General features: G+C 37.0%; 2 protein-coding genes, 1 non-coding gene and 2 pseudogenes across 3 annotated transcripts; 4 read left to right on the forward strand and 1 right to left on the reverse strand.

Moving 5' to 3' along the window:
• Positions 1-13,430: 13,430 nt before the first annotated feature.
• LOC121255277 (myrcene synthase, chloroplastic-like) lies at positions 13,431-22,382 on the forward strand (the record flags this gene model as incomplete). Its single annotated transcript, XM_041155550.1, has 5 exons — positions 13,431-13,677; positions 13,889-14,224; positions 21,718-21,751; positions 21,897-22,118; positions 22,226-22,382. Coding segments are annotated over 5 exons (996 nt in total), but the record flags the coding sequence as incomplete, so codon positions are not given.
• Positions 22,383-22,965: 583 nt separating this feature from the next.
• LOC121256800 lies at positions 22,966-23,072 on the forward strand. The gene has a single exon (XR_005939090.1). It is a non-coding gene; the product is annotated as a small nucleolar RNA R71 (small nucleolar RNA).
• A 12,111-nt stretch (positions 23,073-35,183) lies between these two features.
• On the forward strand, positions 35,184-42,090 carry LOC121255278 (annotated as a pseudogene).
• On the forward strand, positions 36,638-46,828 carry LOC121254094 (myrcene synthase, chloroplastic-like). Its single transcript, XM_041154058.1, has 6 exons — positions 36,638-36,664; positions 45,029-45,404; positions 45,577-45,792; positions 45,885-46,026; positions 46,126-46,374; positions 46,478-46,828. The coding sequence occupies exons 2-6, from the start codon at positions 45,097-45,099 to the stop codon at positions 46,778-46,780; spliced, it is 1,218 nt and encodes a 405-aa protein (XP_041009992.1). The 5' UTR covers positions 36,638-36,664; positions 45,029-45,096; the 3' UTR covers positions 46,781-46,828.
• Positions 46,829-68,934: 22,106 nt separating this feature from the next.
• LOC121255279 overlaps positions 68,935-72,089 on the reverse strand; it is a 7,051-nt pseudogene continuing 3,896 nt past the window's right edge.

Here is a 72,089-nt window from a genome sequence, read left to right on the forward strand (position 1 = left end):
CCAACCACCAGCAAAGATGTAATATAGACAGTTAAGTTTCATCATAGCAAAATATGTGAAGTAACAATACGTCTAAACCTAAACACATATATCAGTTTAATGTAGTACGCAAAATAAAACACACAAATCATTGTTTAATGTACAAACCAAATTGAAATAAATTTAAATAAAAACTTTTTTCAAAAAAAAAAAAATTAAAAGGATGGTGGTGGTGGTGGTTGCATTTTGTCAGCATTGCCCAGCTCCCTCTGCCTGCTCTTCATCCTTTCTCCCCCTATGTTTGCCAGCATCAGTCAGAGTCAGATATGTCTTCATCCTTAGGTGGAGTGACTGTTTTTAGAATTTGATCCACATCCAATACAATTTTCTACAGCCTGTCATTCATCTTTTTTTATTCATCCTGCTGGTCTGCGAGCATTTGGTCAATCTTCCCCATCTTTTCTTCCCATTTGTCCACAAATAAGTCAAATTTTGATTGCAAAATTTGAAGCTGTTCAACTACTTCAATGGATTGTCTAAGGGGAGGATGAGAGGATGTTGATGCCCCAGCATGGCTCATTTTCTTTCCAACAACTACTTCTTCTGACTTGGTGACAGTTTTAAAAGAGATGTTCCTATACATTTTGACAGTGGCCTCGGTGCTTCTTAAAAGGACTTTAGCTATTTTGGCCAACTTTGTGATAAGGCCTCCAAATGCCAGACTTTCCTTGTCTGTCTTGTCAGTCCTAGTCTTTGAAAGCACATCAACAATATGGGAGGAGAGATCTATAGGTATACCTTTCACTAGAGCATACATAAATTGGGCTTTCTCAACTGTCAGCTCAGTATGCCTAGAGATGAGCCAAAGATTTGTCAAAACCATTTCGGCAAGGAATCTAGATTCGAGGAGCATTGATTTCATAGAGAGCCTATGAATCTTTGGGGCCCAAGCTGGTGCACTGGGCCCAGCAAACAGATCTTTCATTTGGGCTTTCGATGGGGTCCCTATGCCCTTGTATGGAAAACTTAGGTTTTCGACACTTGGGAGTTCATAGAACTCTCTGATGATCTTGGGAGTGATAATCATGTCACTCCCCTAACGACAGATGTAATGAAATTCTTATCAACACTTAGCAAGGCATTGGCATAAAACTCCCTAACAATTTCAATATAGGGAGTAGGAGCTCCCTCAGTGATCTTCTCCCATCTTTTGTCAGCAAAAATATGGGCAATGAATTCAAACTCAGGGTCATTTAGGTCATTTAAAGTTACCTCTCCTTCTCCAAGTACATTCCTCTTGGAGAACACAATTTTGTATGCAATCTTAACTTCCCCATTAATGAACTTGGGTGGTTTGAGCCTTTGGAGGAAGGCTTTGAAGTACTCTCTACTCTCTTATTAGGAGTTGATCCTTTGTCTGTCACCTTAGACTTCTTTGGTGTTTTCTCAAGTGACTCACATTCCTCCTTACTGGAAGAATTTTCCGGAGGTACCTTGCGGTCAAATTTGGCTTTCTTTGCAATTGTTTTGAATTTCATCTACAAAAAAAAAAAAATATATAATAATAATCCTTTCAGAGTATGATAAATACACAGTGTACTAAGGTACCCGGATTCACTTTTCTCCACAAATATTGACGTAACTAGAGCCCAAGATGAAATAATACCTCCTCAAAAATTAATCCAATCATACACATATTTCTAGTAAATTTTCAGAAATTACATATATGTTCAGCAGTTTTTATCAGATGGGAAGAATATCTAGCCCTAATCACAGAGTCATTGTAGTACAAAGTGGAGGATAACGACATTGATACTAACCAAACAGACTCACATGCAAATTTTAATCATCATCTTTCTAAACAAAAACCACCATGCATGTTTTTCAAAGCAGGATCTAACCCCTTCCAACAGATTTTCAAGTCCTAAGCCAACTAGATTTTTGAAAACTTCAAACATTTCAGAGAACTCTCGAGGATTCAAGGACAACAAAACCCTAAGCAGAGTTTTCAAGTAACGTAAAACAACCTTTAGAGAGTGTATTTGGAAGAGAAAACTTACCTTGAGGTTGTGTAAAAAGATCAACACAACTTTCTTTGAGATGCAAGGAATGATTTTGGGGTTTTTCTCTCTCAAAGAGTAGTGGAGAAGGCAACAAAGTGATTAGGAATGAAAAACGGGGCTTAATGATGGATTAGAGGTGATGACATGCTGTTAATGCTTCAGAGCAGCTTTATTTCTGATTTCCTGCCCAAGACCTACAACGTGCCATGCATGCGGGCCCCCTTTTCTCTCAGCACGTAGAGTATGCCTTAGAGGCAACTCTCCACATTAATTATAGTTATTCATGCTCCATTTTTTTTTACTCTTTTTTTTTTTTTTATAAATTTTGAATAAGAAAAACATTTTTAAAGAACCCAGAAAAACATATGTATATTTCATCCACAAGGTTTGAGCATTTTTGAGTAATTTCTTTGTCCCAACCTTTGTTCCATTCAACACTTTTTCATTTATTTAAGAGAACTATTTCTAACTGGTCAGTCTTCACCATTGAGCATTTATTCTTAATAGATGACTTCCCAAGAATTTGTGTGTGTGAGTGAGGCAAAGAAATATTTCCACTGTTATTATTTCCATCCCCTTTTTATTTTTCTTACTCTCCCTTTCTTTAAAATGTTCCAATAAGGGAGGGCTTTTATTGACAGTCAAACTTTATGCTAGGGCCTATATACCCGAAAAAGCATTTCCCTCTAAGCACAAAGTCATAGGGCCTATATGTCCATTTTGTATTGCTCATCTTTTTCCATAATGAATAAGGCAATGATTTTTTCTTACAAGGATAGTTAGAACTTAGATCCATGCATGAGTGTTCATTTCTTTCCATAATGACTTTTGAACACCCAACTTTTCCTATAAGGATCGACCTGTGTGCATGGCAAGAGGAGACCTTTTTTTGTTTGGGCAATAGGTTCAACTAGTTTTAGTCAATTCAAAGGCATAGACTCCCCCTTTCTTGGTGCATTATATGAGTATATGCATGTTGTCACCAACTTGTTAAGAGGTCAGATTTAACTCCTCATAGTGCAAAGAATCGAATTCTTGAGTGATCTTTCTTAAGAGTTGTGCATCAAAAGTAAGAATACATACAAGAGAAAATCTATCTCGATCCCAACAAAATGAATTGGTGAAGTCACAAAGCTCACAGACTCGGTATACTCAGAAAACATGTACCTTACACATAATAGCAACATAAAGATTTTGAAAAAAAAAAAATCCATTTTTTATTATTATTATAATGAAAATAAAGCGAAAATCAGGGCATGTCAAACACACCAATGGCCTTCCTTAGAAATTTAAACCTTAGACCATCTAAAGGTTTAGTAAACAAATCTGCCAGTTGGTGTTCGGTATCAACATGTTCTAGTGACACTACCTTTGTTTCAACCAAGTCTCATATGAAATGATGCCTTATATCTATGTGCTTGGTTCGTGAGTGTTGCACAGGGTTCTTCGAGATACTAATGGCATTTGTATTGTCGCAATAGATAGTCATAGTATCTTGAGAGAACCCATAGTCCTTAAGCATCTTTTTCATCCAAAGAAGCTGGGTGCAACAACTGCCAGCCGCAATATACTCGGCTTCAGCCGTGTGTAGGGAGATGAAATTTTGCTTCTTGCTCATCCATGCTACCAGATTGCTACCGACAAAAAAAAACCACCGGTGGTGCTTTTTCTATTGTCAACATTAGTAGCCCAGTCAGCATCAGAATAGCCAACCAAATTTAGATTTGAATCTCTGGAATACCAGATGCCATAGTCAACCATAGCACTCAAGTATTTCAGGATTCTTTTTACTGTTGTGAGGTGTAATTCTTTAGGATTTGCCTGAAATCGTGCACAGAAACCTACACTAAAAGCAATCAGATCTGCTAGCAGTAATATAAAGAAGACTTCCTATCATACTTTTATATAGAGTAGGATCAATGCTCTTACCTATAGAATCTGAGCATATTTTAACTGAGGTGCTCATCGGAGTGCGAGCATGTGTCTTCCCTTCCATGCCAGATTTCTTAACAAGATCTTTAGCATATTTAGATTGTGAAATAAAAATTTATTCTTCAGTTTGTTTAATTTAAATCCCAAGAAAGAAATTTAATTCCCCAATAATACTCATTTTAAACTCATTTTTCATTTCTTTGGAAGACTCATGTGAAAGTTTATCAAGAGTGGATCCGAACACAATATCATCTACATAGATCTAAGCTATAACTAGATGCTTACCAGATTTTCTTAAAAATAATGTTCGGCTTGACCTCTTACAAAGTCATTTCCAAGCAAGTATTTCATGTGTCTTTAATACCATGCTCGAGGTGCTTACTTCAATCCATAAAGTGCTTTCTTCAACTTGAAAACATGGTCAGGAAACAAGTGATTAGAGAATCCTTTTGGTTGTTCTACATATACTTCTTCATTGAGTATGCCATTTAAAAAAGCACATTTAACATCCATTTGATAAAACTTAAAATTTAAATGGCTTGCAATTGCTAGCAGTATGCGAACAGATTCCAAACGAGTTACTGGTGCAAATGTCTCATCAAAATCAATTCCTTCAACTTGGGTGTATCCTTGTGCTACAAGTTTGGCCTTGTTTCGAATAATGGTTCCATGTTCGTCTGACTTATTCTTGAATATCCACTTTGTGCCAATTATGTTGTGATCTTTAGGTCTTGGAACTAGCTCATATACTTGATTTCGGGTGAACTGGTGCAACTCCTCATGCATGGCTTTGACCTATTTTCATCTTGTAAGGTTTCTTCCACCTTTTTAGGTTCAACCTGAGATAAATAGCAAACATATGAGATTTGATTTAAAACACGTTTTCTTAATCTCATACCTTCATCCAATTCTCCAAGGATGTTCTCTTTTGGATGATTGTGGCTGATCCTTTTAGAAGACTCTTTTTCACTGAGTGAAGTTGAGTTTGGCGTCGTGGGCTTTGCTGGATCCGAGTCTTCTTGATCGATCGATTCTTCTTCTGCTTTCCCGATAAGGTTGCCAAGTTCTTTCTTGGTTGTCTCCTTTGTGACGCCCCGACTCCCACATACAAAAACACGGGAATCGTGACGTCAGGATGATGATAACATGGGTCACGCATCCCAATGAAATGTGCTCAAGTGTGTGCAACATGCAAAAGTGTACAATAAAAATCGCAGCAGATAATATAAATAAGTCATCTAAGTACCAGAAGTTTAAATACAAATATTCAAAATAAATTACCTTTAAAAGTTATATAGTCATCCCAAAATATATTACAAAGGCATATACATAAACAATTGATTAAACGAGTCTCGACACACGAGAGCAATCCCAGATCACTCCTCCAACGAAGCCAAGCTTAAGGCTCGTCATCCACATCTGCATCAAAATCTGCGATACCATAAAATGGTACCACAAGTAAGTAATAATCCAAATAACTCTCAGGATAGAAACGCATTAATGCAACTAACAAACAGATCCCAAAACCTCATTTTTCCCGAAAATGATTATTTTCCAACACACGCCAAAATCCCAATTTGGCCCAAAAATAATAATCCGTCATTTTCCCAGAAAATGATTCACACAAAAACCAACCATTTATCGGACATTGTAGGCGGGAATCGCAGGTGGGACTATACCACCATCCCTGCTTACCACCATCCCTACCGCATGCACCGTAGGCGGGAATAACAGGCAGGACACAACCACCATCCCTACCGCGTGCACCGTAGGCGAGAATCACAGGCGGGACTCTACCACCATCCCTACAGTTCCTTTCCACACAATGAATATTTATCAGAGCACTGTAGGTGGGAATCACAGGCGGGAATATACCACCATCCCTACCGCGTGCACCGTAGGCGGGAATCACAGGCGGGACACAACCACCATCCCTACCGCGTGCACCGTAGGCGGGAATCGCAGGTGGGACTCTACCACCATCCCTGCTTACCACCATCCCTACAGTCTCTTTTCCTTTTTCTCAAACCAGTCGATCCAGTCGTTTCAAACACACTCAAAATCATTTCACATGAAAATTCAATTTTCAAATAAATACATGAACATGTATGCAATCATGCGAAAACCCAGTTTTCAGTTACAAACATGAACATGCGTGCAAATATGCCATATGCATGAAACAACACCACAACAACAACCAACAATGCAAACCAAACTAACAACAACTCCGTCCACAATCCATTCGACCCCCGAACTCCTCAGACTCAGTCCGGCATAACCAACCAGTTCACAGATAAAATGAGTTAGTGCAAAAATACATTTAATCACGAAAGTTCTTTGGCAAAATAGTTATAGCGCTTTAATATATTTTTCGAAGGATCACGGAGCTGCAAGAAGTGATGGCTCAGCAACGTAACAGTGTAAAATACACTGTGGCCGTGGGTCTCAAAAACCCACTTTTGAACGGGGACAAACCAAGACCCGAAATTGATAAGGTAGGACTTAGAGATGTCGGTGAAGCTAGTGGTGGTGGTGGTTTGCCGTGGGTGGTAGCATAGGAGGCGGTTTTAGGCAAAAAATGCCCAAAACATAAATATTGATGGATATGCTTCACCGGTGGTAGATCGGGGCTAAGGATGGGTGCATTGGGTTGCTATGAGGTCGAGGATGAAGTGGTGAAGAAATGGTGGCCGGAGGTGGCGCGACGGCAGCTTGCGAGCTCAAGAGGTGCCGCGGCTTTGAGGGGGGTGGTCACCGGAGGGAGGGGGAGCTAAAGGGCTGGGCGGTGCCTGCCACGGCGGCGCGGTGGCAGTGGGTTAGGAGAAGACGACGCGGACGCGGGGAGAGAGAGGGGAGAAGCCGCGCGGGATAGAAGCAGAAAGAAGAAAAAGAAATGAGAAGAAAAGAAAAAGAAAAGTGGAGGGAAAGAAATGAGGTCCAATCCTCACATCTTGGGTCACAAAAATGATCCAACGGAAAAGATTTCAAAATAGCATCTCAATTAAAATAATTTAAATGTAATGATAAAATGAAAATAAAATAATTAAATTCAACAATCAATTAATTTAAAATGAAGAACAATTTGAATGCATAACAACAATATTAAGGAAACATATCAAATTTAATTTTCACAATTAAAGATCATAAAATAAACCATTTAAAAATCCGACAATTTTAAAATAAGAGAATAAATTTTTGAATTAATAAAAATAATCCTTCAATAAAAATACACTAAAATACGGGGTGTTACATCCTTAGAGTTGTCATCCACAACTACGTTGATCGACTCCATGATTGTTTTAGTTCATAGATTGTATACTCTGTACGCTTAGCTATTTGATGAATACCCAAGAAATATTCCTTTATCACTCTTGCTATCAAATTTGTGGACATTTTCTCTGTCTCTTAGAATGTAGCAAGTACTCCCAAACACTTTAAAGTATTTTACCGTGTGTTTCTTTCCATTACATAACTCATATAGAGTGAGTTTGGTGCCTGGACGAAAAACTACACGGTTCAAGATATGTCTAGCGGTGTTGATAGCTTCTCTTGGGAGGTACAATGCTATCTTTTTGTTATTTAGCACGGTGTAAGCCATCTCTTGTATTGCCTTATTTTTCCTTTTGACAATTCCATTCTGTTGTGGAGTGATTGGGGTTGAGAATTCTTGATATATTCCCTGTTCATCACAAAAAGAAGAGAAATTAATATTTTCAAATTCTTTCCTATGATCACTACAAATACAAGAGATAGAGGAATTCTTCTCTGTTTGTAGTCGTTTGAACAGTTTCTTCGCAAGATCGAAAGTTTCTGTTTTGTCTCTCAATAGAATGATCCATGTATATCTAGAGTAGTCATCCACGATGACCATTATATACTTCTTTCCGCCTAGACTCAGTCTAAGTAGGACCCATCAAATCCATGTGCAACAGCTCAAGTGGTCTTGAAGTCAGAATATCAACTATCTTCTTGTGTTGTGCCTTGGTCTGCTTCCCTTCCTAACAGGCTCCGCACACAATCTTCTTGTTTTTCAAAATTTTGGGTAGTCCATGTACATCTTCTTTCTTGGATATTTTTTGCATGTCCCTATAGTTGATATGACCTAGACGATAGTGCCACAACTCAGTTTCATCTAGCTCTACATTGTGACATTACATCATGTTCATTAGAGAAACTCCATAGCAGTTGTCAGCTGTCCTGGTACCCTTCAAGATCCATTTTCCATCATCATTGTAGACTTTGCATTAATCTTTCGAGAACTGCATAAAAAGCTAGTTATCACAAAATTGACTAATACTTAACAGATTAGCCTTGAGACCATTAACAAAAAGTACATTATGAAGAGTAGGTAAACCAGAGATATCTACACTTCCCTTTCCTTGCACTATTGCTGAACTTCCATCTCTGGAAGTTATGGATCCTCCACTGATTGTCTCAATTTTTTAAACAACCATTTATCTCCTGTCATATGTCTAGAACAAGTACTGTCAAGATACCACATGCTAATGTCCATGGCTCTAACTGCTGTGTATACTACTATACATACGGCCTTTTCTTTCACTATCCACTTGGTTTTGATATTCATTTTATTCAAGTTTTTAGGAAAACACAATTTAGAAAGTTCACCAAGTTTCTTTCCTAGGGTGTTTATTTGATTACTCAGTTTGTCCACTTTAATTTCTAGGTTTGTATCTTTGTTTGACAACATATTTATGCTTCCTTTTTCTTTCTCTTTTTTAAATTTAAAGCAATTTGTTCTATTATGTCCAATTATTCCATAATAATGACAGGTAGGAACAAACATACCTTTAGACTTACCTGAAGAAGTTATTATTGCCTTGTCTTATTCAAAGGTTTCCTTGGGATATTTTCTACATTACTTCCTTTTACAAAGGTGATACCTTTGGATGTAAAGGCAGCGAATGCTTTATGAGGTGAATCTCTGGAAGTATTGTATCTCAGTCATGTGCGATCGGAACTACCTCTTTGAACTTTCAGTAGTTCATTGAGTTTTTGAGTGGGAGTCTTTTCTTTGACTTCCTGACAAGCTGCTAACTTTTTTTCAAGCATCTCTTTCTGTGCGTGTAGCCTTGTCACTTCTAGTTCCGTTACTTTCAGTGCTTCCACCAAATTGTTTTTCTCACTCTCTATGGTGGTTAGGTTTTTGTACAGCTTCTTATTTACCTTTTAGATTTTCATAAATTCTTCACATAAATCCTCATATGCCTCATGCACACTTAGATCATGATCAGCAATTTCTGTGGCAACATCAGAGTCAGTATCACAAACAAACACATTGTCTTCAGTATATAGTTTGCTCATTTCATCATAATCAGTAACAGAAGCAGAAAAAGCAATAAAGGCAGTTTCATTGTCAGAGGATGTATTTGAACTTTCAGAGTCAGAATCATTACTTAGAGTAGTATTCAAAGCTTTTACTTTCCTTTCAAAATTTGGACACTCAATTTTTATATGACCAAAACCAGAGCATTCATGACATTGGACTTTTATCTTTAAACTCGATTTTATCTTTATTCCATTTTTCAGATTCATTCTTTTTAGTGACAGTCTTACCCTTTTTCCATTTACCAGAATTTTTTTTATTAAACATACTGTTTTTTAATTTTCTGGCCACAAGCACTAGGTCATCATTACACAAGTCTTCATTATCAGACTAATTTTCTCCTTTAGTAGTTTTAAGTACAATGGACTTACCTTTTTCTGTTGTGGAAGAGTAGATTCATAAGTTTACAAAGAACCTACTAGTTCTTCTACCCGAATTGTGTCTAAATCCTTGCTTTCTTCTATGGCTGTCACCTTTGGTTGAAACTTTTCAGGTAGAGATCTCAGAATTTTCCTCACAACTTATGCCTCCTCTACCTTCTTTCAGAGATTGTACCTGGAATTAACAATGTCATTTAGTTTAGCATAAAATTCATTGAAAGTTTCATCTTCCAGCATCTTTATTTCCTCAAACTTTGAGGTCAATATTCGTAATTTGGAATTTTTCACCGTTTTGATCCCTTCATGTGTGGTTTCCAAAATATCCCAAACATCCTTAGATGTTTCACGCATGAAAATTCTCTTAAATTCATCAGGAGATACTGCCATGAAAATGGCATTCAGACCTTTAGTGTTCCAATTGCAGCTGCTTGATTGTTCTTTGGTCCATTCTTCTGTAGGTATTGTGGGTCTTGTCCATCCTGACTCCACGGTTAGCCAGACTTTCTCATTAAGCGATTTTAGAAACGTTCTCATTCTTATCTTCCAGTAGACATAGTTATCACTATCGAAATTTGGTGGTGATGATAGTGACGCCATGATCTTCTTAGGGGAACAGATCTCACTTAGATTGAGTGAACCATGCTCTGATGCCAATTAAAATTACTTGAGTACCCCTAATTATACACGTTAATGCTAAACAAAACTGTTAACACAAATTAGTAACCAATATAAAATATTAAGAGCATTAACACAATAATTTGGTTACGAAGGGAAACCTTTTGAAGAATTCGTCAAAGGTAAAACCCTACGAGACAACCAAACCCAGGAAAGTCAATTTTATCGATTGAGAGTATTATAAGTAAAACATTTACAAAACCTTTGTAACTAGATACGTTTACCCAAGACATGCGACCCACTTGTCTTCTACCGCAATAGGTAGTCAGAACCTCTGACACTCTCCAATCTTTGTCTTTCCTAATGGAACCTCCAGTGGTTGAACTTTGAACATGTCAACTCCCCCTTGGAGTATGCTCTCACTCAATCTCACGGATTGAGTCTTTTCGGAAAATCCTTCTCTCAAGAATTTTCTCTTGCACAATCTCTTGAAGTTCTACTCAAATCTTCAAGTTCTAAAATACTTGTCAATATGTGTAGTTCAAGTGTTATTTAAAACCCTCAGCTGACTCCTCTATAAATAGGCAATGATGTGATTGATTTGGAGAAAAACTCTGCTAACAGGTTTATCCAGAATCTCAGTCAGATACATTGCTAACTATTTACAAACATCTCGGACTGGGTCACTTATTTTGGATTGCATCGAGTTCAAATCAACTTCAGTTTCTTCAATAAAGCTTGCATCTTTATCTCTTCAACTGACTCTTAGACTCGAAACACACATAGGACTCCTGTCGACTCTTATCTTATAATACAAACAAGATTTGATAAGAGCTACAATTCAAATACTTATCCGTATCGGATCACAGCAGTCCTAGAGTCCAATTAAGATTACATTTATTTCTAATAGCATACGCATCTAATCCTAGCCAAGTATAAATTACATTTACAAATATTTAAGTTTATCGATAATTTCTTTTTGAGATTGAATTAATTTTTTATTTTGAGCTTTTTTTATTAAGATTAAGTACCAATTAAGATCCTTTACAACTAATATTAGGATTTTGATATTTCCAATGTCAATTATATCAATCCCCAGTTAATATTGGTTAATTAGTGGGTAGCTGGGTTTGTTTAATGAGTAATGCTACTCCTTATCTTCTTTCTCATTATCTCATGATGTGGTACTAGTATCCAATTATTTAATGCCACATCATGGGATGATGAGAGGACGATGAGAAAAATTATGATGAATAGATTTGTTGATGTTTGATGTATAGATATGGGTAGTGCGGACATTTTCTCTCTCGTTTCTCTTGAACCCGTCTCTCTCTAAACTCTTGTTACAGATCTGACTCGAGGGGGTGGGAGCTTCGGCTCCTTTCCCCCTCCCTCCCTCTCTCCCCACCCCCGTCCCCTCTATGTAGTGCTTTGTTTTTGTGTTTGTTGTGTTTTTGCAGGCTAAATAAGGGAAAATCGTAGTCTGGAACTTTTGGTAACCATAGACCAGCACGTGCCCCTCCATGGCATTGCCCAGCCGCCGATCTTCAAGACCACCGAAGGCGGCACCAAACGGAGCGACGAGTTACTCGCATGCGCGGCCTAAAGTTATCGGAGACGTTCGGCGAGGCTATCTCGCACCACAGGGAGGCCTTCTGCGGTCGCCATGCGCGGCGCCACTGGGGTCTATGAGTTCGGAACTTCCATGATCGGTCGACGGTTTTCCTCCCAGAGTGGCGCGTGTACTGCACGCACCACTGCAGCCTCTTGGAGCATTGTCCTTTTTGGTTTTCACAGTGATTTTTCCATTGTATTTTATTTCGTGTCATGTCTTTCCTTTTTAAAAAAATAAAAATCCAAAAATTTTTTCCCTTCGGACTTTGGTCCGAACGGTGTGATCCCCCCTCTCCTCTTAGGCGATGTATTGGGTTAGTGCACTCTACTCCGCGTAGTCAGGGTATATGTTTTGTCACCTGGTTACTGTTACTCTGTCGGGGATAGAGATGTGCACGACGGATCTCTTAGACTTAGGTCTTTAAAAATTTGTCGTCTGGACTAGACCATGTCAGCCACGGAAGTGTGTTGGAAATCTATTAATGTTTGTAACTGACTTGTTTTAAATCAAATTTATATGTCTTCTATTATGAATGAATTGTGATACCTTATTATAAAAAAAAAAAAAAAAAAAACAGATATGGGTAGCGCGACGTGGAAGAACGTGCACCTAGCAATAATTAGTTGGTGGCCGCTTTTAATGAGTCGGGAGTACTCCATGTTGATAAAATGCACAAGGGCCGGCCACCTACGAGCCTCTTCATGATTGTGTTAGGTTTTGCACGAAGGAGATTTGGAATTCAAGGCGATGCCTACTTCCAAGTAGCAGTGGTGCAATTAAAATAGCCTCTTTGAATATATGTATACAGGCTAGGGGAGTTAACGAAAAGAGTGAAGGAATTCATGTGAGTTTATTAATTTTAGTAGCTCGATCTCCCAGCTTATAAAGAAATAATTAATTTTCTAATTTAGATATATACAATGAAGTGCTAGAAAGTCCACGATATATATTATAGCAGAAATCATGTAACTACGCTTTATGAAAGAAAAGAAAAGGAAACAGAAATATTAATTGGCGGCACCAAAATCAAAGCCAGAAACAAAAAGGCTAATTGCACGTATACATGCATGTTTTGCGTTGGAGTTGTTTATTGGCATTAAACAACCACTTTTGAGCACCTGATGATCACATACACACAGATATATATATATATATATATATATATATAAATATATATAGACTTATAGTTGTTCCAAAGCAACTCATTCGATATTCGAAAAGAAAAACAGCTACAGTAAAGGGAATTCGAAGCTGCATGGCCTGATCTAGAGATCAAAATTCAAGTGACTCTAGTACTATTGTTCGTAGATCCGCAAATTACAAACCTACCATTTGGCACTATGATTATATACAATCATTGAAAACTGAATATGTGGTACATTTTTCTGTTTATATTGTTTATCACTGGTCTTAGAATTTATTGAATATATATTTTTGGATTATCGGTAATGAGCAGGTATGAAAATTGGATTCTCAGGGAGTTTCATACACCAGAAAATTAACTTGCTGAACTGAAGGGAGAAGTGACGATGATGTTTAATAAAGTGTTGGAGCCTCCAAAGCAACTTGATCTTGTTGATATCTTGCAAAGACTGGGAGTGTCTTACCACTTTCAGGACATAAGGAGGATATTGAAGAAAATAGGCAATACTAGTACTCACGATGGTGATGTGTGTAAGAAGGAGAGTTTATATACCACATCTCTTGAATTTAGACTGCTAAGGCAAAACGGATATAATGTTCCTCAAGGTAAAGTGGTAAACAGCATACGATCGAGTTGATTTTTCAATATATATATATAACAAAGAGATCTTACACGTCACTGTCCTTGAACCATGATGATAATATTGCTTTTAATTTTCAATATTTTTTTAATATATTTATATATATATACACACATAAATATGGAACCGTCACCCATCATTTAAAGTTAACAACGTGTGAGATTTGTTGATTGCAGAGATTTTTAGTAATTTAAAGAATGGAAAGGGAAATTTCAAGGTATGTCTTTGTGATGATATTGAGGGAATATTGGCTTTGTATGAAGCCTCATTGCTTTTGATAGAAGGTGAAAGCATCATGGAGGAAGCAAGAAATTTTGCAACCAAACATCTCAAAGAATACGTGAACCAAAGCAATGATCAAAATCTTTGTGCAAGGGTGAACCATGCCTTGGAGCTTCCATTGCATTGGAGGATGCCAAGGTTAGAAGCAAGGTGGTTCATTGATGTATATAGGAGCGGGAAGATGAACTCTATCTTGCTTGAGCTTGCAGAATTGGATTCCAACATGGTACATGTAACACCCTGTATTTTAGTGTATTTTTACTGAGGGAATTATTTTCATGTAATCAAAATTTATTCTCTTATTTTAAAATTGGTTGGATTTTTAATGAGTTTATTTCTATGATTTTAATTTGGTGAAAATTATTTTTATGTGCTTTCTTAATATTTATTTATTGTTATGCATTTAAATTGCTTTTAATATTTATTTAATTACTGTGGGATTTAATTATTTCAATTTGACTTTACCATTACGTTTAAATTATTTTATTTAACTTAAGGTTTTGAAATCGTTTCCGTTGGATCATTTTTGTAACTCAAGTTATGAGAATTGGACCTCATTTCTTTTTCCTCTATTTTTCTTTCCTCTTCTTTTCTTTTCTTTCTTTTCTTTTTTTCTTTTCTTTCCTCCTTATTTCTCCTCCCCGCGCCAACTCCCTCTCCCTCCCTCTCTCTCCGTCCGTTCTTCCTCTCCCCCAGCCCGCCGCCGTGCGCCGGCGGTGGTCGACACCGCCCGGCTCCCCAGCTCCCCCAGCCACCGGCGACGCCACACCTCCGTTTCCAGCTCCATTCGCGCCGCCGTTAGCCACCACGAGCCCATTGAAGCCGCGGCACTCTTTCCGCCGCTGCGCCGCCGTCGCACCACCATTGGCCACCATCTTCCTACCACTTCATCCTCGACCTCTTGGCAACCCATGGGACCCAACCCCAGCTCCGATCCGTCACCGGTGAAGCCCCACCAAGTCCATCTCCGATTTGCACATTTTTTGGCCTAAAACCACCCCTTGCGCCGCCACCCACGGCAAACCACCACCACCACTAGCTTCACCGACCTCCCTAGGCCTTACCCTATCAATCTTGGGTCTTCGTTTGCCTCCGTTGAAAAGTTGGTATTTGTGACCCACGGCCACAGTGTATTTTACACTGTGGTGTTGCTCAAACGTCGCCTTTTTCAACTTCGTGATCCTCGGAAAATTATTATATTGCACTGTAAGTATTTCTCCAAAGAACTTTCGTAATTTAAATGTATTTTTGCACTAACCCATTTCACTATGTTTTTGGCATGCCGGACTGAGTCCGAGGAGTTCGGGGGTCGGATGGATTTGTGATTGGAGTTGTTTGGTTGATTTGGTTGAATTGGATATTGGCTGTTGATGGGTTGGTTGGATTTGTTGGTATTGTTCATTGATGGATGTTAGATATTGTGTTGGTACATGTGCATTTCATTATTTCATGCATGATCATGTTTGTAAAGAAAACTGGGTTTTCGTGTATTGCATTCATGTTCATGTGATTTGAAAAGCTATGATTTTATGTGATAATATTTTTCGTGCGTGTGTATCACGACCCCAAGCCGAGATGGGGCATTAACTCGGTGGAGCTCCTCTGGTTACTCGGGAGCGGAATATACTGAGTAACGTCCCCTGGATTGTCGCCGGGCGACAATGGGATCGGACGAGATGGTCTCGTGCCGACTCCGTGGTCCTTCTGCTGGCGGGGACTAGAGGATGTCTGGCCACGTACGCGCTGGGAGCGGAACTGGGCATCGCTCGTTGCGTAGTGTGAGTGCTTGGCCATGTACGCGCTGGGCGCGGAACTGAGCACCGCTGCGAAGCCAGGACGTGCGGATGGTCCATAGGGGAGACCATGGTGCATATGGAAATAATGCATGGTGCATTTGAGAGTAATGCACTATTTTCTGGGAAAATAGTGCGAGTTGGTTTTTGGGTAAATCATTTTCTGGGAAAATGTTTTACGGATAATTTGGACCAAAATGAGATTTTGGTGTGTGTTGGAAATTTATCATTTTCGGGGAAAATGATGTTTTGTGAAAAAATGCATGTTTTCATGTGCATGCATGTTAGTTGCATTTAATGCATTTTATATTACGTTGTTGTTTGGGTTATACTTACCTGCGAGACCATTTTGTGGTATCACAGATTTTGATGCTGATGAGGAGGAGGAGGGCGAGCCTGAGGAGACGGCTCCGCCTGAGGAGTGATCTGGGATCACTCGTTTGTATATCTAAAACTATTGTAAATTATTTTATGGATGACTGTATAACTGCTATTTAAATCTTTACTGATGTTTGATTGTAATTAAATTCTGGTACTTAGTTGACTATCCGCTACGTTATTTTATTGAACACTGTTGCATGTACACACACTGGCACTTCGTTGGGATGTGTGACCGTGTTGTCACCATCCTGGCGTCTCGATCCCTGTGTATTTATATAAGGGGGATTGGGGGCGCCATAGGTGGTATCAGAGTAGTTCGACTCTGGGTAAAACCACATGTCCCTTAGGATAGTACCAGAAAATTATTTTTATTATTTTAAAATAATAAAATTTTTGTTTAAGTGGTGTAAGTTAAGTTATTTATTTTATATTACGAGTTTATTGCTATTTTATTTTATGTTAATTGATGTTATTTGATTTATTTGATTTTATTGCTTTAATTAGTGTTTACCTTTAGTTGAGTATGGTTTTATTGGCTTTATTTATTTTATTGTATAATAATTCTGTTGTTTATTTATTTTATTGTATAATAATTTTGTTGTTTATTTATTTTAATGTATAATAATTTTGGTGTTTATTTATTTTAATGTATAATAATTTTGGTGTTTATTTATTTATTTGTATGTCATTTTAATTTAATTGTTTTATTTTATGGCGGATTATTTTATTGTTTTATTTATTTTATGGTGAACTACTTCATTGGTTTTATGCATTTTGTCGTATGTTATTTTATTTATGGAATTTTATTTTATTTTGTTTTGTTCGAAATTGAAAGGCGGGTTAAGGGTTATGTTATGACAGGAAGATGGTACGACTGAGAAGGCCATTGTTAGGCTTAAACATTGGTATAGTAGGCCTGTACTCTTGGTGATTGGTTGTTTTAATATCAAGGCTTGAACATCAGGGTCTGGGTGAACTCTTTGGATTAGGTACTCAAGTTGCTGCTAAGGAGGGGAATAATTTTTAATTGCTTAGGATAATTGAGGATTTAGGTTCCGTAGAATTTAGGTAATGAGTCTTTGGGGTAGGAGGTTGTAAGTTCAACGAATGTCAATGTTAGATTTATGAGAAGTTCATCTAAGGTTTGTGGCCCCATAGTTTTTTAGAAAATAAGTTAATGGGATTTAAGCTGGTAGGTTCAACAAGCAATTAAGAGATTACTTAGACTATAAGTTTTTGATCTTGCCGACCTCGATAAGCAATTTGATAACATTTGGGGTTTTAGAATTTACAAGTTTTATAAGGCGAATGTTTTAGATTTGAGTTCATCGATCTTGAGGATTTCAGGAAATGATTTATATCTGGGTTAAGGTTTTAGAATTGCAGAGTTGAATGGCTGAATTAAAATAGGATTGATCTGAGTTGAGTTATTGATATGAGAATTTTTTTAGGGGAGAATTTCTTTGGAGATGGAGGATGTTGATCTAGTTCGGTTAATAATTGTTTTTAGCTTGAGGTTACAGTCACAGGTTAATGATTTAATCCATATCAATTTTAAGGATAATAGATGGTGACGATTAAAGAAATGATTCTTATTGATTTCGAGGATATAGGTTTAGTGATGGAAATGGTAATGATGACCACCTGCACGTTTGGAGGATTATTGGTTTTGGCTAAGGGTGCGTAAGATTGATGTATAGAAGTGGTGAGTGGTTATGGATTTCGGAGAGTATAGGTCCTAGTCTCATTTGGTTTGGAAGAAGTGGTTTTGGTTGGTGTGGAAGAGGAGTCAACACAATAGTAGTAATTCAAGAGACCTTGGCTTGGAGTTTTTGGTGAGTCGATCGAAGTGTGCAATTGAAGTGGGTTACTTAATGAATCATGGTTGTGAATAGTTATTGTGATTATCTTCAGGAATTAATTGTGACTTGAGGTTACCTAGGAATTTAAATTTTTGAGGCTATACTTTCTTTTGGAGTTTGAGCATCTAGTTGGTTGAATGAAGGACATTGTTATTTAACTTGAAGAGAGATTGATGGGATGTCATGTATGGTGTATGAAAAGATCTTTGAAGTTGAAGCTTAGGCATCAACAGCGGATAATATGATCAAGTATGTGGGTTAATAAAGCATTAGGATCCTTGGGTGTTGTGCAATGGCTTTTGGTAGATTGAAGATTTGATCAGTATGGTTTGCCCTGAGGTTTAATAGTGATGTGCTATTGAAGGAACTAGTTGTGTTAATACTAGCTCATTGGAGTAGAAATAGGTGGTCAAGTTACCAAGGAAGTTTTGTTAATGTTTTGGTGTAGTCGATGGTGGTTTGTAATGGGTTTAGTCACCTCTAGATTAGATGTTGTTCAGAATGTAGATGATGAGCTTTCGGGTTTAGGTTGTTAGGTAGAAGTCTCTAGGCACTCTTTTTGTTTCGCTAGGTTGGAATTGAGTCTTTTAAAGTATGCTTCTTATTGTAGATGAGATCAATGTATTTTGGGTTGAGGTTGCTTATTTTCAATTTGAGATGTTGAGGTTGTTTGATATTGATTTTCTGTCAATGATCATGGATGTATTTTATGGAATTGATTTTGATCAAGGCAGCAGAAGTTAATTGAGGAATTTGAGTTAGAACTCGTGGTTTTGGGAGAGAGTATTTTTTTTCTACCAAATTGTGATAAGAGTTTTGGTTAGTAGGAATGGAGCCACCTTGTACTCGATGGTGTTAGTTTCATGAGAACGTAAGTTTTATGCATGAGGCGAATATCGGAGTGCGCAGCAGAAGCGTGGTATTTTTGTTGTAGTCAGGAGTTCAAATTGTGCTGATTTGAAGAATTAGTGGTGACTTGAATTTTGAGAAGATACTTGTAATTAGAGATTAATCATTTGGTTGTGCAATTTGTTATTGATGGTTAACTTTGAAAGTGGCTATTAGGTTTCCAATAGTAGAATTCAATGAAGGATCAAGTTCAGTTAGCAGGAAGAAGAAGGCTGAAGCGCAAAGTCGCCAGAAAAGTTACGCAGATAGAAGAAGAAGAGACTTATCTATTGAAGTAGGTGATTGGGTTTATCTTAAAGTCTCTCCTATGAAAGACGTTAAGCGCTTTGGTAAGAAAGGAAAGCTTAGTCCGAGTTATGTTGGCCATTTTCAGATCGTAGAGAAGGTTGGGTTTGTTGCTTATAGAGTGGCCTTGCCGGACTATTTTGGCGGTATGTTCTTAAGTCTGCTCTTAGTTGAATTTTATTCCTGTCTTAGTCTTAATGTTGACCTTGCCAATTTCGAGGACGAAATTTTATTTAAGGGGGGAGGATGTAACACCCCGTATTTTAGTGTATTTTTACTGAGGGAATTATTTTCATGTAATCAAAATTTATTCTCTTATTTTAAAATTGGTTGGATTTTTAATGAGTTTATTTCTATGATTTTAATTTGGTGAAAATTATTTTTATGTGCTTTCCTAATATTTATTTATTGTTATGCATTTAAATTGCTTTTAATATTTATTTAATTACTGTGGGATTTAATTATTTCAATTTGACTTTACCATTACGTTTAAATTATTTTATTTAACTTGAGGTTTTGAAATCGTTTCCGTTGGATCATTTTTGTGACCCAAGTTATGAGAATTGGACCTCATTTCTTTTTCCTCTATTTTTCTTTCCTCTTCTTTTCTTTTCTTTCTTTTCTTTTTTTCTTTTCTTTCCTCCTTATTTCTCCTCCCCGCGCGCAACTCCCTCTCCCTCCCTTTCTCTCCGTCCGTTCTTCCTCTCCCCCAGCCCGCCGCCGTGCGCCAGCGGTGGTCGACACCGCCCGGCTCCCCAGCTCCCCCAGCCACCGGCGACGCCACACCTCCGTTTCCAGCTCCATTCGCGCCGCCGTTAGCCACCACGAGCCCATTGAAGCCGCGGCACTCTTTCCGCCGTTGCGCCACCGTCGCACCACCATTGGCCACCATCTTCCTACCACTTCATCCTCGACCTCTTGGCAACCCATTGGACCCAACCCCAGCTCCGATCCGTCACCGGTGAAGCCCCACCAAGTCCATCTCCGATTTGCACATTTTTGGCCTAAAACCACCCCTTGCGCCGCCACCCACGGCAAACCACCACCACCACTAGCTTCACCGACCTCCCTAGGCCCTACCCTATCAATCTTGGGTCTTCGTTTGCCTCCGTTGAAAAGTTGGTATTTGTGACCCACGGCCACAGTGTATTTTACACTGTGGTGTTGCTCAAACGTCGCCTTTTTCAACTTCGTGATCCTCGGAAAATTATTATATTGCACTGTAAGTATTTCTCCAAAGAACTTTCGTAATTTAAATGTATTTTTGCACTAACCCATTTCACTGTGTTTTTGGCATGCCGGACTGAGTCCGAGGAGTTCGGGGGTCGGATGGATTTGTGATTGGAGTTGTTTGGTTGATTTGGTTGAATTGGATATTGGTTGTTGATGGGTTGGTTGGATTTGTTGGTATTGTTCATTGATGGATGTTAGATATTGTGTTGGTACATGTGCATTTCATTATTTCATGCATGATCATGTTTGTAAAGAAAACTGGGTTTTCGTGTATTGCATTCATGTTCATGTGATTTGAAAAGCTATGATTTTATGTGATAATATTTTTGGTGCGTGTGTATCACGACCCCAAGCCGAGATGGGGCATTAACTCGGTGGAGTTCCTCTGGTTACTCGGGAGCGGAATATACTGAGTAACGTCCCCTGGATTGTCGCCGGGCGACAATGGGATCGGACGAGATGGTCTCGTGCCGACTCCGTGGTCCTTCTGCTGGCGGGGACTAGAGGATGTCTGGCCACGTACGCGCTGGGCGCGGAACTGGGCATCGCTCGTTGCGTAGTGTGAGTGCTTGGCCATGTACGCGCTGGGCGCGGAACTGAGCACCGCTGCGAAGCCAGGACGTGCGGATGGTCCATAGGGGAGACCATGGTGCATATGGAAATAATGCATGGTGCATTTGAGAGTAATGCACTATTTTCTGGGAAAATAGTGCGAGTTGGTTTTTGGGTAAATCATTTTCTGGGAAAATGTTTTACGGATAATTTGGACCAAAATGAGATTTTGGTGTGTGTTGGAAATTTATCATTTTTGGAGAAAATGATGTTTTGTGGAAAAATGCATGTTTTCATGTGCATGCATGTTAGTTGCATTTAATGCATTTTATATTACGTTGTTGTTTGGGTTATACTTACCTGCGAGACCATTTTGTGGTATCGCAGATTTTGATGCTGATGAGGAGGAGGAGGGCGAGCATGAGGAGACGGCTCCGCCTGAGGAGTGATCTGGGATCACTCCTTTGTATATCTAAAACTATTGTAAATTATTTTATGGATGACTGTATAACTGCTATTTAAATCTTTACTGATGTTTGATTGTAATTAAATTCTGGTACTTAGTTGACTATCCGCTGCGTTATTTTATTGAACACTGTTGCATGTACACACACTGGCACTTCGTTGGGATGTGTGACCGTGTTGTCACCATCCTGGCGTCTCGATCCCTGTGTATTTATATAAGGGGGATTGGAGGCGCCACAGTACAAACAGTCCATCAAGATATCCTAAAAGAAGGGTCGTAATAATCATTATTATCCTCATATTTTTTTATTTGCATCTCAACAAGATTAACTATAAAGATCTTTACTTGATATACAATTCAAAAGATAGTAAAATGCATTGCTTGAGTTCTAAAATTGATATGGTTTTCTTTGGTTCATATAAAGGTGGTGGAGACACACTGGTCTTGGAGACTTGAGCTTTGCAAGGGATAGATTGATGGAGAATTTCCTATGGACAGTGGGAGTATCATTTCAACCTGGGCTTGGATATAATAGGAGAGTGTTAACAAAAGTCAATGCACTAATAACAACAATAGATGATCATGTGTATGATGTATATGGCACGTTGGATGAACTTGAGATTTTCACTGATGCTGTTGAGAGGTTTGTATTAACCATTAATGGTATTGCAAATCTAATGCTTCATATATATATATATACATATATATATATATATATGTATATATATGATTTACCTTTAGTGGTTCCAGATGGGATGTCAATGCAACGGAAAAACTTCCTTATTATATGCAAACATGTTTCCTTTCTCTTCATAATACCATTAATGAAATGGCTTTTGAAACTCTCAAGGAGAAATTAAAGGATTCAACAACATTCGATACCTTAAAAAAAGCGCTAAGACCTTGATTTCTAAATTCATAATCATTTCTTCACTAACATTGTTTTCTTGTATGTATTATATATACTTCCTCTAGCTCCTTGCTCTACTATGAATATTTCAGTGGGTAGATTTATGTAAAGCTTATCTGTTGGAGGCAAAGTGGTATTACAATGGTTATACACCAAGCTTTCAAGAATACATTTAAAATGCATGGGTTTCAATATCGGCACCATGCAGTTATACTGGTGCATGCTTATTTTGCTGTCACAAATCGAATAATAACAAAGGAATCATGTGGTTTCTTGGATCCAGAGTATCTGAATATAATTCGTTGCTGATCAATGATTCTACGACTTATGGATGATCTTGGAACATCTACGGTAAGCAAACCATATATACTATCTTAACAATTTCATCAAGAATTGTTTTACCACGTGACATGAACATATATAGATCAACATCAATCCATAAATATCATGTGCGCATATATATATGTATATGTGAGTGTACATGTTTGACATCAAAGTTCCACCAGAAGCGGCATCAACTATGGTTCGAGTTTGCTCATTTAACCCATAATAGAACATCTGAACTTGCAACCAATCCGGTAATCAATGTTGAGGGCAACGTCGAATCAAATCTTTATATCTTTCCCATGCTTCATAGAGTGACTCGAAATTATTTTGCTTGAATTGACCAATCTCATTCCTGAGTTTGGCTGTTTTTGCAAGTGGAAAGAATTTAGCAAGAAACTTTTCAGCCATGTCCTGCCAACTAGTGATGCTTCCCGGTTGTAGAGATTGTAGCCAATCTCTTGCCCTGTTCCTCAAAGAGAAAGGAAATAATCTCAGTCTAATGGTGTCTTCAGAACACCATTAATCTTTACTGTGTCACAAATCTCCAAGAACATCACCAAATGAATATTGGGATCATCAAGTGGTGATCCACTAAATTGGGCTTGTTGCACCATGCTGATCAAGGCTAGTTTGAGCTCAAAATTATTGGCATTAATGGTCTGGCGTCTTATACCCGAGTAGTTGTTATTCACAACTGGCCGTACATAATCATTCAAGGTGCATGGCTGTGCATCATGTTGTCCGTCAGCCATGGCTAGTACTTTCTTCTTTCTTTATTATCTAAGAGTTCTTTCAAGCTCTGGATCAAAAGGAGTAATGTCACGAGTTCTAGCACGGCGCATCCAACGTCAAAAAAACACTTGGAGAAAAAAAAAATTCTAAATTAAAATCAAGATTACTTTGTATCAATATTGGCAAAAATAAGAAGAAATCAATCCCCGAAAACGGCGCCAAAAACATGATCGGTGCAAAACTGCAAGTGCACAGTATTGTAGTTTTATAGTAAAGTGATGAGAAGAGTATCGTCCTCAGGGATTGGTAACTTCCTTTTGACAAATACTAAAATTGTACTAATCTTGACTTTATTTAGAAAAGTCACTAAGATTTTTGTAATTGTAAATTAAAATAAAATTAATTCAAAGAAAATATTCAAAGGAAAAGAAAACTGTTTTTCGAAGATCAACTCAATGGGAAATAAAACTTCTAGGAAATCGATTTCACCTAATCCCTCACAATGTTTTACTCATCTAACTAATTTAATTTAATTCTCTCTGTTTGTTAGCAAATCTCCACAAACATCCAAAAGCCTCTTTCGACAGTCAATTGAAAATTATTCTTGTTCATCATTTTACACAAGAGTATGCAAATTAATAAAGCGAGAAAGCAATAATATCAATGATTTTAATACTACATAGGTTCATATAAGTCTTTCGATCTCTATATTTACCTATGCTGAAATATCCAAGATCTATCCTATAATTCCCTCTTTCGATAGCAAATCACAAGATTAAAATCATCTAATTAATGGCCAGTTAATTAGAAGCAATAAGTTCAGAATAAATCAGACAAATATAGAAGATAATTACTTCAAATTAACATAGAAAAGTAAGCATAGTTCAGAACTAGATTACATCGTTTTCCTATAATAAAGAAAATTTAGTTTATGCTAAAAATCAAATTCAACATAAACGAATTCACCATAATTTTTTTGAGAGAAGAATAGAAGAAAATGAACACTGAAAATGTTCCTCGCAATCCAAAGTGTCGTCCCTTGCAAGCCGCAGTGTCTGAAACGAAAAACTTCAGAGAAATGACCCTCTGAAAAACTCTCCAATTTGATGCTAATGATATGCTTAAATATGGTAAGAAAGAAACCCTAATGTCTTCATATTCCCGCACTCAAAATCGCCTGAAGTTTAAGACTCTACTTGGCAGCCACGTATGTGCTTCAGGAGTTCAAATTTGGAAAACTTTATTACATTGTAGCCCTTTAAGATAGATTTTCAACGCATCAAGAATCGCATCAATTCGATATTAGAGCGGAAAGTTATGATTAAAATAGTAAAGTGTGTCCATGCTGTCTACTAGCGTGTTTTGAACTCTGATCCGAATTACTCTCAAACCCCATCATTATCCTTATTTGAAGAGTCCTACACTCATTGAAATTTCTTAGATTGTTCCAATGTCTTGCCCACTTGAAAGTCCTTTGAATTCGAATGAGTTTGGACTTACTCTTTTATAAAGTCTTAAATTAAACATAAAAATATGCTCAGGAGTATCCCAAAGTAAATAGAAACTCAATTTAAGAGTGCACATTAATTCTAATGATTTCTATTAATAGTTTAGCATTTTAGTCCAATAATAGGGTATTTAGACTAAGGTTTAAAGTTAAGAAGTGATAAAATATAAGAAATTATGCAAGGCATCACCTCACATTGAGAAATCGTGCAGAATTATGTTGCTGGTGATTTTGGAAAGATGTATACGGCTGATGGAGAGGTACTGGATGTAGTGGGAGTGGGTGATGTGCGCGTCACACCTCCAAATAGGAGCTTGTGGACTTTACAGCAAGTCAGACATGTTCCAAATCTGAGGAAAAACCTTATCTCTGTGGGGCAGCTTAATGACAGCAGTTTTGCAGTAGCGTTCTTTGGAAAAGCTTGGAAGATCACTAAGGGTGCGCTGGTCCTAGCGCATAGTAAGAGATCTTACTCTTTATATTTAACATCAGGGTCCAGTGATGTGCAGGGAAATACAAGAGTACAAAATTGCAAGCTTGATCACGCGAAACATGTGAGGAAGCCATAGGGAGTTAGCTTTGCCCTTTTCCATGAAAGCCTGGGAAAGTTGGCTAAGGTTTCTAAGATCGGTTCGAGACTGGAAACTCCTGGTGCAGTGGGAGTTGTTAGTTGCCCTGTGAATATGCTTACTAAGGGTGATGTATGTGGAAGACTGAAGTCAGGATTGACTTTAATGCGTCTTCTAGCTTGAAGACGGGAGCTGTGAGCTGTAGAAATGATAGGGCTTGACTGGAAATAGTGGCTGGTGTGGTGCCCACGACCCCCATGTAAGGAGACATGGGAATCGAGACGCCAGGATGATGACAACAGGGTCACACATCCCAACGTTAGTGCCAAGTGTGTGTACATGCAACAGTGTACAAAAACAACGCAGCTAATTAATACAACTAAGTACCAGAATTGTTAATACATTTTAAACAATCAGTAAAAAAGTTTAAATATTATACAGTCATCCGAAATAAATATTTTAAAAGTCCCAAACCAAAATGCGAGTGATCCAATCACTCCTCGGGCGGAGCCGACTCCTCAGGCTCACCCTCATCCTCCTCTGCATCAAAATCTGCGTTACCATAGAACGGTACCACAAGTAAGTATAACCCAAATAACTACGAGATAAAAATACATTAATGCTACCAACATGCATGCATATGATGAGATATGCATTAAATCCAAAAATACTATTTTTCCCGAAAATAGATATTTTCCAACACACGCCAAAATTCCATTTTGCCCAAAAAGAATACTCCGTCATTTTCCCAGAAAATGACCCAAATCAATAAAATCTCATTTTCCCAGAAAATGAATCACATAAAAATATTTTAATCAACACACGCTATTTTCCCAGAAAGCAGCTCATTATTCCATTAACCAATGCACCATGATCTCCCCTAGGGATCATCCGCACGTCCTGGCTTCGTAGCGATGCTCAGTTCCGCGCCCAGCGCGTTCGTGGCCAAGCACCCACTACGCAACGAGCGATGCCCAGTTCCGCGCCCAGCGCGTTCGTGGCCAAGCATCTTTTAGCCCCACCAGCAGAGGGGCCACGGAGTCGGCACGAGACCATCTCATCCGATCCCGTTGTCGCCCAGCGACAACCCAGGGGACGTCACTCAGTATATTCCGCTCCCGAGTGACCAGAGGAGCTCCACCGAGATAATGCCCCATCTCGGCTTAGGGTCGTGATACACACGCACCCAAAATATTTTAACACATGAAAACCCAGTTTTCATGAAACACATGAACATGAATGCATGTACACGAAAACCCAGTTTCCTTTACAAACATGATCATGTGTGCAATATGCCATGTACATGAACAACACCATACCAACAACCAACATTTCACAATACCAACCAAACACACAACTCCATCCACAATCCATCCAACCCCCGAACTCTTCAGACTCAGTCCAGCATGTCCAACCAGTTCACAATAATATGGGTTAGTGCAAAAATATATTTAAATCACGATAGTTCTTTGGAAAAAATACTTACAGTGCTATATAATAATTTCCGAAGGATCATGGAGCTGCAAAAGGTGGCGACACAGCAACGTAACAGTGTAAAATACACTGTGGCCGTGGGTCTCAAATACCCACTTTTGAATGGGGACAAACTAAGACCCGAAATTGATAGGATAGGGCCTAGAGAGGTCGGTGAGGCCAATGGTGGTGGTGGTTTGCCGTGGGTGGTGGCGTAAATGGTGGTTTTAGGCCAAAAATACCCAAATCGGAAATGGGGTTGGATGTGCTTCACCGGTGACGGATCGGAGCTGGGGTTAGGTCCACTGGGTTGCTAGAAGGTCAAGGATGAAGTGGTGAAGAAATGGTGGCCGGTGGTGGCGCGACGGCGGCGAGCGGATGAAGTGAAGGCCGCGGCTTTAGGTGGTTCGTGGAGGCTACTGGCGGCGCGAGGGAGGCTGAAGTTGGAAGGGTGTGATCTCCGGCCGGAAGGGAAGAGGTTAGGCTGGGCGGTGAGGGCCACGGCGGCACGACGGCGGCGCAACGGCGCAAGGAATGCCGCGGCTTGCGTCGTGCGTGGAGGAGAACGATGGAATGAGGGGGGCTGGAATTTAGGAGGTGGGGTCGCCGGCCGATGGGGAAGTGAATGGTAGGGGCGGTGACCGACATGAGCGGCTCACGGTGGCGCTATGGGTGGAGGAGAAAACGGACGGGGAGGGAGCGCAGGGGCGTCGCGCGCAGGGAGAGAAAAGGAAGAGGAAGAAATGGGGAAAAAGAAAAGAAAAAGAAAAAGAAAAAGGAGAAAAAGAAAAGTGGGGAAAAGAAATGAGGTTCAATCCTCACATCTTGGGTCACAGAAAATGATCCAACGAAAATGATTTTAAAACAGCAAATCCATTAAAATAAATTAAACGTAATGATACAATGAAAATAAAATAATTAAATCTCACAATCAATTAATTAAAAAAGAAGAACAATTTAAATGTACAACAATAACTAAATATTAAGAAAACATAGCAATTTAATTTTCACAATTTAAAGATCATGAAATAACCCATTTAAAATATCTGATAATTATAAAATAAGAGAATAAATTTTTAAATTATTAAAAATAATCCTTCAGTGAAAATACACTAAAATACGGGGTGTTACATCCTCCCCCCTTAAAAAAATTTCGTCCTCGAAATTAGTAAGGTCAAACATTAATGCTAAAACAGGAATAAGATTCAACCAAGAGGAGACTTAAGAAACATACCGCCAGTCAATCAAATAAATACGGATACTGCTCTCTAATGACAGCTTCTCTCTCCCAAGAGAAATCCTGAGCCAACGGATCGCCCCATGACACCTTCACCAAAGGTATTGTCTTAGACCTTAACCTTTACTCTTTCCCATCCACAATCTGAGTCGGGGCAACTTCATAAGAAAGATTAGGCCGAAGTTCATTGCGTTCAGAGTCGACAAAATGAGGCTCTAGCTGTCCAAAACTCTTCTTCAAAGACGACACAAGGAACACATCATGGACATCCCCAAAATAATCTGGCAGGGCAACTCTATAAGCAACTAGCCCAACTTTCTCTATAATCTGGAAAGGACCAACATACATCGGACTAAGCTTTCCCTTCTTGCCAAAGCGCTTAACCCACTTCATCGGAGAGACTTTAAGGTAAACCCAATCACCTATCTCAAATGATAAGTCTCTTCTCCTTGTATCTGCATAACTATTTTGGCGACTTTGGGCTTCCGCCATTTTAGTCCTTATAAATTGAACTTGATGCTTCATTTCTTGAATTATCTCAGGTCCAATCAATTTACTTTCGCCAACTTCGTCCTAACACAACGGTGATCTACACTTCCACCCATACAAAGCTTCATACGGGACCATTTGAATAGAGGACTGAAAACTGTTATTATAAGCAAACTCAATTAGTGGCAGATGTTTCTCCCAACTCCCTTGAAATTTCATGACACAAGACCGCAACATATCCTCAAGAGTCTGAATAGTACGCTCTGATTGACCGTCTGTCTGTGGGTGATATGCAGTACTAAACTTCAACTTAGTGCCTAAAGCTGCCTGCAAACTCTTCCAAAAAATGGGACGTGAACCGCGGGTCCCGATCTGACACGATACTCTTGGGCACTCCGTGCAAACGCACTATCTCCTTAACATACAACCGAGTCAACTTACCCAAAGAGTCAGTGTTATTAATAGGCAGGAAATGGGCACTTTTGGTCAACCGATCAACTATCACCCAAACTAAGTTCTTTCCGCTAGGGTCCTCGGCAAACCCACAACAAAATCCATAAAATATCATCCCACTTCCACTCAGGAATAGGGAGAGGTTGAAGTTTACCAACAGGTCTTTGATGCTCAGCCTTAACTTGACAGCACGTGGCACATTTCTCAAAAAAAAAATGGCGATATCCAACACACTCGTATTAGTCCTCCAGTGGCACATCACGACCAGTATTCCTAGATGACTATACTAACCAAAATCTTATTTTCCACAAGAACCTTAATACAATATCCAGAAAATTCCAATGATCAATAGCTCCATACAATAATCCATGCTAACCTCAATCAGCTCCTATGCTTCAACTTCTAAACCTCCATTGAATTCTACATTTGGTAACCTAATGGCCACTTCCAAGGTTAACCATCAATAACAAATTGCACAACCAAAAGATTAATCTTCAACTACAAGCATCATCTAAAAATTCAAGTCACCACTAATTCCTCAAGATCAGCACAAAATCCGAACTCCTAACTACAACCACAAATATCACGCTTCGGCTGCACACTCTAGTAATTCGCCACATGCATAAAATTTATGTCCTCATAAAAACTAGTACCATCGAGTACAAGGTGACTTCATACCTACTAACCAGCAAACTCTTACCACGTTTTGGTAGAAAATACTCTTGTCCCCAAAACCAGGAGTTATCACTCATATTCCTCAATTAACTCGTTATCACTCATATTCCTCAATTAACTCCTGCTGCCTTGATCAAAATCAATATTCCGCAAAATACATCCATGATCATAGACAGAAAACTAACCTCAGCATCCCAAATTGAAAATAAGCAACCTCAACCCAAAATACATCCATCTCATCTACAATAAGGAGCATACTTTAAAAGATTCGATTCAATCCGACCAACCAAAAAGAGCACGTATAAACTTCAACCCAAAAATCTAAACCCAAAAGCTCATCACCGACATTCAGAATAACATCTAATCTAGCGGTGACTAAACTCATTACGAACCATCAATGACTTCACCAAAACATTAACAAAACCTCCTTGGTAACTCGCCCAGCTACTTCTACTCCTATAAGCTAGTATTAGCACGACTAGCTCATTCAATAACACATCACTATTAAACCTCAAGGCAAGCCATATTGCTCAAATCATCAATCCACTAAAAGCCAATGCAAATCGCCCAAGGATCCTAATGCTTGATTAACTCACATACTTGATCATATTATTCATCGCTAATGCCTAAACATCAACTTCCAAGATCTTATCATACACCAAACATGACGACCCATCAATCTCTCTTCAAGTTAAATAATAATGTCCTTAATTCAACCAACTGGATTCTCAATCTCCAAAGAAAGTACAACCTCAAAATTTAATTTCCTAGGTAACCTCAAGTCACAATTAATTCCTATAGATAATCACAATAATTATTGTCAACCGTCATTCCATTGAGTAATCCGTTTCGACTACACACTCCGATTGACTCACCAAAAATTCCAAACCAAAATCTCTTGAATTTAATACTATTGTATTTATTCATCTTCAACACCTACCCAAGACACTTCTTCCAAGCCAAAAATGAGACAAGGACCCTTGTACTCTCCGAAATGCATACCCACTCACCACTACTACACATCGATCTCATACACACTTAGCTAGAACCAATAATCCTCCAAACGTGCAAGTGATCTGTCACTACCATTTCCACCATCCAGGCCTATATCCTCGAAATCAACAAGAATCATCTCCTACGTCCGCACCATCTATTATTCCTTAAAATTGATATGGATTAAATCATCAACCTGTCACTAACCTCGAGCTAAAAACAATCATTATCTGAATGAGATCAACATCTTTAATCCTCGGAAAATACACAAAGTAGATTATTACCTTCCATCTCTAAAGAAGTTCTCTCCTAAAAATTCTCATATCAGTAACTCAACTCAGATCAATCCTAATTTAATGGTTACCAACTAATCCATTGATAGAATAGACCAAGCTAGTGTACCAAGTATACAAAACTAAGAACTCAAATCCTATTATAATTCAACCCTTCAACTCTGCAATTCTAAACCTTAAACCAGATAAAAATCATTTCCCAAAATCTTAAAGATCCATGACCTTAAATCTAAAACATTCACCTTATAAAACTTGTAAATTCTAAAACCTCAAATGTTATCAAACTGCTTATCAAAGTCGGCAAAATCGAAAACTTCTAATCTAACTAATCCTTCGAATGCTTGTTGAACCTATCACCTTAAATCTAACAAACTTATTTCCTAAAAACTATGAGGCCTCAAACCTTAGGTGACCTTCTCAAAAATCTAACATTGGAATTCGTTGAACTTACAACCTCCTATGCTATAGCCTCATGACATATCTCCACGAAATATAAAACCTCAATTATCCTAAGCAATTTAAAACTATTCCCCTCCTTAGCAGCAACTTGAGTTCCTACTCCAAAGAGTTCACCCAGATCATGCCGTTCCCTTCAAGCCTCGATATTAAAGCAATCCAGTTGCCAAGAGTTCAAGCCTACTACACTAAGTGTTCAAGTCTAACAATGACATTCACAATCGTACCATCTTCCTGCCATAACACAACTCTTAACCCGATTTTCAACTCCGAACAAAACAAAATAAAATAAAATTCCATAAATAAATAATATACAACAAAATGAATAAAACTAACAATAAAATATCATAAGATAAAATGAATAAAACAAATGAAGTAGTGCACAATAAAATAATAAAATAAATAAATAAATAAAATAAAATAACTTGCCATAAAATAAAACAAATAATATAAAATAAACAAACAAATAGTATACAATAAAATAAATAAAACCAACAAAATATAAAAACATATTTTGTAATCATATATATATATATATAAAAATATATATATATATATATCTTAATATTGTACGATGATTCTCCATTATAAATATTAAACTTAAGTATGTTAACACATGGGGAATGAATCATGCCGCGAGCTACCGACCTAGCCTATTGATCATGCGTATCTTGTAAACTTTTCCCAGTCGGTGAATAATGCTGATTGCTGAACACAGATATACACAGATCGAATCAGTAGCTTGGAAACGATATTCACGTGTATTCTTTTAATTTGTTGCATAGAGACAAACCCACTGTATTAGCTGCACATGTTAAGACAAACCCACAGCATTATACTAATAGATATCTATCTTTTTAACTTGAAAATATATTGATCTTTCTCCACCATGCATACTTTATTCAGACAAAGAGGCGGAAAAGTTCATCTGCCCCAATGCCGGAGTCGAAGTCAGTCAGAAAACCGATCCAGCTCTGACAAAAACTGCACAACTACCTCTGACTCCGGCTCCATTTTTTCGAAGCACCGACTCAAATGGTTGCAGAGTCAGTATAACCGGAGTCAAATAGTCGGATTTTTGCAAAGTCCTACCTTTTGGACGTGACTATTACAACATCATATTCTCATTGGAATCCTCTTATAATAGGAGAGGCTAGATGGTAGTCACTGCCAGATATTCTCTCAAGGTAAACATGAGTCTGATCATATCGATCCCAACCACACACAATGGTACTACTAAAGTGGTACTAAACTGGTGGGTATAAGGGATAATGGATATGAGTATGATTTTCTTTGCATCTTACTCATAGCTAGAGCTGACTTAAATCCATGACGTCCCATCCACCATACCAAGTGATCAGAGTAAACGAGCTTTTTCACTAAGGTTCTTTGTTTTTAACGAAGAGGGACGGCTCTAATTTTATTAATAGTCCTCATTCTCAACGCAGGAATACCGAGCGCAAAAAAGAAAAAAGCCTGAGGTTACAAAACTCTAAAACCAAGGCTTTAAAAGAAGTTATCAAAATCTGCAATATTACATCTCAAAGTAATACTAACAACTCTTTGCTAGAAATCCTTTTACAAAGTATACAGAATGAAAGAGAGACTATCTAGATCTAAATGAAGGTAGAACAGATTTTCAAGTGTACAAAATGTAATGCCCCGATCCCGAAGGTCTGGAGAGTTAGCTCTTAATACTTAATATCAACTTCAATAACACAACTATAAAGTCCAAAAAACTTCATAAAATGTTAATCCATTTAATCAATCCAAATATCTAAGTTCCTTCATGGAGACAACAAAGAAATTCTCTATAACATAAATTATAAATTCCCCAAAAACTCGAAAATATCTTTAACTCATCAAATCAAAATACCCAAAAAATAAATCAGTTTCCTAACTATGACTCTCAAATAAGCACTTATACCCTCAGGCACTTATTCCACAACGATCATCACACCTTGCTAAAACTTCCTACTTTTGTTCTTCAGCTGAAGCATCAAAATTATCTGAAAAATATATGGAGATAAGGGGTGAGTTATCAACAACTCAGTCAGTAGAGAACATATGTTAGTGTGTAAACACGAGCATTTACAGAGTTCAAAATGCATAAACTGAAACATCACGTCTTATCTTATAATATCAGAACAAATACCATGTTTAACCCCTGTGGTAGGGTTGTGCAAACTCCAGTAGCTAACCGAGCAGAAACAGAATGTGAATATTTCCCTTATTCATTCTCGGAGCCCCGAGTGTGCGCATAGGAAAGACCACGTAGAGAACCATTTTGTTTCCAAAGTGGGTGGACCAGAAACAGAAAAGTTGGTACCAACCCGAACAGAGGTATTCATAAATCACATCATATCATATCAGAGTACAAAACATCTTCAGAACAGAGCATAATCATATCTCAAAAACATAATTTATGCACAAAATTACGTATTTGCTCTCTTTTGCACAGTTCAGAAACAGAATGTAAAAAATAAACTCATGTCTACACCAGATATGCCAGAAAATACTTTATTCTTAAACAGAATCTCATGAGTAATGCAGAACAAATAACTGAGCTAGTTCAAATTTCTTTTCATAACCAAATATGTATATTTTTCAAAAATCAACCTCAGCTCATTTTATTTGAATGCAAAGTCTAGTATAGGAACCCTGCTTACCTGGACTTCTTAGCTTTTACAGAATTTTCCTAAAAAATGTCGAATAATAATTAAGCGTTACCTATAAAATAATCACGTAATTCTCGTAAATTTTCAATTAATCACGTATTTCGATATTTAATCCTAAGCTTCTAAAATAACCTATTTAATTCCTCAAAACCTAAAATTTCTTAACTTCAAATTATAAATCATCACTTTCTAAAATCATTAATATTGATTTAATAAGTTTGACTAAAACATTTAAAAATCTTACCTATTTATTATTGAAAATAAACTATAAAGTTTAATACTAGATAATATAATTATCTCAAAATATTTTAAAATAAACCATAACTATAATCATATCCAAAGTGTAAAAATAACATTACAACAATATTGTTTACTCTTAAAATAAATCTTTACTTAATAACATGTTAAACTACTTAAGATATTTCTGTAAACATAAATATATTAGAGATTACTAACTCATATTAAAAGTTTAAAACACCTTAACGCAACTTGTAGCTCAAAGGGTAATAATGTAATTTTATTTAATTAAACAATACATTACCCAAGTTACGTAAACTCATGTTAACAAAAACTACCTTGACAAAAACTCATGTTACTTAAAAGCAAAACAGCAGTTTGTGAGGCAGAGGCTCACCGAAAGATTGAGAGCTCGAAGGGCGGTGAGTTGGGTGGTGGTTACGACAGAAAAAAGGGCGGTTGAGCTCGTGGGGCAGAAAGAGAGATGAGCGGGAGAGAGAGAGAGAGAGAGAGAGAGAGAGAGAGAGAGAGAGAGAGAGCGGAAAGAACGGCGAGGAGGCCGTGGCACTTTGTGAGCTTACCAGAAGGTGGTCTCGGCAAACCTAAGTGCACGACCGACGTCCGCTAGTGGTTCTTGCTTGAGGCTGAGCAGTTGGCGGTGGGGCGCTGTGGTTTACTAATGGTGGCTGTTGAATGTGTTTTCCGATGGTCGCTCTGGGCGTCGGTTTTACGTGGAGATGGAGGTTGGGGTGGAGGAACTGGGCAGCAGTGGTGGCGCAAACGTTTGGGCTTCCGTGAGGGTGTTGGACGGTAACAGGGATGGCTGAAAGGTGCAGAGATGACTATGGGAAACCGAGAGGAGAGGGAGAAAAAGAAGAAGTGGCTATTCTAGGTTTTCATCATGCACACTGGTGGCTGGCTATGGGTGCAACGTTGACGAGTGCTGAGCCTAGTGGCTACGGGTTGTGTGAGTGAGGCGTTAGGCTTGTTGGGATGAAGACTATCATGGGAGGTTTGTGGCTACTTCTTCTTTTTTCAGGAGAGGAGTACATGTATATAAAGAGTTGATTGGAAAAACCCTAGAGAAAGACAGGAAGGAGACGTGCAAGATCATGCATGTCGTGGACGTGAGGAAAACTCTAGGGGTGAAAATAGACCGAAAAGAAAACGTGCAGGGAAGTTAACATGTGAAAAAAATTAGGTGATTGAAACAAAACAAAAACAAAAACCCTAAAGCTGAGGAGAATAGAGGCGTACGTGCATCGGAGTGCAATCGTGTGTGGCGGCGAAAAAAAAAAAACATTGAGCTTGACTAGGTCTGGGTGTTACACAAAATGTCTACCAGCTGCTTTACAGAAGAGGAAAATTGAAAGTTGAATAAAATATTGTTAGAATATTATTTTTTAATATTATTATTATTTTAAGATTTGAAAATTTTGAATTATTTATTATATTTTATATGAAAATTTGTTAAAATTGTAATGATGAGATGAAATGAGATGAGATAAAATGAATTGAGAGGATTTCTCAAGCCTAATTCTTGTACTCCAGATATCTATGCCGTAGCAATAAATATTTTTAGTAACTGCCACAACATTTTTATATTGTCGATTGTAATATTTAAGCCATTGTCTTATAGGTGCACTAGATATATAGTTCTAGTGACTCCTCGTCCATTCCAAAGCATGGCTCTCGAAGAAAAGTCAAGTGACTCCACTATTGTTCGACGATCAGGAAATTTCCATCCTAGCATTTGGCATGATGATTACATCCAATCACTAAAAAGTGAATATGTGGTAAATCTTGCTATCTCTATTATTTTTTAGTTTTGATCTCGATAGTTCTTGCATTATCAGTGCCTCATGACTAATCAGTGAAATTTAGATTGGCAGGGGGAGTCATACACTAGAAAAATTGATAACTTGAAGGAAGAAGTGACAAAGATGTTACACAAAATGGTGGATCCTCTAAAGCTGGTCAAGATGATTGATATCTTGCAAAGACTTGGAGTATCTTACCACCTTGAAGATGAAATAACGAGGATATTGGACAAAATACAGAATACTCATTATGTAGGTGGTGATTGCGAGGAGAAGAGTTTATATGCCACAACTCTCGAATTTAGATTGCTAAGACAAAAGAGATATAATGTACCTCAAGGTAAACAACATGCATGCTAGTAATTAATGCTTAACAAAAATAAACAGACACATCATTTACCAACTAGTGAGCTTTGTTGATTACAGAGGTTTTCAAGAGTTTTACCAATGAAAAGGGAAATTTCTATGAATGTATTTGTGATGATCTGAAGGGAACAATGGTTGGCATCTGGAGACCTAGTCTCCAAGTGGGAGATTGTTTGGGTGTATGTTGAGACTAGTTTTGGAGTTGAAAATCGAGAAACAAAATGTTTGCTTGATGTGCTCTCGAGCGAAGTTCGCTCGACGTGCACTCCATAGTGGGCTCGAGCGGAGCTCAACCTTTGAGTTCGCTCGAGTCCCGCGTGACGGTGAGCTCGAGCGAGACATAAACCCTAATGTTCGCTCGACCTCTGCTCGACAGCCCGCTCGAGCCAATGTTGATTTGGCAGTTCACTCGAGGCGCTCTAGACACGCCACAGGAGCGAAGACCGTAGATTTTGCCAGATTAGGATTTTCAGAGCCGTTTGCTATATATTTGTCATATTTGACTTGTTTTGTATGACTTTCAGCATATTTTGAGAGAGAACAATTGTCAAATAAGTGCATATTGTGTGAGATAGCAAAAAGCCCTAGAGAGTGTGAGTTAAGATTGAGTGATTGTAATCTCTTCTGGTTAATAAGATTTCTGCAGCTCTGTGGACGTAGGCAATTTGCCGAACCACGTATATTGTGTGTTGTGTGCTTAATTGTGATTGCGTTTATTTTATTTTCCATCGTTGGTGTGTGTATTTTGCATAACAAATAGTATCAAGAGCCAAGGTCTGATCTGAAGAAGAATGATGGTTGGAGATAAAGTGATCACACCCGAGATCGAGAAGTTCAATGACACTGATTTTGGGTATTGGAAAATGCAGATGGAGGACTATTTTTATGGGAAGATGTTCCACCTTCCACTGTTGGAAAAGAAACCGAAGAGCATGGATGATGCTGAGTGGACCCTGTTAGATTGACAGATTCTAGGGCTTGTTCGACTGACCTTGTCCAGAATAGTGGCGCACAATGTCAGTAAAGAGAGAACCACGATGGATCTCATGGTGACTTTGTCAGGTATGTATGAAAAACCGTCGGCAAATAATAAAGTGCACTTGATGAAAAAATTGTTCAATCTGAAGATGTCAGAAGGTATGTCTGCAACCCAACAATTGAATGAATTCAATACGATCACAAATCAACTGTCTTCTGTAGAGATTGAGTTTGATGATGAGATCAGAGCGTTGATTATGTTGGCATCATTGCCAAATAGTTCGGAGGCCCTGAGGAAGGTTGTGAGTAGTTTAGCCGGCAAGACAAAACTAAACAATGATGACATACGTGACATGTTACTTACTGAAGAGGTACGTAGGAGAGACTCGGGTGAGTTCTCAAGTTCAGGATTTGCCTTGAATGTTGAGAATAGGGGCAGAGGACATGACAAGTCAAACTGCAAGAGCAGATAGAAGAGCAAGACAAGATCTGGACAACAGATCATGTGCTGGAGTTGTGTCAAGCCGGGCCACATTAAGAAAAACTGCAAGAATCAAGGAAGTGCTGAGGATGACGTGATGAATATAGTGGCAGATGAAATTCATGATGCCTTACTTCTTGCAGTGCCCAATCTAATTGATGATTGGGTATTGGATTCAGGGTCTTCGTTCCATAACACCTCACATCGTAAAATCATGTAGAATTATGTTGCTAGTGATTTTGGGAAGATGTATGCTGCTGATGGAGATGCACTGGATGCAGTAGGAGTGGGTGATGTGCACATCAGACTTCCAAACAGGGGTGTGTGGACTTTACAACAAGTCAGACAAGTTCCAGATCTGAATAAAGACTTGATCCTTGTGGGACAGCTTGATGACAGCGGTTTTGTAGTAGCATTCTCTATAGGAGCTTGGAAGATCACTAAGGGTGCGCTGGTCTTAGCACATAGTAGCAGATTTAATTATTTGTATTCAACATCAGGATCCAGTGATGTGCAGGAAAATACAATAGTGTAAAAATGCAGATTTGATCAAGCGAAACATGTGAAGAAGCCAAAGAGAGTCAACTTTGTCGTTCCTCATGAAAGCCTGGAAAAGTTGGTTGAGGTTGCCAAGATCGGTTCGAGACCGGATACTTCTAGTGCAATGGGAGTTATGAGTCAGCTTGTGGATGTGCTGACTAAGGACAATGTACGTGGAAGACTGAAGTCGGGGCTTGGCTTTAGTGCGTCTTTTAGCTTGAAGACGGGAGCTATGAGCTGCAGAGATGATAGAGCTTGGCGGAAATAGTGGTTGGCATGTGGAGACCCAGTCTCGAAGTGGGAGATTGTTGGGGTGTATGTGGAGACTGGTTTTAGAGCTGAAAATCGAGAAACAGAATGTTTGCTTGATGTGCGCTTGATAGTACGCTTAAGTGAAGTTCGCTCAAAGTGCACTCGACAGTGGGCTCGAGCGAAGCTCAAACCGTGACTTCGCTCAAGTCCTGCACGACAATAAGCTCGAGCGAGACACAAATCCTAGTGTTTGCTCAACGTCCGCTCGAGTCAATGTTGATTTGGTCGTTCGCTCAAGGCGCACTGGACACGCTGTTCGAGTGAAGAACGCAGATTTCACCAAATTAGGATTTCTAGTGTTGTTTGCTATATATTTATCATATTTGACTTGTTTTGTATGACTCTCAGCATATTTTGAGAGAGAAAAATTGTCAAGTGAGTACATATTGTGTGAGAGAGCAAAAAGTTCTAGAGAATATGAATTGAGATTGAGTGATTGTAATCTCCTCTGGTTAATAAAATTTCTGCAGCTCTATGGACGTAGTTAATTTGCCTAACTACATTTATTGTGCGTAGTGTGCTTGATTGTAATTGATTTTACTTGATTTGTTATCATTGGTGTGTGTGTTTTGCATAACATTTCACAACACCTCCCATTCGATGCAAGGGCATGGCCACTGGCAAGATCTCAAGCCATTTCAATATTGTTGTTCGTCGATCAGCAAATTACCAACTTTCCATTTGGTACTATGATTACACCCAATCGTAGAGAAGTGAATATCCGGTATGTGCATTCATGTCATACGTTTTTATAGTTAGTTCTTGTATTGTTGATTGCGAATTATTTGGCTAATTAGTTTAACTAATGAAAAAATTGAATTGCCAGGGCCAATCATGGATCAAACGAGTTGATAAGTTGAAGGGAGAAGCAAGGATGATGTTTCACAAAATTGTAGATCCTTTACAACAACGTGAGCTGATTGATATTTCACAAAGGCTTGGATTACCTTATCATTTTGAGAATGATATTAGGATGATTCTAGAAAGTCTATACAATATTAATAATCATGGTGCTTATATGCACAAGAGAATTTATATGCCATTGTACTTGAATTTAGACTGCTAAGACAACATGGATATAGTTTGCTACAAGGTAAGTTTCTTAAAGCTAATAAATGGTTTGACTAAAATAACTAAAACATGGGAGCTTACCATTTACAAATGATGACTCCTTAGATCCCATCACATGATTGCAGAGATCTTCAACGGTTTCAAGAATAGGTTAGGAAGCTTCAAGCCATGTTTTTGTGAGGATGTCAGAGGAATGCTATTCTTGTACGAAGCATCATTTCTTTTGATGGAAGGTGAAACTATATTGGAGGAAGCAAGAGATTTCACAACCAAACAACTCAAAGAGTTTGTCGAACTAAGCAAAGATCAAAATGATCTCTCTGCTTTGGTGAGCCATGCCTTGGACCTTCCACTGCATTGGAGGATGCTTAGGTTGGAAGCAAGGTGGTTCATTGATGTATATAGGAATAGAGGAGATATGAACCCTATTTTGCTTAAGCTTGCATAATTGGATTTCAATGTGGTACAAGAAATCTACCAAGAAGATATAAAAGAAATGACAAGGTAAAAATTAACCGTGATTATCCTCATTTTATAATTTGGATCTCAACCTATCTTGAGCTTTACTTGACATATATGATTCGAAAGGCAAAGAAATGCATAGCTATTATTCCGAAACCGATATGGTTTTCTTTGGTTCATACAAAGGAATTGTTGGGCTTTTTTATGTGAAGCCTTCTTTAGCTTGTGGCGGCCCAGTTGATGATCTGATCTGACAAGAATCCATTTGGGGTCTAAGCCTCCAAGAAATTTTTTTTACCCGTTTTAGCTTTTAATCCTGCCCGACTTGCTGATTAGGGTTTGCTTATATATTGTACTATACTCTTGTACAAATATCACTATATTGTATTTTGGTTATCATCTGAACTAAATTCATCTGCAACTTCGTGGATGATGGCACATTATTGAACCACGTAAATTTTGTATCATGTGTGATTGATTCCACTTTTTGTTTTCTTTTTCCTCTTATCGTTCGGAACAAGGTGGTGGAGTAGCACTGGTCTTGGAGAAAATTTGAGCTTTGCAGGGGATAGGTTGATGGATAATTTCCTATGGACAGTGGGATATCATTTCAACCTGAGTTTAGATATAATAGGAAAATTTCAACAAAGGTCAATTCATTGATAACGACAATAGATGATGTGTATTATATATACGGAACTTTGGATGAGCTTGAGCTTTTTACATATGCTGTTGAGAGGTTTGTATTAGACTATTAAAAGCATAACACCTCTATGTTTCATCATCCATGGCTTACCCTTAACGTAAAAACTCAACTGTAATCTTTGTGATTCCAGAAGGGATGCCGATGCAATGGAACAACTTCCTTACTACATGCAATTATGCTTTGTTTCTATCCGCAATTCTATTCGTGAAATGGCTTTTGAAGTTCTCAAGGAAAAAGGGTTCGATGTTGTTTGATACCTAAAAAAAAGTGGTAAGAACTTTACCTCTAAATTCATCATTATTCTTCCTCCAACAATTTTTTAAAAGTATAATGTTATGCAGTATACAATACCCTCTAGTAATTTGCTCCAACATAAAAGTTTCAGTGGGCAGATTTTTGTAGATCTTATTTGTTGAGGGCAAAGTGGTACTACAACAGATATATTCCAAGCCTTCAAGAATACATTGAAAATGCATAGATTTCAATATCAGTGCCAGTTGCACTGATGCATGCTTATTTTTGTATCACGAATCTAGTGATAAGGGATGCCTTGGATTGCTTGGAAGCGTATCCAGATATAATACGGTGGTCATCAATGATTTTATGACTTGCGAATAATCTCAGAAAATCTACGGTATGCAAACCATACTATATATCCAAAGAATTTCATCTAGGATTGTTGGACTACTTCACATATATTTTTGAAATCCGGATGAGTTAGAGAGAGGTGATGTTCCTAAATCGATCCAATGCTACATGAATGATACTGGTGCCAGTGAGGAAGATGCTCGTGAGTACATAAGATCTTTGATTAGTGCAACGTGGAAGAATTAGGAAAGAAAGTAACAAGACAATGAAGAGACGCAGTTCTAAATGAGTTGGGCGGCGAGAATTGTTATCGAAATGGCGCCGTTTTAACCTTGAATTTGGGTTAAGTTGGGATAGTTAGATTTTGGGTTTAGTTTCTTTTCTAAATCCATTTATTATTTATTATTATTTTTGTTTCTAAATCCTAAATCTCTTCTATGTGTTTTAAGCCATAAATTTAATCTTTGTTTTAAGCCTATTTTTTTTATTTAAGAAACTGGATTTTGTAGTTTTTTAAATGCTGAATTTAGTTGTTAGTGTTGATTATTAACAATTACTAATTTACTAGTGTCTAGTATTGAGTTATGAGTATATCTAATTACTAATTATTTGTAGTATATAACTATTATCAAGTGCTCTATATGTATAATTACACAACATTTTTCTAATTACATATTATTATACTAGATAATAGATTGCTAGTATTACAATATATACATGGTACATGACTCACTATTAGCTAATCAAGTTTCAACTATCCTCACATATGCATGATAGTGATACTATGATGTGTACATATACTAGACTATTATTCTATTATTATTAAATAATGAATAATATAAGTACATTATTTTATAATAATTAACAAATGTATAATATTGAATATATATATGTTATAAACTTTCAATATGAGTATATATGATCACTATATAAATAATACATATTCTTATAACAAATGTCAACTAATCTCGGAGTCGGACGCATAAGTCAGACAGACGTCGTTGCGAAATCAGAGTCTCAAGCCGGATGTTGAATGCCGGACTCGGAGTTAGTCAGAAAACCGATCCGACTCAGACAAAAACTGCACAAATACCTCTGACTCCAGCTCCGGCTCCATTTTCTCGACTCCAATTCAAATGGGTGCAGAGTCAGTATCAAAGTCGAATAGTCGGATTTTTGCAAAGTCCTACCTTTTGGATGTGACTATTACAACATCATATTCTCGTTGGAATCCTGTTAGGAGAGGCTAGATGGTGGGTAGTCATAGATATTCTCTCAAGATAAACATGAGTCTGATCATATATATCGATCCCAACCACACACAATGGTACTACTAAAGTGGTACTAAACTGGTGGGTATAAGGTATAATGGATATGTGTATGATTTTCTTTGCATCTTACTCATAGAGACTCAAATCCATGACGTCCTATCCACCAAGCCAAGTGATCAGAGTATACTATCTTTTTCACCAAGGTTCTTTGTTTTTAACGAAGAGGGACGGCTCTTAATTTTATTAATAGTCGTCATTCTCAACGCAGGAATACCAAGCACAAAAAGAAAGCCTGAGTTACAAAACTCTAAAACCAAGGCTTTAAAAGAAGTTATCAAAATCTGCATTATATCTCAATGTAATACCAACAACTCTATGCTAGAAATCCTTTTACAAAGTATACAGAATGAAAGATCAGAGACTATCTAGATCCGAATGAAGGTAGAACAGATTTTCAAGTGTACAAAATGTCTAGCTACCAGCTGTGCTATTTACAGAAGTGAAAAGTTGAATAAAATATAAATTATTAGAATATTATTTTTTAATATTATTATTATTTTAAAATTTAAAAAATTAACTTATTTATTATATTTTATATAAAAATTTATTAAAATTATAATAATGAGATGATATAAAATAAATTAAAAATATTTCTCAATCAAAACTGTGACTAACTCTTTTTACTCCAGATATATATCTACGCCGCAGCAATAAATATTTCTAGTACGTAACTGCCACAACATTTTTATATTGCCGATTGTAATATTTAAGCCATGCACCGTCTTATAGGTGCACCAGATAGTACTTCTGCCTTGTCTTCAAATAGATCCGAGACTTAGATGAATTTTTCTATAGGGGCAGACGTACTTGCGCAGATTCTCGTGTGCGTTCCATTGTACGTACATACATCTTTTTAGTTTAATAAATTTTACCTTTTCACCTCTCTGCCTATCCCTTTACGCCCTGAATCCTGATCATGATGCGCCACCTATCTTGCATGGAAGATTTTTCTCAAACACCCTGCATTCGAGGCACCACACTACCAACCTTTCTATTGGGGGTGGCGGTTAAAAGGTCCTTTAGGTAGCCAACCATTATATAGCTGCCCTCCCTTGCCCTTAATACCGCCGTCACATAGAGATGATAGCATATATTAGAATGTATATATAAAGGCATATATTAGAATCATATATTACACAGCTTAACCCATTTAATCCGAAAATCAAAGTTTTACTAATGGCCTACTCAATGTGTCTTAACGTTCTTGATTCTGTCCGACATTGCAATCCCGCTGCATTGCTCCCATCTAAGAAAGCTGTCTCACATGTAACAAAAGGAGATCGTGATGCTCCTCGTCCATTCCAAATCATGGTCCTTGAAGAAAACTCAAGCAACTCCACTATCGTTCGACGATCAGGAAATTTCCATCCTACCATCTGGCATGATGATTACATCCAGTCATTAAAAAGTGAATATGTGGTAAATCTTGCTATGTCTATTATTTTTTAGTTTTGATCTCGATAGTTCTTGCATTATCAATGCCTCATGACTAATCAGTGAAATTCGGATTGGCAGAGTCATACACTAGAAAAATTGATAACTTGAAGGAAGAAGTGACAAAGATGTTACACAAAATGGTGGATCCTCTAAAGCAGGTCGAGATGATTGATATCTTGCAAAGACTTGGAGTATCTTACCACTTTGAAGATGAAATAACGAGGATATTGGACAAAATACACAATACTCATTATCGAGGTGGTGTTTGCAAGGAGAAGAGTTTATATGCCACAGCTCTCGAATTCAGATTGCTAAGACAAAAGAAATATAATGTACCTCAAGGTAAACAACATGCATGCTAGTAATTAATGCTTGACAAAAATAAATAGACACATCATTTAATTACCAACTAGTGAGCTTTGTTGATTACAGAGGTTTTCAAGAGTTTTACCAATGAAAAGGAGAGTTTCTATGAATGTATTTGTGATGATCCGAAGGGAATGTTGGCTTTGTACGAAGCCTCGTTCCTCTTGATAGAAGGTGAAAGCATCTTAGAGGAAGCAAGAGATTTTGCAAGCAAACATCTTAAAGATTATGTGGAGAAAAGCAAAGATCAAAATCTTCGTGCTATGGTGAACCATGCCTTAGAGCTTCCATTACATTGGAGGATGATAAGATTGGAAGTAAGGTGGTTCATTGATGTATATAGAAGTAGAGAAGATATGAACCCCATCTTACTTCAGCTTGCAGAATTGGATTTCAACATGGTACAAGCAGTCCACCAAGAAGATCTAAAAGCAGCTTCAAGGTAAAAGAGACGTTTATACTCATAATATTGTAATTCGGCCCTCATGCAAAAAATTTATGTGGAGAATTATTGGATATATATATATATACACACACACACACATGATTAGAAAGGTAAGAAATTTCGTTACTATAGTTTTAAAACTGATATTGTTTCTTTGGCTCATACAAAGGTGGTGGAGGAGTACGGGCCTTGGAGAGTTGAGTTTTGTGAGGGATAGGGTGATGGAGAATTTTCTGTGGACAATTGGCGCATCATTTCAACCTCAATTTGGATATCTGAGGAAAATGTCAACAAGGATCTATGCAATGATAACAACAATAGATGATGTGTATGATGTATATGGTACTTTGGATGAACTTGAGCTCTTCACGGATGTTGTTGAGAGGTTTGTATTAATGCAATTAGTAGTACATCTCTAATATGCTTCATCAATAGCTTAGAGTTAACGCAAATACTTATGTAATCTTTGTGATGTAGATGGGATGTCAATGAAATGGAACGACTTCCTTACTATATGCAGCTATGTTTCCTTACCCTCTACAACTCCGTTAACAAAATGGCTTTCGACACCCTCAAGGAATTAAACGGATTCAACACCATTCAGTACCTTAAAAAGGGTGTATGAGCTTCACTTTTATATATGGTCATCATTATATAGTCGAGTATTTGTTATATATTATAACTCTTCTGCTTCATTGAACCACCACGAATGTTTCAGTGGGCTGATTTATGTACATCTTATCTATTGGAGGCGAAGTGGTATTATAGCGGATATACACCAAGCCTTCAAGAATACATTGAAAATGCATGGATTTCAATATCAGTTCCACTTATATTGGTGCATTATTATTTTTTTGTCACAAATCCCATAACAAAGGGAGCCTTGGATTTATTGGAAGACTATCCCAATATATTTCGTTGGCCAGCAATAATTGTACGACTTGCGGATGATCTTGGAACATCTAAGGTTTGCACACCACACTATCCCATGTCTTTCAACAATAAATTTTTAAACTTCTTCACATGAACATAGGATAACATGTTTATAATATTTTTATTTTGAAACTCAGGAAGAGTTAGAGAGAGGTGATATTCCCAAATCAATTCAATGTTACATGAATGATACTGGTGCTAGTGAAGACGATGCTCGTGACTATATAAGGAATTTGATTAGTGCAACATGGATGAAGTATAATGAAGAAATTGCTGCAAGTTCTCCCTTTTCTGAAACATTTATTCATCTTGGAATGAATGTTGCAAGGATGTCCCAATGCATGTACCAGCATGGAGATGGGCACGGCGTTGAAGATCACGAAACTAAGGACCGAGTCTTAGCATTGCTGATTCATCCCATCCCTCTACCGAAGGATTGATGAATGACTGATATATTCGCACATGTGATTGAAGGTTCAACTTCAAAATTACATAGAAATATTTCCTTTCTCATTTGTTCCTTTTTCTTTTCAAATGGTAACTCCAGCTGTACTTTGCCCTGTTATATGATGTCGAACCGAAACTGATTACTCGACCATTTTTAAATTTTTTGAACAAAATGAATCGTGCAAGGATTGCCCAATGCATTTATCGGCACATAGATGGTGGGCAGAATTTTTAGATTCTATGCATAAATTTTTACTGTGAGAAAGGAATTCGCTCACAAGATATCAACGATATATCATATATATATATATATATATATATATATTTATATACTACGTTAGAGTTTATTATACAAAAATGATAAAGTGAAAACATATCTATTCATCATTTTTACGTATGCAAATCATGGGGAAATTAAACTTTTCACCCACAAATTGTCGCAGATTTTCATTTCCACTCTAGCTAGATTTCTTAAAAGTTCCAATTTGTGTAATAAACTACTTTTGTGTATCAGTTTTTATAATCAGCACATAAGATTTAATCTTTCCAATATTTATAAAAAAACAGATTTAATCTTTTCCAATGTACAAAAAAATGGTCATGTGCTAATGTAATCTTCATGATGAGATGGACATAATAAATTGAAAATGAAAAATGCTTTAGTTATAAAGGGATTCCACAAAAGTAAAGTTAGAGACTGATTGTGCTTGATGATGTACTTCATATTGTAAAGTAGATCTAACGTATTATGTGAAGGCACATCAATTTACATTTGACATTTACAAAATCTCAATTGAAATATATAACTTCGAAGATGTTAATTTATTAAGAGTATTTACATGTTTCCTTTATATGTTTCCTTTTATATTCATCATCATTATTTACCCTAAAATTCGTTTTTGTATCATATATAACTCCTCTCGTACGTTTATTCACCATGAATATATGTTTCAGTGGGCAAGTTCTTCATCATGTAGAGCTTATAATTTGTTGCAGATAACGTGGTAGTACTAGATGGGTTTATAACAATGAGCCTTCAAGATTAATGCATTGAAAATACATAGATCAACACCAGCTATATATACTAGTGGTGCATTCTTAAGTTTTTGTGTGTATATATATATAATCACATAACAAACTTATAAGCTGTCTGGGATTTATTGGAAGATCAGTATCCCAATATAATTGACTCGTAAATAATGATTGCACGACTTCATGCCATGTCATTACAGGCTGCTATAAACTGATTGATGAAGAAACAATTAATAAAACCAAAAGATTGAAAAATAAAACTGTATGCTTTGCATTTCCATCAGTTTCCCGGTATAAAGGACGCACCTAGCATTTTACTGAAACAGCCTTATAATTAATACGAGCTTATAACCCGCGCAATGTCCGGATTATTGTGTATGTTGTATATGAGAGAGATCTAGAGAGAGACATGATTTTATAGTGGAGAAAATCCAAATGGTTTATAGGATGGTTTAATTTGATGAAACAACATAAAAGTTGAAATAGTGTCTTTGGGTGGAGTTTTGAATTAATTCATATCTTTATATGTAAGATTACTTTTAAAAGGATTACCTCTCCATAAATATAACACTTCAAGATTCTATTTTTTATTCCAATTATTGCCAATAATAGTCTACTTTTATGGGTAGAATGTCATGTCGGAATCATATAATTCCACTAATTTTATAAAGATTTTTTTTTTTAATAAAAAGGGAAGAGGTCAAAGAAAATCACTAACTCTAACAATGATTTTATGCTAAGAGGGTGAGGAAGCTTGTACCCGGCGAATAAAACATTCGGGTCCTTATGCAATTGCCTGATAAAGATGAAAAAAAAGTAAGAAAAGTAGGAGTTTTATTAACTTAAGATAATGGAATAAGCAATTCGAAGACCTTACATGCAAAGAATGTTGCCGATTGTGTGGTCCTCCCTCTTGATGGTGAACAACACAACGTTGATTATCTTCGGGTCCCTCTCGTACGACACCCTGAAAATCAAAACTTCAAAGAAACTAAGAAAATGAGGGTCAGAAAGAGAGGGGTTTAGAGATAAATCTTCGTAGAGAGATACTTTTTGGTGCCTTAAGGGACGACAAAATGTTCATAGCGGTCAGGACCGTTCATATCTTTTCTTCTTCTTCTTCTACCGCTGCTTCTGCTCTATTAACGCTCTCTCTTGGAACTGAAGTCATACGTTTCTACTATGCTACACCATATTGAATGATGCCTTTCATTCGATATTTGACGTCTATCTTACAAAAGGTAAGGAAATTTTATAAGTCATACTTAGAAACCTTGAACCGAAGTCCTTGAACTAGTCGGGGTGTGTATATCGATTGGCTTGGCAAGCGGTCAATAAGTCATACGCTTGGCAAGCGGATTAAACCTAAAGGCATAAAAATTTTTAAGGACTTGCCAAGTTTTAATACCGAAGTCTTATAAAAGCAAAAGATCATAATATGAACTGAATTCCTTAACCGTTTCATAGCGGTCACCTTGAATCGTTTGCTAGGAAGTTACAAACGTTGGTTTAATAACTTCATTAAACGTTTATTAATACCTTTTATGCCTAGAAAATTTAATATCAACTTGACGTCTAAGCAAAATCAGGTCACCTTCTCTTTTCACTTGGTACAAGTCTCTCTTTCCACCCTTTCATTTCCGAATTTTATGGTATGAATGCCATGTCAGCAATTGAAAACTTGGCTTTCATATAATTATAATTAAATAGATTAGTAAATAAATGCACCTTATCATTTCACACCATACACCAATATGTGATTTGTAATTTTTGTCTTTCTATTTACACATATTTACACATCAATATGTGTGTGTTTAAATACAAGAACAAAAATGACAAATCATATGATAATATATGGTGTATGGTAATAATAAGTAGAATTTCTAGCTCGTATTAGTATTTCCCTTGATAGTGGAAGTTTTAACCAGGCCAGGTGCAATGGTTTTTCCCTCCACATTGGAGGGTTTTCGATGCAAAAATCTTGGTGTCTTGCTTGTGTGGTGCGTGATCTTCTTTATTCTATTTGTGAGTTTACCTTTACTAGATTGTCAATTTAATATACACAAACATGGTAAAAAATATTCCACTGTGTTTTGGTGTTCACCCTAACACCCTAACATGCAGCATTAATGATGAATGATTGTTAGTGTTACTAAATTATATACAAATATCTAGATCTTTACCCCAGAAAAGTTGATAAGTTGACGGGAGAAAATTAAGTGATGGCAATAATGCTTCATTATAAACTGGTGCATGCATGGAACCTTAATTTAAAACAAGTGTTGATAATTGGTATCTTGCGATCAAAGGCTTGAATATGTATCTTACGGCAGGCCACTTTGAGGGTGACATAATTAAAGAGCGAGGAAATTGAAAAATATATATAATACTGATCATGATCATCACGGCCGCCGATGGTCATGATATTGTTGAATTACTTGTATTTCTCATGATCATTACGCACCTCCTATCTCTTGATCACGGTCCTTTACCGTGCATCACCGAATTAATACAGAGAAGTTTTCTTAGTATATATTGGCGTTAATTTGCTGATATTTATAATCATATGATTCGGCAAATATTTGCCTCATAATGTATTAAGCTTGTATTTAAGCCAGTACCGTTTTATGGGCACGTACGTAGATACTACTTTTAATTTGCCTCTTCCAGTAGGTGGCCCAGAGTTTGGTGTGATTTTCCATAATATTAAATAGAGCTTGTAATTTCAAGTTCCCATTTAGGGGGAATATCTTGCTTTTTATATATACTGTACCTATTAATTAACGGCAGTCGCTCGCTATTTGCAATAAGATTGTGAATATCCAACTCTTGTGTTGATCAGCTCATGTATGTCTTTGATTATATTTGCTAATGCCAAAAATCGCACAACACTCTGGAAGGAAAGAAATAGTCATTCTCGACCTGCTATGATGATTTGGACCTCATTCGGTGTAGTCAGGAGCCTCTAGCATGGTCCGGTGTGACTGTGCGTTCGTCCATGACAGTCACTACAACAAATTTAATTTTTTGAGACGAAATTTATTAAGGACGAATTTAATTTCATCCCTAAAAGTACTTATTTGGGAAGAAATTTAAATTGTCTCAAAACATGGATGAGATTCTCAAGATGTTCGAACGGATAAATATCCGTTTGAACTAGATCTTCTGTGACGAAACCTATCATCTCAAAAATAGAAATACGTTCGAACGGGTAAAAATATGTTCGAACAGAGAGTTAATGTCTATACGAATAATAATCTTAGCAGGAAAGTACATATAATTTCCCGAGAGAAGTTCAAAACCGTTCGATTAGAAATTTTATGTTCGAATGTGAGTTTTTTTGTAGGAAAATCTGGCATATTCTCTTGTAAGTAGCTCAAAACCGTTCGAACTAACCCAATATGTTCGAACACTCAGTCCATTCGATCAGGATCAAATCTATTCGGTCTTTCGAATCAAATTTTTGTGTTGTTCGAACTATTCAGGTTTGCTCGAAATTCGAACGGGTTTTTGGGATGAAAATGTTTCGCCTTCGAAATTCAAGTGTATTTTGACACTTTGGTTGAGGATTTTGTAATCTCTACTCTTGTACTCCATCTTTATTCATAGTGAAATCATTTTGAAAGCGACCCCGACAGTGGATGTAGGTTCAATACCCAAACTAAACTTAATTAAACTTAAGAAGAAAGAGAGGCCAGGACAAACAAAAACTGAAACTTTTCTGGAATATAAAAAAACTTGATGAGAAAGGAATGGATAGCCTTCGATCTTTCAGTAATAGCTATATTTACCCAGCAAGCTTGATTTATCATCATGACGCATTTGAGTAGACTGCATGGAAAGAATTTGGCAAAACTTATAACTCTAGCGAGCTCATCATCAGTAGTACTAGTAGTGCTAGATCTTAATACCGTCTAAGATATACAAGATGACAATAAATATTTTTGACGCACAGATCGAAATATTAATTCAGAAAATGATAGAATTACTTATTATTCATTTATTACTCTTTTTATATTTATTTATTTTTTAATTTTTTATAAGGAAGTGACTATAAATAAAATTATATATTTTTTTTACTTTTTTCTTAATGATTAAAGATATTAAAAAAATACTTAAAAAAAAAAAAAATTCAAATACATGATCAGTAGTAATCTATTAATTATTATAGTTGCCAATTGTACGTATACGCTGGTTGCTAGTCGTTGGTATTGTCATGAGCATCATGCAATATGGTTGTAAGATTTTTTATAGCAGTACTGTGCATGCACAGCCCGTATACGTACAAGGCTCATAACTTGATGTGACCGCGGCCTCTCTCGTATGACAAATTTGGCCCAAACAACCACTCAAGGGCACCATAAAACCATATTTCCTTTTTGGAGTGTGGCTTTTAAGAGGTCGAGACTTTAGGTACGTGCCAAACGGCCTTAATTAGCCCCCCCCGGGTCCTCATGAAACATGAAATCTTTGCCATTCTAGCTACGACAGTACTGTACCTTTAATTAAGAAATATACTTGAAGCCTATGTTCCATGGTAACCTATGCATTTAAACAGAAAATCTAAGCTTCACTAATGGCCTAGTCATGAATGTGTGATCTTAGCGTTCTTGATTGAGTCCGAAGTTGCAAATTACCTTTTTTTATTGCTCCCATCTACACTACAACACAATTGGTTTTTAGTGACGGTTAGGAAATTGTGACAGTCTCTAGACCGTCACTAAAAGGTATTTTCTGTGACAGTTTCTGGAAACCGTAACTAAAGATAGAATGAGATTTTTTTACGTTCCAACGTATGGGAAATATGCGTTCGAACGTTACATATACGTTCGAACATTATGTCTGTTTACGTTTGAACGTAAAATGTTTTGGCGCAACCGTTCGAATGTTATTAATTTTACGTTCGAACGTAAAATGTTTGCACCAATGTTCGAACGTTAAGTAATAACATTCGAACGTTCATTGTAAATTTAAATTAAATGACTTTAGTTTAAAAATTATGTGGTTTTTATTGTGCATAATTTGTGAACAAGTCTAAAAAATTGAATTGTATATATTTATATATACACACTTTGTAATATATAAATATATATTATTGATTTATATATATTTGAAATGCAGTGATTTAGTATTAAAGTTGAAAAATATAACATCAAAGAAGGTTAAAAATTGAAATTAAAAAACGATAGAAATATTCAATAATATTTTTCGTTACAAATATTAAAAATAAAATACAAAATTTGATATTAACAGTCAGATGATAACGTTATCCGCAAAAGTCGAACTCCGTACCTCCTCAGTCAAGGTATCAACCTTGTCGTTGAGGATAGTTACACGATGGGTGAGTTCGGCAACAGACGCCGATATAGCCTCGAGCGATCGATCGATCTTATGATCGATATGCGCAGTCAGCTGTGAGATGACCGCATTAACCCAAGCAGGCCGCACATCTCCTGCAGATGTACTCGGCGTATGCTGACTACTACTCCCGACATGACCTGGCTCAGGCTGCGTCGGAGGAACTAGATCCTCTACAGGGGGTGGCTGACGTCCCCTCGCCTGTCCAATGCTACGTCGATGCGTGGTCATGTCGAGGGGGCTCATCTGATCTTTGACCCGGTCCTCTGGCTGGGTCGGCACTCCCCGTGCAAGTAATAGTCGGCTGATGAGGACACCATATGGGAGATTATCCGTGGAGACGATGCTCGCCTCGTAAAGGATCCTCTGAAAGATGTGCAATGGCAAATCTATAGGATCTCCACGTGCCACTCGTATCAAAAATTGTGCCCGAAGCCGACTAAATGTGGTTTTATGAGCCACAGGATCGACATTTGTTGCAACAATAAGGTGCAACATGCGGAAGAAATGCAGCAGATGGTTCTGGTTAAAGGCGTTCTTCCACTCGATCTGCATGCGATCCCTCCCGGTGAGGATGTAGAAATCCTCGTCTCGGTCATCATCCCGAGCCTCGACGCCAGTATCCTCAGCCTCTGACTGGCCTGCATCTCTGGCTGATGCTGGCTCACATCCCCGACCAGTAGATGATGTAGAAGTGCCTACATCCTCACGGGGTGTCGAGTGTGCAAATGTCTCCACTCCTCGACGAATCCCAAGGTGCTCGCCGATGACATCTGCTGATACCTCAATGGAAACACCGCGTACAGTCACGGTGTGAGAGGATGCATCCTGAGGCATGTCACACATTCCCATATAGAATTCTTGAACCATTGAGGGGTATACATTCCCCCTCAATGTGCAGATATTTCCCCAGCCTCTACTAAGGAAAACATCTCTCAGGTTCGTCTGCTGCCAACAGAGTTCGTCGAACTCATTAATTAAGATCTCTCGCTCTACCATAACAGTACGAGCTCCAATACGGGCAGTGTCCGACGTGGCTCCTTCCCTCCCTCGTTTCCTAGTATGCAGTGGAAGAGCCATATCCTGAAAATAGAAAAGGAAAAAAAAAATTATTTACAATAATGCATTTTTTTGTATTAATTCTAAGATGCTCTGCCGTAACGTTCGAACGTTTTATCTATAACGTTCGAACGTAAAGATAAAACGTTCGGATGTTTATTTATACGTTCGCACGTAAAATAATGTCAATATATTTACATTCGAACGTAAAACAAATACGTTCGAATGTAACAATGTACGTTCGAACATAAGCAGTAAATAAATATTGGCTGACGTACGTTCGGACGTTAAAACAAATACGTTCGAACGTATTTGTTTTACGTGTAAACATAAATATGGACGTCCGAACGTCGAAGCATGAATAATGTAGAAAATCATTACGTTCGGATGTTATAATCAAACGTTCGAACGTGGAAGCCGTAACGGCTTTGTAATTTAAACGTCGTATGTTCGAACGTCTTGGTGAAACGTTCGAACGTTTTGACGCAGAATGGCTGAGTCGACTCAGCCATTATTGAAATCTCAAAAATTTCTCTACACGGTTCTAAATACCGAAATGTCACCGTGGAAATGAAGTATACACTTCAAGAAACATTTCTACGGTGACTATTCGGCAAATGACTAGCCGTGGTGGCCGAAAAATGAAGTTGAAAATCCGACATCACTTATCCGGTTTAACACAAAACTCAATCCAAATTTCAATAAAATACATGTTACTTGAATAAAAGATGAATGCCTACCTTTAGTGACGGTTGTGGCGGAGTTGATGGTGGCGGCGAAGGAGGCGTGGCGGCGTGCAACGGAGTAGACGATGAACGTAATAGAAATGTCGTTTCGACGTTCGGTTTTGGCCTTATATACACAGAACGTTCGAACGTAATTATTATTACGTTCGAACGTTTTTCAATTTAATATTATATTATAAATGTTTATGTTATAGATTACGATGTTATATAATATTATTGACAATTAGATTATTGGTTTTTTTGCGAGTGCTTGTTATATTTCTAAAGTTTAGCAATATGTTTATACATGTTGTTGTGATTTTATGCTTACTCTTGAAATAATTGTGATTATTGTTTGTGAATTTTGTGAATAGTTTATGAGCTTATGGTGTTTATTGATTATTTAATAAGTAGTATATAGATATAAATAGATATATAAAATGTAGAATACATATTATATTATAAGTTTTTATATAATAAAGAATTTAATAAGTAACAATTTAATATATATTATATGGTATAATTTATATATTATATATATTTATGTTCTCATTTAAAGTATTATGATATCATACTATACAATGTAGTATATAGTTATAGATATATAAAATGTAGAATACATATTATAGTATAAGTTAGTATATAATAAAGAATTTAATAAATAACAATTTAATATATATTATTCATTTATATATATGGTATAGCTTATATATTATATACATTTATGTTCTCATTTAAAGTATTATGCTATCATACTATACAATGTAGTATATAGTTATAGATATATAAAATGTAGAATACATATTATAGTATAAGTTAGTATATAATAAAGAATTTAATAAATAACAATTTAATATATATTATTCATTTATATATATGGTATAGTTTATATATTACGTTCGAACGTTAAATAAGAGTAGGACTATTACGTTCGAACGTTTCATGTTAACGTTCGAACGTTAAATAAGAGCGGGAAATTTCCCGCTCGATTAAGGTATGTGTGTGATTATTCAGACGTTCGAACGTTTAGACTATGCGTTCGAACGTTATTTGATGAAAATCACCAGAAAATTATGTACATCCAAACACCAAATATGTTAACGTTCGAACGTTACTTAAATTAGTGCGGAAAATTTAACTCTCAAATATGGTAACACTTTGATGAAATAAACGTTCGGACGTTTAAGTTAAATGTTCGAACGTTTATCTGTAAATTTACAAACGTTCGAACGATAAATTGTGATACATTCGAACATATATGAGGAAAGTGCGGGAACTTTCCCGCTAGATTTTATGATATAAATAAGAAGGGTACGTTCGAATGTGTACTGTAAACGTCCGAACGTTATGAGCGGGTGAAATTTTAGCATAAAACGTTCGGACGTACAACTTAAACGTTCGAACGTTTAAACTAATAATTTGCGGTATTAATCAGTACGCGCACGGGAGGAAGCGGATCATTTCTCTTCTCCCGTGCATGCAACAGACAGAGAGAGAGAGAGAGAGAGAGACAGAGACAGAGAGAGAGAGAGAGAGAGGGTGTTAGTGTGAGAGAGAGTTGAGTTAGAGAGTTAGAGAGAGTTGAGTTTTGGTAAGAAAATATTTTTATTTCTTATCTTTATTTGAATTTTATGATATTTATAGAATGTGTTTTTGTTATAGAATTTTTCTAATAAGTTAGTGTTGTATTTTTTTGAAGGATTGCTTGTTTTGGGAAGTTGGAAGATTTTGATTTGTAAGAGGATATTGTGAGTGCTAGGTATATTTCTAAACTTTATCAATATATTGTTGTGATTTTATACTTACTCTTGAAATATTGTGATTATTATTTGTATAGTTTGTAAATAGTTTGTGAGTTTTTGTAAATATGTTGTGATATGAATTTGAAATATTATGTTTCTTATTAGGTATATATTTTCATTAGGCTTTGTTAATACATGTTTATTACTTACTCAACTTTAAAAATATGTTAATACATGTGGCATGTTATTTTGTGAATATATTGTGAGTTTTTTCTAGTATGTTGTGATATAAACTTTAAATATTTAAATTATTATTTGTGAATGACGTTTGAATATATTTACGTTATTACAAATAAGTAATAAGTTCGTATAGTAGGAATCGTACGTTCGAACGTTTCAAGTTAACGTTCGAAAGTTAAAATAAGAGCGGGAAATTTTCCGCTCAAGGTTTCTGTGTGATTATTGTACCGTTCGAACGTTTAGACTATGCGTTCGAATGTTATTTGATGAAAATCACCAGAAAATTATGTACATCCGAACACCAAATATGTTAACGTTCGAACGTTACTTAAATTAGTGCGGAAAATTTAACTCTCAAATATGGTAACACTTTGATGAAATAAACGTTCGGACGTTTAAGTTAAATGTTCGAACGTTAATCTCTAAATTTACAAACGTTCGAACGAAAACTTGTGATACATTCGAACATATATGATTAAAGTGCGGGAACTTTCCCGCTAGATTTTATGTTATAAATAAGAAGGGTACGTTCGAACGTGTACTGTAAACGTCTGAACGCTACGAGGAGAGGAAATTTTATCAAATAACGTTCGGACGTACAACTTAAACGTTCGAACGTTTAAGGTAACGTTCGGACGTACAAGTTAAACGTTCGAACGTTTAAACAAATAATTTTAGAACTTAATCCGTGCGCGCACGGGAGCGCCATTGAACATTTTTTCTTCTCCCGTGCGCGCAACACAGAGAGAGAGAGTTGAGTTGGAGAGTTAGAGAGAGTTGAGTTTGGTAAGAAAAAATTTTTATTTCTTGTCTTTATTTGAATTTTATGATATTTATACAATGTGTTTTTGTGATATGGATTTGAAAAATTGTGATAATAATATTTTAAATTAAGTAATAATAAATAAAAGTAACTCTTTAAGAATTATAATAATTAAAATTATTGTATAACCATTGAAATTTAAGAATGATAGTGTAAGTATAACAATTAAAATTATATTTTAAGAATGATAATAATTAAAATTATAATATAACCTTTAAAATACTCTTCAATAAAAAAGTCTTGAAACTACTAAATAAGTAGAGTTTGAATATGTAAATATACTTATTTATTATAAACTAAAGAGAAAGGAAATAAGGATCAAATAGATTCTTATATAAAAATTATATACTTATTGTCTATATAAGTAAATAACTCACTAAATTAAGTATAAGAATTAAGATTATAATTGTAGAATGATAATAAGTCGAAATTATATAATAACATTTAAAATTATATATAACAATTATAATCTCTAAATTTTGGTCTAATTGCTTGACTGTCATAGTCTCTTCGGCCTTGAGAGGAGTGTCGAGGTCGGACAGTTTGTGACGGTTAAGTAATTAGACCAAAATTTAAACATTTCATCAAGATCATTCTCCCTCGTTGTGTACAAGACACGAAACAGGGGGTCACATAATCTTCCATCCCTCTTTAGTTTAACAAATATGGAGATATTGTTGTATGATTATATTGCTAGATGCGTGTGTCATTGCATAAATACCCTTAGACCCGTTTGGGAATCAGTGTACATTTATGTGTCCACTGATTCCTGAATTGTCCAGTGTGGACAGTTTGAGATTATATTATCTGTATTGCACATTTTTGTTACTCGCTACTTTCCACGTTTAATATGAAGTTTCGGTGTCTTCTTCATTGTTCTTCGGGTATACTGTTCGTCGGGTCACAATCCCGATATTTGAACATGTATACTTGGAGAATTATGGGGAGGTGCTGCCGAAATTTCTACTAACGTAGAAATTAGTAGAGTGACGAGATTTGTGCAATATGGAGAATATAATCTCGAATGGGATAGGACCAACTACCTTATCAACAAAGTAATGAGAATTGGAGCATGACATGCATGTGAATTTTCAATGTACGTGTTATTAATATATAGATGTTTTTAGAAATGGATAAAAATTGGATGCGTCTGGATGATAGACTTGGAAAGGATTACGTACCCTATGCATGTGGAGTAAGAACTTTCATTGATTTTGCACGGGCTTCTGCTGATAGTCGTGGTTACATTAAGTGTCCATGTCGAGGGTGTAAAAATTTGTGTGCGATAGGATTGGATGAAGTAGAGCGTCATATATTTGTGAACGGTATGGATCTGGGGTATACGCGATGGGTACTGCATGGTGAGCCGTATGAAGGGTCAGCAGATGTATTGGTCGATCATCACAATTATTTGCGGCACATGGATGATGATTATGAGCATGATGAGATGGAGGAGATGTTGGGTGACATTGGAGCTGGGATGTTTATGGATGAGGTTAACGACAATGCCTCAACTGGTGGATCAGGGACTGATTGTGAAAATTTCCCTTCACTGTGGGAAGATGCAAAGCGCGAGCTTTACCCAGGTTGTACAAAACATTCCAAAATGTCGTTTATTGTACGGTTGCTTCACATTAAATCATTGTGTGGGATGTCGACGAAAGCAATAAACATGGTATTGGACTTATTTAACGAGGTGCTTCCCGAAGGGTCTGCATTGCCTAAGAACTTTTATGAAGCGAAGCAGTTGAGAAAGGGATTAGGATTTGAGTACAAGTCCATACATGCATGCAAGAATGATTGTGTATTGTTCTGGAAGGAGAACGAGGAGAAACAAGCATGTCCTGTATGTGGAGAGTCGAGGTGGAAAGGTAAGAAAAACGTTCCGGTTAAGGTGTTGCGGTATTTTCCCTTGAAACCTAGGTTGCAAAGACTATATATGTGTAAGAAAACAGCTCATGATATGAGGTGGCACGAGGAGAAAAGAGTTAAGAATGACGGGTATATGAGGCATCCAGCTGATTCACTTGCGTGGCAGTCTTTCGATAATCAGTATCTAGAGTTCGGGTTAGAAGCTCGGAACGTGCGCCTGGGATTCACAACCGATGGATTCAACCCTTTTGGGAATATGAGTACAAGTTATAGCACTTGGCTCGTGGTATTGATTCCGTACAATCTTCCACCATGGAGGTGCATGAAGGCGCCAAACTTTTTGTTAACTTTACTCATCCCTGGCCCTAGATCACCTGGGAATGATATTGACGTATTCATGCAGCCGTTGATTGAAGAGCTGAAAGAGTTATGGGAAACAGGGGTTAGAACTTATGATGCATCTAAGTCGACATCTTTTCAGATGCATGCTGCGGTAATGTGGACCATAAATGATTTTCCGGCGTATGAGAATCTTTCCGGCTAGAGTACGAAAGGGAAGTTAGCGTGTCCGACGTGTAATAAAGAAACTGCTAGTGAGTGGCTAAAATTTTCTCAGAAGTTGTGTTTCATGGGTCATCGACGTTATTTACCAGCAAATCATGCATGGAGAAGAGAATGTGCCAAGTTTGATGGGAGAGTAGAGGATAGGATTGCACCAAAAGAGTTATCTGGAGAAGAGATAGTGGAACAACTGGAACATGTTAGAGCGAACAATTTTGGCAAAGGTCGGGGAAAGAACAAGAGAAAACGAGCCGTACCAGAATTGAATTGGACAAAGCGTAGTATTTTTTTTGACTTGCCGTATTGGTCGTCATGCAAGTTGCGACATAGTTTGGATGTAATGCATATAGAGAAGAATATTTGTGATAATATACTGGGTACATTGATGAGTATTAACAAAAAGACGAAAGACACGATCAAGACGAGGAAAGATCTTGAGAGAATGAGAATTAAACATAATCTGCATTTACGGGTGGAAGGCAACAGGGTGGTCATGTCGCATGCATGTTTTACGATGACGAGGGAGGAGAGGATGGATTTCTGCAAATGGTTGCAAGGTGTGAAGTTGCCAGATGGTTATGCTTCAAATATTGGTAGATGTGTGAGTCCTGATGATTGGAAAATCAATGGATTGAAAAGTCATGATTGTCACGTATTTTTGCAGAAGTTATTACCTGTGAGAATTCGTGGGAAGCTTACATCTAATGTACGTGTGGCCATATCTGAACTATGTATGTTTTTCAAGGATTTGTGTGCTCGGGTAGTAAATCGAGATGTGTTGTCGAAATTGGAAGAAGACATTGCTACTATACTATGTAAATTCGAGCAGATCTTTCCACCATCATTTTTTGATGTCATGGTCCATTTAGCAATACATTTACTGCGAGAGGTACTTCTGGGTGGACCGGTGCAGTTCCGTTGGATGTATCCAGTTGAAAGATATTTGGGTCGATTGAAGCGCACTGTTGGGAATAAAGCCAAAGCTGAGGGTTCAATAGCAGAGGCCTATATACACGATGAATGGTTAACATTTTGCTCTCTATATCTTCGTGGTGTTGAGACACGATTTAATCGTCAAGAGCGAAATGCTGATCTTGCTACTCCGCCTCCTCGTGAGCTATCAGTGTTTTCCCAGAATGTACGACCCTTGGGTGCACAAACAGGTTACGATATAATTGATGGAGAGTTGGGTAAAGTTCGGTGGTATGTGCTAAATAACTGCCGAGAGATTGATGATTATCTTAGGTATGTCATTTCATTTCTTTGAATACTTATAGTTTTCTTTAAATTAATTAGAATTGTTGTGCTCAAAATATACTTCTTTTGCAACATGTTACAACAGTGACAACATGGACAAACTTAGGACGGAAGGCGTAGAAAATATAGAGGCAAGACACGAGGAAGAATTTCCCGGATGGTTTGAAGAACGTGTATGAACTAAAATTATATATATGTTATATTGTGAAATTTTTAACTCTGGATAATGAAATAATCAATATAATCTATTTCAATTTATAGATTTTGGAACAACGTGCTCGTGATCCCGGATCAATTTCTTCTGAATTGTATGCATTGGCCCGTGGTCCCTCAAATAGAGCACTTCGATATACTGCATGCACGGTCCGAGGTTATAGATTCCATACTTTGGACCGTGAACGTAATAGAAAGACTCAAAATTGTGGTGTGTTGGTCGAGGGGAGTCATGGAACAGATGATATTGACTATTATGGTGTCATACGTGATATTATCGGATTGAAATATCTGGGTGGGTCTGTAACATATGTCTTTAAATGTGATTGGTGGGATCTAGGCGGTGGTCGGGTTTCGATACATAGGGATAATCACTTTACGAGTGTCAATACTGCATCTAAATGGTACGAAGATGATCCATTCGTATTGGCTTGTCAAGCTACCCAAGTCTATTACTTGATTGATCCAATGAAAAGTGCTGATGAAGATAGTGGGGAGATAACTTGGCGAGTCGTACAAAAATTTGTTCGTCGAAATATATATGAAGCAGGAACGGGTGCAGATTACGAGAATAGTGGAGATGAAGATGACACTCCGATTGTTGAGGCATACCAGGAAGATGGAGAGGGTATTAACTTGTTTGTTGACCTCGGTGCACTCGAGTTGCTCCCCTTGTGTAGAGATGATGTCCCACCCGTACATCTCGACCCGTCTGTATTAAATGATCATTCAATTCAAGTCAGTGAGGAGGAAGAAGAAGAAGACGAGTCAGAAGATGAAGACGAATCAGAATCCGGGCAGGAGGTGGATAAAGATGATGAAGAAGAGGTGCATGATGATGATGAAGATGTTATTGATGGAGATTCTGAAACAAGCATGGAAAATTCATCTGAAGAATAAAAGTACTAAATATTTTATTCATATAGGTGACTATAAAATATCTTGAATTTTCATAATTTCTTCTAATTAATTTTCTTTGATATAATTAATTATTTTCAAGAATGCCGCCAAAACGACAACGAAGAAATGTGCCTCCACCAAGTCCAAGTCCTGAACCCATTGAGGACTTCCCACTCGAGGAATCCGTTCCTGAAGATCAAGCTAACACAGAAGAGAACAACAGCCAGTCGGCACCTACCAGTAAGGAAATATTGTCGTTGATAATTATATATATAGTTAATACTTTTTTCTCAATAACTATATAATTATAATTATAGTATATCTATTATCATGTAGTTGATGCATCTGCACGTCGCAGTCGTGGCTATACACGTGGAATCTCTCTTGAAAAAAATAGAAGGCATGGTAAACTGAAGATCACAATTCCTGATAATTCCACTGGAGGAGTGGATGATAGTGCAGCAGCGCTTTCCTCCTATATTGGCACATTAGTTCGAGCTTATGCTCCATTTTATGTGCGCTCATGGCGAGATGTTCCGAATGAGATTAAGGAGCACATTCGAAGTCGTGTGCTGGTGAGTTTACTTTTCAGTACATTTTTTTAACCTAGATTAATATATTATATTTTTTTCCTGATTCCCTTATTAGGATGAATTCGACCTCGACTTTGGCCGTAGCGAGGATTTGAGAACCGTGAATGAGTTGATGGCTACACTATTCCGACGTCACAAAGGACGATGTCATGACCACTTCAAGAAGTTTGAGACGTTGGAAGAGGCTGCGCAGTCTCCTTTTCAGCAGATGAAGTTAGATGATTGGAGAAAGTGTTGTGATCTTTTCGCATCTCCAGATTATCAGGTATTTTACATTTATCTCTTTTAATTATTTACATTCATATTTGTTTTATATATTATATGTATACATATTACAATTAACATTTTTAATATATTTTGTAGCACTTGAGTTCTACAAATGCACAGAATAGATCCGTTATGACTGTCCACCATCGTGCCGGTTCAAGGTCATTCCATCGTCTTGCTGAAAAAATGGTAATTAAAAAATTATAGAATTCATTTATTTTCCTGATATTATTTCTGATAAGTACTAATATTATCTTTTTAAAATTGCTAATATTCTCGCTTTTTTAGAAACGTGATGATCCTGAAAACTTTTCCCTCATTCATGTCTATGCTGCTGCTCACACTAATGAGCATAGTGAGTGGATGGATCCTGTCGCTGCAGATAATTATGTAAGCAGTGTTAATTTTGTTAAATAAATTATTTATATAATATTTTAATAGTTTATTTCTTATTTCTATTTCTTTTAATACGTTACTAATTATTTACGATCATTACCTTTTAAATTGCAGAGCAAAATGTTGGAGATGCAGTCGGCTTCTGAGGAATCATCTCCTAGTGACATAGACATATTCACGCAAGTGCTCGGGCCGCAGTCTAGTATGGCAAGAGGTTTGAGACGATCTATCAAGCATAAATGTTCATCCTCCTCAACCTCATCGGCTTCACAAATTAATAATCTTACGGCAGATTTAGAAGCTGCACGGCGTGAGAATGAGTATATGAGGTCCAGACAACAAGAGTTAGAGTCTTTCTTAGAACGACAGTCTCATTTAGAGACGCGTTTGCAGGACCAACAGAGAGACCAGGAGGAAAGAATACGCAATGAAGTGCAAGAGCAAGTGCAACGGGAGATGATGGTGCAAATGGAACGTGTTATGTCGTTGCAACAGAATCTCCGTGGGCGAGGGAAAAAGAAGAAATAACTTTTATCAATATTTCTGACTAGTTTTAATATCTAATTTTGTACTTTTATAAGACATTGTTACTTCTTAATTGGGTATGTAATATGATACTATTGGTATTATGTTTTTAAATTTTATGAAATTAGTATTTCTGATCTGTACGTTCGAATGTCAATAAAAATCGTTCGAACGTCGGTTCACACTGTAACAAACGTTCGAACGTAAATACAATTGAATCGTACGAACGTTAAACTATACGTTCGAACGTACTCACGCTTAAACGAACAAACCGTTCGAACGGTAAAGCGACTAACGTTCGAACAGAAAACTTGCATTCGGACGCTCCTTCGTTTACATTCGAGTATACGTCCGAACATTAAACGCGCTACGTTTGAACATTTACGTTTTCGTTCGAACAAATATTCGAACGTTTAATGTAATTAACGTTCGGACGCATTAACATTCGAACGTACATTTTATACGTTCGAACACGATATCCAACGAACGTCAACTTCTCTCATTCGAACGCCAATCGGTCGGGTATAACGTCCGAACGTTTGATTTTACGTCCGAACGTTATTTTCTGTGACAGTTCATAACCGTCACCAAAAAAATGAACGTTCGAACGTTGTACCGAACGGAACACTTCCAACCGTCACTAAAAATATTTTTTGTGACGGTTGTACAGTAAACCGTCACCAAATATTTTCTATGACTCACTTTAGGTGACGGTCATGGTGACGGTTTGCCATTTTTTTGTGACAGTTTTCTCTGTCACAAAATACACATTCTGTTGTAGTGATTATAAATAGCATCATAGAATTTAAAGCATGCATGGAACCTTAATTTAAAGCAAATGTTGATAATTGGTATCTTGCGATCGAAGGCTTGAATATGTATCTTACGGCAGGCCACTTTGAGGGTGACATAATTAAAGCGCGAGGATATTGAAAAATATATATAATACTGATCATGATCATCACGGCCGCCGGTGGTCATGATATTGTTGAATTACTTGATCATTACGCACCTCCTATCTCTTGATCACGGTCCTTTACCGTGCATCACCAAATTAATACAGAGAAGTTTTCTTAGTATATATTGGCGTTAATTTGCTGATATTTATAATCATATGATTCGGCAAATATTTGCCTCTTAATGTATTAAGCTTGTATTTAAGTCTACCGTTTTATGGGCACGTACGTAGATACTACTTTTAATTTGCCTCTTCCAGTAGGTGGCCCAGAGTTAGGTGTGATTTTCCATAATATTAAATAGAGCTTGTAATTTCAAGTTCCCATTTAGGGGGAATATCTTGCTTTTTATATATACTGTCTATTAATTAAAGGCAGTCGCTCGCTATTTGCAATAAGATTGTGAATATCCAACTCTTGTGTTGATCAGCTCATGTATGTCTTTGATTATATTTGCTAATGTCAAAAATCGCACAACACTCTGGAAGGAAAGAAATTGTCATTCTCGACCCGCTATGATGATTTGGACCTCATTCGGTGTAGTCAGGAGCCTCTAGCATGGTCCGGTGTGACTGTGCGTTTGTCCATGACAGTCACTACAACAAATTTAATTTTTTGAGACGAAATTTATTAAGGACGAATTTAATTTCATCCCTAAAAGTACTTATTTGGGAAGAAATTTAAATTGTCTCAAAACATGGATGAGATTCTCAAGATGTTCGAACGGATAAATATCCGTTTGAACTAGATCTTCTGTGACGATATTCTGTGACGAAACCTATCATCTCAAAAATAGAAATACGTTCGAACGGGTAAAAATATGTTCGAACAGAGAGTTAATGTCTGTACGAATAATAATCTTAGCAGGAAAGTACATATAATTTCCCGAGAGAAGTTCAAAACCGTTCGATCAGAAATTTTATGTTCGAATGTGAGTTTTTTTGTAGGAAAATCTGGCATGTTCTCTTGTAAGTAGCTCAAAACCGTTCGAACTAACCCAATATGTTTGAACACTCAGTCCATTCGATCAGGATCAAATCTATTCGGTCGTTCGAATCAAATTTTTGTGTTGTTCGAACTATTCAGGTCTGCTCGAAATTCGAATGGGTTTTTGGGATGAAAATGTTTCGCCTTTGAAATTCAAGTGTATTTTGACACTTTGGTTGAGGATTTTGTAATCTCTACTCTTGTACTCCATCTTTATTCATAGTGAAATCATTTTGAAAGCGACCCCGACAGTGGATGTAGGTTCAATACCCAAACTAAACTTAATTAAACTTAAGAAGAAAGAGAGGCCAGGACAAACAAAAACTGTAACTTTTCTGGAATATAAAAAAACTTGATGAGAAAGGAATGGATAGCCTTCGATCTTTCAGTAGTAGCTATATTTACCCAGCAAGCTTGATTTATCATCATGACGCATTTGAGTAGACTGCATGGAAAGAATTTGGCAAAACTTATAACTCTAGCGAGCTCATCATCAGTAGTACTAGTAGTGCTAGATCTTAATACCGTCTAAGATATACAAGATGACAATAAATATTTTTGACGCACAGATCGAAATATTAATTCAGAAAATGATAGAATTACTTATTATTCATTTATTACTCTTTTTATATTTATTTATTTATTTTTTAATTTTTTATAAGGAAGTGACTATAAATAAAATTACATATTTTTTTTAATTTTTTCTTAATGATTAAAGATATTAAAAAAATACTTAAAAGAAAATAAAAAAAAATAAAAAAATTTCAAATACATGATCAGTAGTAATCTATTAATTATTATCGTTGCCAACTGTACGTATACGCTGGTTGCTAGTCGTTGGTATTGTCATGAGCATCATGCAATATGGTTGTAAGATTTTTCATAGCAGTACTGTGCATGCACAGTCCGTATACAGTACTCTCATAACTTGATGTGACCGCGGCCTCTCTCGTATGACAAATTTGGCCCAAACAACCACTCATGGGCACCATAAAACCATATTTCCTTTTTGGGAGTGTGGCTTTTAAGAGGTCGAGACTTTAGGTACGTGCCAAACGGCCTTAATTAGCCCCTCCCGGGTCCTCATGAACATGAAATCTTTACCATTCTAACTACGAGAGTACTGTGCCTTTAATTAAGACATATACTTGAAGTCTATGTTCTATGGTAACCTATGCATTTAAACAGAAAATCTAAGCTTCACTAATGGCCTACTCATGAATGTGTGATCTTAGCGTTCTTGATTGAGTCCGAAGTTGCAAATTACCTTTTTTTATTGCTCCCATCTAGAAGGCCCATCTCAACTGTAACAAAAGGAAATGGCGAACAAGTTCTTCATTCTCTCCGATTAAGTATATATGGCCCACACGAAGAGTTTAACAAAAGGGAATCCACTATTGTTCGACTATCATCTGGCATTATGATTACATCCAATTGTTAAATTAAAAGGGATCATATGTGGTAAATTAATGTGGCGCTATTCATTTTTTTAATTCTTTGTCTTATAATTTGTAATTTTTGTTGGATTACAATATCTGACAAATGTTAATATTGGTTTGTCAGGCCGAGAATCACTCACCAGAAAAATTAGCTGAAGGCATTAGAAGTGACAATGATGTTTCAAAAAGTCGTGGTTCCTTAATTTCGAGCAACTCGAGCAGATTGATATCTTGCAAAGACTTGAAATATTTTACCACTTTGAGGATGATAATAAGGGGATATTAATTAGAATATATATATACACACACACACACAATAATCTTCATGGTAGTGATGTGTGCAAGAAGCAAAGATTATATGCCACAGCTCTCGAATTTAGACTGCTAAGACAACACGGATATGATGTACCTTGTGATGATACTGAAGGAATGTTAGCTTTGTATAAAGCCTCGTTCCTCTTGATAGAAGGTGAAAGTATCTTGGAGGAAGCAAGAGATTTTACAAACACATATCTCAAGGACTCCATGAAGAAAAGCAAAGATAAAAATCTTTGTGAGATGCATGGTGAACCACACCCTAGGGCTTCCATTGCAATATTGGAGAATGATAAGCTTGGAAGCTACAAGGTGCAGTTCATTGATGCATATAGGAGAGTCGAAGATATGAACCCTGTCTTGCTTGAGCTTACATAATTTCTGATCAGTCTCACTGCTAAGTTCAAAAACCTAAATTATTTATTTGCCTCATTCAAATGTGGTGGAGGAGCAATGGCCTTTAAAAGATGAGCTTTGAGAGGTGGTGGATAATTTCCTATGGTCAATGGGAACATCAATGTGGATATAAGAGGAAAATGGCAACAAAGTTGTATGCGCTGATGATGATAGTAGATGATGTGTATGATGTATATGGCACTCTGGATGAACTTGAACTTTCCACGGATGTTGTCAAAAGGTTTTTAGTAATGGCAATAATTATAAACATGATCTAATGCCAACGCTTATCTGCATTGACGTAACGACATAAGGGTAATAATATATTACTTAGCTCAACTCGATTAAAACTCTTCTATACATCGATGAGTGTGTGTGTATATATATATATATATATATATCATATAACCTAATTACTTATACCAAGTCACCTATGACTAATAATTGTGAACTTAAAGCTTCAATCACGTATTTCTATGTATCGATATTAATCATCCATCAATATTCTTAGGCAGAGGAATGGGATGAATCAGCAATGCTAACATGACACGATCCATAGTTTCAGATTCTGCACTACCATGACCATCTCGATATTGGAACATGCATTGGGCCATCCTTGCAAGGTTCATTGCGATCTCAATATATGTAACACCCCGTATTTTAGTGTATTTTCACTGAAAGATTATTTTTATTAATTCAAAAATTTATTCTCTTATTTTATAATTATCGGATATTTTAAATGGGTTATTTTATGATCTTTAAATTGTGAAAATTAAATTGTTATGTTTTCTTAATATTTATTTATTGTTGTAAATTTAAATTGTTCTTCTTTTAAATTAATTGATTGTGGGATTTAATTATTTTATTTTCATTGTATCATTACGTTTAAATTATTTTAATTGATTTGCTGTTTTAAAATCATTTCCATTTGATCATTTTTGTAACCCAAGATGTGAGGATTGGACCTCATTTCTTTCCCTCTATTTTCTCTTTCCTCTCTTTTTCTTTTCTTTTTCTTTTCTTCTTCTTCTTTTTTTTCTTCTCCTTCCAGTTCTCTCCCGCGCGACGCTCCTCCCGTGCGCTTCTCTCTTTCCACCCAACCCACCGCCGTCGCGCCACCGTGCGCGACACCGCCCCTCCCATCAGCTTCCCCACTGGCCGGCAACCACTCCCTGTCAATCTTAGCTCTTCCATCGCCGCCGTTAGCCTCCACGCGCAACACCCAGCCGCGGCGCATCTTGAGCTCCAGCGCCGCCGTCGCGCCACCTCCCGCCACCATCTCTTCACCACTTCATCCTCGACCTCCTAGTAACCCAATGGACCCAACCCCAGCTCCGATCCGTCACCGGTGAACCACATCCAACCTCATTTTCGATTTGGGTATTTTTTGCCTAAAACCACCATTTGCGCCGTCACCCACGGCAAACCACCACCACCATTGGCTTCACCGACCTCTCTAGGCCCTACCCTATCAATTTCGGGTCTTAGTTTGTCTCCATTGAAAAGTGGGTTTTTGAGACCCAAGGCCACAGTGTGTTTTACACTGTTACGTTGCTGAGCCGCCACTTCTTGCAGTTTCGTGATCCTTCGAAAATTATTATATAGCTCCGATCCGTCACCGGTGAAGCATGGGGGTCGTGGGCGCCACAGGTGGTATCAGAGCAGTTCGGCTCTGGGTAAAACCACATGTCCCATAGGTGGAGTACCAGAAAGTTTTAAAGTTGTGACTTGAAACTATTTGGTTTGAAGTATGTTATTTTAATGGTTTTAATTTATTTATGTTTTTATATTTTGTTGGTTTTATTTATTTTATTGTATACTACTTGTATGTTATTTTATTTTATTCGTTTTATTTTATGGTAAGTTATTTTATTTATTTATTTTATTATTATTTTATTGTGCACTACTTCATTTGTTTTATTCATTTTGTCTTATGATATTTTATTGTTGGTTTTATTCATTTTGTCGTATATTATTTATTTATGAAATTTTATTTATTTTGTTTTGTTCGGAGTTGAAAAACGGATTAAGAGTTGTGCTGTGGCAGGAAGATGGTCCGAATATGATTGCTATTGTTAGGCTTGAATATTTAGTGTAGTCGGCTTGAACTTTTATCGGCTTGGGTTGTTTTTATTATATCGAGGCTTGAAGGGAACGACATGGTCTGGGTGATCTCTGGGGAATAAGATAATTGAGGTTTTAGATTTTGTGGAGTTATGATAGGGGTTTTAGAATAGAAGGTTGTAAGTTCAACAAGCTTCAAGGTTAGATTTATGAGAAGTTTATCTAAAGTTTGTTGCTCTATAGTTTTTAGAAAATAAGTTTATTGTATTTAAAGTGGTAGGTTCAACAAGCAATTAAGGGATTACTTAGATTAGAAGTTTTTGATCTTGCCGACCTTGATAAGCAGCTTGTTAACATTTGAGACTTTAGAATTTACAAGCTTTATATGGTGAATGTTTTAGATTTAAGATCGTCGATCTTGAGGATTTCGAAGAATGATTCTTATATGGGTTAAGGTTTTAGAATTTCAAAGTTGAAAGGTTGAATTATAATAGGATTTGAGTTCTTAGTTTTGTAGACTTGGTACGCTAGCTTGGTCTATTCTATCAATTGATTAGTTGGTAACCATTAAATTGGGATTGATCAGAGTTGAGTTACTGATATAAGAATTTTTAGGAGAGAACTTCTTTAGAGATGGAAGGTAATGATCTAGTTTGTGTATTTTCCGAGGATTGAAGATGCTGATCTAGTTCATAAAATGATTGTTTTTAACTTGAGGTTAGTGGCAAGTTGAGGATTTAATCCATATCAATTTTAAGGATAATAGATGGTGCGGATGTAGGAAATTATACTTGTTGATTTCGAGGATATAGGCTCAGATGATGGAAATGGTAGTGTCTGATCACTTGCACGTTTGGAGGATTATTGGTTCTAGCTAAATGTGCATGAGAACGATGCGTAATAGTGGTGAGTGTGTATGCATTTCGGAGAGTACAGGGGTTCTTGTCTCATTTTTGGCTTGGAAGAAGTGTCTTGGGTAGGTGTTGAAGATGAATAAATACAATAATATTAAATTCAAGAGATTTTGGTTTGGAGTTTTTGGTGAGTCAATCGGAGTGTGTAGTCGAAGCGGATTACTCAATGGAATGAAGGTTGACAATAATTATTGTGATTATCTTCAAGGATTAATTGTGACTTGAGGTTACCTAGGAAATTAAATTTTGAGGTTATACTTTCTTTGGAGATTGAGCATCCAGTTGGTTGAATTAATGACATTGTTATTTAACTTGAAGAGAGATTGATGGGTTGTCATGTTTGGTGTATGATAAGATCTTGGAAGTTGAAGCTTAGGCATTAGCGATGAATAATATGATCAAGTATGTGAGTTAATCAAGCATTAGGATCCTTGGGTGATTTGCATTTGGCTTTTGGTGGATTGATGATTTGAGTAAAATGGCTTGCCTTGAGGTTTAATAGTGATGTGCTATTGAGGAATTTGAGTTAACTCGTGGTTTTGGGAAAGAGAGCATTTCTCTACTAAATTGTGATAAGAGTTTTTTGGTTAGTAGGTATGGAACCACCTTGTACTCGATGGTGCTAGTTTTTATGAGGACATAAATTTTATGCTTGTGGTGAATATCAG

The sequence above is a fragment of the Juglans microcarpa x Juglans regia genome, chromosome 3D (assembly GCF_004785595.1).
Source record: "Juglans microcarpa x Juglans regia isolate MS1-56 chromosome 3D, Jm3101_v1.0, whole genome shotgun sequence".
Classification (NCBI taxonomy): domain Eukaryota; kingdom Viridiplantae; phylum Streptophyta; class Magnoliopsida; order Fagales; family Juglandaceae; genus Juglans; species Juglans microcarpa x Juglans regia.

What these genes read in the sequence shown, in the direction of transcription:
- LOC121254094 (XM_041154058.1), top strand. Translation starts at nt 45,097, where the DNA reads ATGTTGGCTTTGTACGAAGCCTCGTTCCTCTTGATAGAAGGTGAAAGC. An exon ending in TTCACGGATGTTGTTGAGAG is followed by an intron (nt 45,793 to 45,884) that starts GTTTGTATTAAT and finishes TTTGTGATGTAG; the next exon opens with ATGGGATGTCAATGAAATGG. An exon ending in ATGATCTTGGAACATCTAAG is followed by an intron (nt 46,375 to 46,477) that starts GTTTGCACACCA and finishes TTTGAAACTCAG; the next exon opens with GAAGAGTTAGAGAGAGGTGA.